We start from the raw sequence: 69,445 nt of genomic DNA on the forward strand, positions 1-69,445 counted from the left end.
TGGGCAACAAAGGAGTGATCTGACACAAAGAGGAACTAACACTGGTGATGACACACTGTCAGGGGGGAATTCAGGCATTACACCTCACCCAGCTCCTGGGTCCCCCCAGAATTCATCTGTTCCATCAACACATTTGCTGAGCTTACAGTGCTGACAGTGCCAGGCCTGTGCTGGGGTCCAGGGACACTACAGTGACCAAGAAGAAATGCTCTCTGACATCATGGAGCTGGCATTCTGTGGAAGAGGCAGATGATGATCCGATATGCAAGTGTTGGTCAGATAGTGAGCATGCTGAGGAGGAAACCCAGCACCCAGCAGGGCAGGATAGAGCATGCTGTGCAAAGCTGCTGTTCTTGAAAGAGGTCATTTGAGTAGAGACAGAAGTAAGGGAGGGAGGGAGCTCTGTCTGTTTCTGGGGAATGTGCATCTTTTGCAGGGAGCAGGTGCAAAGGCCCATGGTGGGAATGTACTAGTTATATTCAGGGAACAAGAAGGAAACTAGCCTGGAGAGGATGATGAAGCTGGGGTGGGTGCCCAAGGCAGCCTGATCCCAGAGGGCCTTGTAGGTCACAGTCAGGACTCAGTCTCTTACTCTGAATCAATCGGGAAGCCACTGGAGAATTACACACAGGAATGTGAGGCAGGGGCCTGAGGTTTGAAAGGCCCTGTTGGCAGCTGGGTGGACATTGAGCACAGATGACCAGGAGATGCAGACAGAGGGCTTAGGAGGCCATGGCAGCTATCCAAGAAAGGAAGTGGAGGTGATAAGAAGGGATGGGGGCAGGACATATTTTGGAGGAGGAAGTGATGGAACTTGCCAATGCTGGAGGGGAGAGAAAGAGAGGAGTCCAAGAGGAACTGCCACTTCCTTAGATGCTAAAGATAGCAGAAGGGACAAGTTCAAAGGAACAAGCTGAGTGGAGGACACAAGTGTGCTCTACTCTGGCCACGCTCAAAACAGGAAAGGCTGGTGGCACACCTCCCTTGGGAATCCCAAGCAGAGGAAGAGTCAGAACACATGACGCAGTAACTCAGAGTGATGGGGACGGATGCATGAGGTGAGGGCTTCAGGCCGGGACGCAGGTAAGCGAGGCTCACAGTCCCGGCTGTTGGGAGGGGTGGGGGTGGGCCACTCCAAGGAGGAAGAAGGATGTCCAGGCACCAGGTCAGGGTCATACAACCAAGACCTCTTTGTCCCTCCCCTCCCACCAACCCCCCAGATTGCTCCAGGCTGAGGCCCATCCCTGGTAGCCCCCAATCCTGTCTTAAGGACCATGCCTGTGGCAGGCAGCTCCGTTATCCTCATTGATGAAGCCACTCCAGGCCAGCGATGGCTACTCCACAATTCATCTAATAGAGTTTTTTTTTGCCTCATCCTAAACTTTCATCAAAAACAATTGCTAGTTGTATTGGTCTGTCTGGAGTCTCTTCTTTGAGGAGTAAGAGGGAACAGCAGTTTGGTCTCCAAGGGCCCCTCTGTCAAGTATAGGCTAGGTGTACCCAGAGGTGTGTGACTCAAGGTCACCATGAAGTGCTGGTCAAGAGAGCAAGTGGCAATGTCCATAATAACAGCTCCCACAGTGCATTCATGACAGTCGCTATGCCAAGCCCTTTATATGCTCATGATTTCTATGGTACAGAAGTTGGTACTGCCAAGCCTCATCACCCTTAGAGGGAAAACTGAGGGATGTCACAGCTGACAAGTGGCAGGTTGAGGTTTGAACCCAGGACTGTTTACCACATGCTTGTCAAAAGCTACACATGTGGCTGAGGGCATCACACATGTGACCTCACTAACCTGGGAGGTTTTCCCTGTCTTACAGTCCCGGGAAGGGGACCCAGAGGGGACCCAGGCACGTCGGGGGTGATAGCCCAGGGCTCACAGTGACACCTAGTTGCCTGGCTTCACTGATTCCCCTGGGGAGTCAGGTGGGGTGTGGCAGTAAAGTCACCCAACATAGGGACCATCTACCTCTTTGGAGAAAAAGATGGAAGGAGGACCGAAGGCACTGAAGCTGCCACTCTCAGGAGTGCTGTCCCATGGACGCCTTCCCCAGGCAGCCCTTGGCCTCCAGAGATCAAGGCACATCATGAACCTACTGCCCGGTTTCTTCCTGTTAACAAGACCAAAGAGCAAGCCTGGAGCTGTGCAAGGAGAGGTCCCAGACACTCCCAGGTGATGAGCAGGGATTTAAGTCTCCAGTGGGTCCCCTGCCAGATCTTTGGGACCATGTACTCTGGCCTGGAGCCCCCACTGAGATTGCTGGGCTTTTGTTTTTGTTTAAACTTTTCATTTTGAAATAATTATAGCTTCACAGGAAGTTGCAAAGATAGAACAGATTGGTCTGGTGTGCCCTTTATCCGGTTCCCCCCGATGGTTATTTCTTACGTAATTATAGTCTGAAAGCAAAACCAGGAATTTGGCATGGGTACAATGTGTGTGTAGAGTTCTAAGCCCTTTTATTATATGTCTAGAAGTGTGTACCCACCACGGCAATCAAGGTGCAGAATTATTCCCTTACCACAAAGCTCTTCCTTGTAGTAAGAGCCACTCCCCTTTCTCCCACAATCCCTAAGCCTTGGGAACCAGTAATCTGTTCACCATCTCTATCATTTTGCCATTTCAAGAATGGTACATAAAAGGAATCCTATAGTATTCCTTTGAGATTGAGATTCTTTTTTTTTACTCAGTATTATGCCCTTCAGAATCATCTGAGTTGCTGCATGCATCAATACTTAATTCTTGTGATTGCTCCAGGGTATGGATGGATCACAGCTTGTTCATGGGATAGATGGATCACAATTTGTTTAACCATTCTTCTATTGAGGGACATGCTGTTTGTTTCCAGTTTGGGGCTATTACAAATAAGGTTGCTAGGAACAACGATGTACAGGTTTTTGTATGGACATAAGTTTTCATTTCTTGGGGATAAATGTCTAAGGGTGGAATTGCTAGGTCATATGGTAGCTGTAATTTGTTAGTTTTTCAAGAAACTCACAAACTATTTACCAGAGTGGCTCTATATTTTACATTCCCACCAGCACTGTACAAATGATCCAGTTTCACTACATCATCACCAGCATTTGGTATTGTCATTATTTTTTACCTTAGCTGTTCTAATAGTCATGCAGTGATCATGGTTTTGATTTGCATTTCACTAATGGCTAATTATGTTGAACATCCTTTTATGTGTTTATCTGCCATCTGTTTATCCTCTTCAGTGAAATGTCTCTTTGCGTCTCTTACCCATTTTCTAATTGCCCATACGATCCACCCACTTAAAGGGTACACTTCAGTGGTTTTAAGTATATTCACGGAGTTGTGCAACCATCACCACAATCAATTTTAGAACATTTAGTTACCCCCAAAATAAACCCGTGCCCATAAGAAGTCCCTCTCCATTTGCTCTCAACACGTCCACCCCAGGAAGCTTAAATCTACTTTCTGCCTCTACAGATTTTCTTTTTCTGGACATTTCATATAAATGAAATCATACAACATGTGGCCTTTTATTATCTGCTTCTTTTATTTAATTTTTAAAGTTTTTCGATGTTGTAGCATCTATCAGCATTTCATTTCTTCTTATTGTCAAATAGTATTCCATTGTGTCAAAATATGCCATATTTCCTTTTCCTTCATCACTCGGTGGACATTTGGATTCTTCCCATTTCTTGGCTTTTATGAATAATGTTGCTATGAGCACTTGTGTTCAAGTTTCTGGGTGGATATGTTTTCATTTCTCTTGGGTATATACCTGGGAGTGGAATAGCAGAGCTCCACTGTTTGAGCAACTGTTTTCGGACTGTTTTCCAAAGCAACAGGACAATTTTACATTCACATTAGCAATGTATAAAACATCCTTTCCAACATTTAATATTGCCACTGTTTTTTATTTTCACTAATAAAATATCTCATTGTGATCTTAATTTGCATTTCTCTAAAGGCTAGTGATATCACTTTTTAACGTGATTATTTTCTATCTTTATATGATCTTCATTGAAATGTCTCTTCGTGTCTTTTGCTGACCTTCTAATTGAATTGTGTGATTTTTTTTTTGATGTTGAGTTTCATGAGTACTTTATATATTCATTCTGGATAAAGAGTCCTTTTTCAGATACATGGTTTGCAAATATTTTCTCCCAGTCTGTAGTTTGTCTTTTCATTCTCTTACCAAGATCTTTGACAGAGAGAAACAATTTTAGTTTTGGTGAAGTTCAATTTGTAGATTTTAGGGGTCATGCTTTTGGTCTCATGACTGAGAATTCTTCTTCAGGCCCTACGTCCCAAACATTTTCTCCTATGTGATCTTCTAAAAGTTTTATAGTTTAATGTTACAGATATAAATCTATGATCGATTTTGAGTTAATTTTTGCAAAAAGTGTAACTCACATTGAGGTTTAAGTTTGCCTGTGGATATCTGGTTGCTCCTTCACCATTTGTTGAAAAGGCTGTCTTTGTTCCATTGTATTACTTTTGCTCCTAAGTAAAAAAATCAGTTGGCCATACTTGTGTGGGGGCTATTTCTGGGTTCTCTAGTCTGTTCAGCTGATCTATGTGTTTATCCCCCCATCAATTCTACACAGTTTTTCTTCGCTCTTCAAATTTTTTTATTAAGGTATCATTGATATACACTCTTATGAAGGTTTCACAAGAAAAACAATGTGGTTACTGCATTCACCCATATTATCGAGTCCCACCCCAAACCTCATTGCAGTCACTGTCCGTCAGTGTAGTAAGATGCCACAGAGTCCCTACTTGTCTTCTCTGTGCTACACTGTCTTCCTCGACTACACAGTTTTGATTCCTGTAAGTTACTTTGTACTGAGCCTTGAAGCCAAGTAGCGTGATACCTTCCCCTTTGTTCTTCTTTTTCAGAAATATTTTTTATTCCAGTTCTTTGTCTTTCTGTATAAACTTTAGAATAATCTGATCTATGCCTACAAAAAAGTCTTGCTGGGATATTGATAGGAGTTGCATTAAATCTGTATATCAATTTGAGAACTGACGTCTTTGCTATATTTAATCTTGCAATTCATGAACATGGTATTGATTTAGGTTTTCTTGGATTATTTTTTCAGCAGTGTTTTGTAGTTTTCAGTATACAAGTCTTACATATATTTTGTTAGATTTATTACACCTAGGCATTTTTTAAGCCCATGTAAATGGAATTATATTTTAAATTTTGGATTCTACATGTTCATTGTTAGCATAAAAAAAGTAGCTAATTTTTGTGTTGATCTTGTGTTTTGCAACTTTGGCCGACTTACCAGTTTTAGAATTTCTTTGTTAGGTTGCTTGGGATCTTCTACATAGACCATTATGTTATCTGCAAATAGGGATGGTTTTACTTCTTCCTTTCAAACCTGTATGCTTTTTATTATCTTTTACTTGTCTTACTCTGCTGTCTAGCACTTCTGGTACTATATTGAATATATATATTCAATATTGAGAGTGGTGAGAGGGAATATCCTTGCCTTGTTCCCAATCTAGGGAGAAAAAGTATTCAGTCTGTCAGTGTTGATATGTTAGCTGCAGTTTTTGTAGGTTAGCTGTAGTTTATCAAGTTGAGGAATTTCCTCTCTATTCTAATTTTTATCATGAATGGGTGTTGAATTTTGTCAAATGCCTTTCTGTAACAGTTCATACAATCATGTGATTTTTTTTTCCTTAGGCCATTAATATTAGGTTACATTGATTGATTTTCAAATATTTAACCAGCTTTGCATCCCTGGAATAATCCCCACTTGGTCATAGTGTATAATTCTTTTTATATATTGCTGAATTCCATCTGCTAATATTTTGTTAAGGATTTTTGCATCTATACTCATGAGGAATATTGGTCTGTAGTTTTCTTTTTTCATACTAGTATCTTTTTTGTTTGTTTGTTCCAGGGTAATACTGACTTCATACAATGAGTTGAAAAGCATTCCCTCTACATTTTCTGGAAGAGATAATGTAGGAATTAGTGCTAATTCTTCTTTAAAGGTTGGGTAGAATTCTCCAGTAAAGTCATATAGCCCTGCAGATTTCTTTTTCACAATTTAAATTACCTTCAGAGTCATAGGGCTATTTAAATGATCTATTTCATATTAGGTGAGTTGTGGCAGTTTGCACTGTTTGAGAAATTGATCCATTTCATCTAAGCTACCACATTTACATATGTAGAGTTGTTCATAACATTCCCTTATTTATTTTTTGATATCTGCAGGATCTGTAGTGATAGCCCATTTCATTCTTGACATTAGCAATTTGTCTTTTATCTTTATTTGACAGTCTTACTAGAGATTAGTCAATTTTATTGATCTTTTCTGTGAACCAGATATTTTATTTTCTCTATTATTTTTCTGTTTTCAGCTTCATTTATTTTTGCCTTTACATTTATTATTTCCTTCCTTATGCTAGCTTTGGGTTTATTTTTCTCTGATTTTTCTAGTCTCTGGAGATGGAACCTTATATTATTGATTTGAGACTTTTCTTCTTTTAATGTAAGCATTTAGCAATAGAAGTTTTCTTTTTGCACTTTAGCTGTGCCCCACAAAACTTGATATGCTCTATTTTTATTTTCTTTCAGTTCAATGTACTTTTAAAATTTCCCTTGAGATTTCCTCTTTGACTCATATATTATTTAGAAGTATACCGTTAATTTCCAAGTGTTTGGGGATTTTCTGCTATTGATTTCTAGTTTGATTTTATTAGAATCAAATTAGTTAGAAAATATACTCTATATGTTTTCAATTATTTAAAAATATTCAAGGTGTGTTTTATGCCTAAATTTGGTTTATCTTGGTATATGTTCCATAGGTGCTTAAAAAGAATGTATATCATGCTCTTTTGGAGTGGAGTGTCCTATAAATGTCAACTAGTTCCTATTGGTTGATGGTGTTGTTGAGTTCTTATATATGTTTGCTGATTTTCTGTCCAGTTTTTCTATCAGTTGTTGAAGTAGCGCTGTTGAAGATTCCAACTATAATTGTGAATTTGCCTATTTCTCCTTTCATTTCTATTGGTGTTTGCTTCACATGTTTTGCAGCTCTGCTGTTTGGCACATACACATTTAAGGTTGCTATGTCTTCTTGGTGGGTTGACCATTTCCTTATATAATATCCCTCTCTGGCTTTGGTCATTTTCTTTGTTCTGAAGTCTACTTTATCTGTTATTATTATAACCATTCTTACTTTCTTTTTTTAAATTGAGATATAATTGCCATATTAGTTTCAGTTGCACAGCATAATGATTCACTATGTTTATATATTGTGAAACAACCACCACAGTAAGTCTAGCTAACATCCATCACCCCACAGAGTCACAAGTTTTTTTCTTGTGATGAGAAATCTTTACTCTCTTGGCAACTTTCAAATATGTAATGCAGTATTGATAGTCACAGTACTGTATATCCTCAGGACTGATTTATCTTATAAGTGGAAGCTGGACCTTTTGACCACCTTCACCTCTTGTGCCCACCTCTCCACCCTCAAACCCTGGCAACCCCAATCTGTTCTCTGTATCTACGAGTTTGTTTCGTTTGTCTATTTGTTTTTAGATTCCACATATAAGTGAGATCATTCGGTATTTGTCTTTCTCTGTTTGGCTTATTTCACTTAGCTTAATGGACTTAGATATGGATCACATTTTCTTTATCCATTCATCCACTGATGGACACTTAGGTTGCTTCATGCTTGGCTATTGTAAAGAATGCTGCAATAAACACTGGGGTTCATGTATCTTTTTGAGTTAGTATTTTAAGTTCCTTCAGAAGTGGAATTACTGGATCATATGGTAGTATTTTTAATTTTTTAAGAAACCCTCTACTTTCTTTGGACTAATGTTGGCATGGTATACCCTTTTACATTATTTTCTTTTCAACTCACCTATGTAATTATATTTGAAGTTATCTTCCTATAGACATCATATAGCTGGGTCATGTTTTTTACCTACTGTGTCAATCTGCCTTTTCATTTGTGTATTTAGAACATTTACCTTTAATGTAATTACTTACATGCTGATGATTAAGTCTGCCATTTTACTTTTTGTTTCTCTTTGCTTTCCCTACCTTCATGTGGGTTCCTCCAACAATATTTTAAAATTCCATTTTGATTTATCTATAGTGTTTTTGAGTAATATCACTTTGTATAGCTTTTCAGTGGTTACTGTAGGTATTACATTGTATATAATTTATCAAAGTCTACTGGTTTCAATATTTTACCAGTTCAAGTGAAGTGTAGAACTTTACCTCCCTTTACCTGCTACAATTTTTAATTTAATTGCCTTAAATATTTCCTCTACATACACTGAGAACAGCATAATACAGTGTATAGTTTTTGCTTTGACTTTCAAACATAATTTATTAAACTCAAGAAGGAAAGTCTACCGTATTTACCCATGGGTTTGTCCTATCAATGTTCTCACTTCCTGATAAACCAAGGTTCCTTTTTTTAAAAAATCATTTTCTTTCTGTTAAGAGAATTCCCTTTAGCCATTTTTTTAGGGTAGGTCTCTGTTGTTTAAAAATTCTGTTAATTTTCCTTCATCTGAGAATGTCATTCTTGAAGGATATTTTTACTAGGTATAGCTTCTGGTTGACAGCTCCTTTTCTTTCAATATCTGAAAAATGTTTCATTTCCTTATGTCCTCCATGGTTTTTGATGTGAAATCTATTGTCATTTGAATGGGTTTCTCCCTATAGGTCACATGGTTGCTTTCAAGTTTTTTTCTTTCTCTTTAGTTTTTAGAAGCTTGACTATTATGTATCTTGGTGTGGATTTCTGTGGGCTTATCCTGTTTGGAATTCATTCAGCTTCTTGAATCCGTAGGTATTTTTTGGTTTGTTTGTTTGTTTTGTCAACTTAGGTACATGTTTTTTAGCCATTATTTCTTGGAATACTTTCTCAACCCCACCCTCTTTCTCCTACCCTTCTGAGGCTCCAGAGACATGAATGTTACATCATTTGTTACTGTCACACATGTCCCTCAGGCTCTGCTCATTTTTTCTGTTATCTTTTTCTTTTCAAGTTGTGTGATTTCTATTGTTCTATGATCTAGTTCACTGATTCTTCTGTACTTTTCCATTCTCCTGTTGAGCCCATTCATTAAGGTCTTTATTTCAGTTGTATTTTTTGGTTCTGAAATTTGCTGTTGGTGCTTCTTCATGCTTGCCATTTCTTTGCTAGGATTTTGAAATTTTTTTCATTTGTTTCAAGCTTCTTTGTAACTTCTCACTGAACTATTTTTATGATGAATGCTTTAACCTGATGAATGTCAGATAATTCTAACATCTGCATCATCTTGGTGTTTGTTGATTTTCTATCCTCATTCAGTTTGAAAACTTCCTGGTTCTTAGTATGATGAGTGATTTTTCCACTGAAACCTGGACATTTTGGGAATTACGTTACAGGACTGGATCTTATTTAAGTCTTTTTTTCTAGCAACCCTCTCCTGATTCTGCTCCAGTGAAATGAAGGCGGATACCATCTCATTACTTCCAAGTGATGGTAGAGTTCAGGTTCCCCACTCAGCCTCCCTTGACACCTGGGTGGGTGAATGTTCCTTGTTATTTCTGGGCAAGGATGGGAGCTCAGGTTCTCCACTAGGCGTCCACTACTACTGCCCTGGCTGGGAGCGGGAGGGGCACGTCCTTACTGTTCTCCACGTGGCTTCCATGCAGATTGCACAGCAGGAGGTGGGCTTGTTACCACTGAGTAGTGGTGAAAGCCTGACTCTCCCGTTGGACCTCCTCTCACACCTCTCCAGGGAGGAGGCAGAGGACTGTCTCATCACTGGGTGAGGGTGGGTATTCAGGCTCCCCACGTGGTCTTCACTGACATTTTGGGGAGGATGAGCCCAGTGGGGTTAGAGGGCCCAGGGCCACATTCGGCCTCCTCTGGCACCCCGTAGGGTATAGGGGAGTGGCCTAGGGTCCTTTGTTATAGCCTGGCAAGGGTGGAGGTCGAGGCTCCCCACTCAGCCTTTGCTGTCAGGAGTGGGGGTGAAGCTGCAGGTTTTTCTGTGGTATTTGGCTGGAGTTGGGCAGTTATTGTCTGGAAGATTTATGTCTTTCTAGACTACTCTTTTCCTGATTCTCTGACTACCACTTCTATTTGCTGGCCGGCTCCTCCAGTGTTCAGTCTGGGATATATGAAAGCAAAGGGAAAACCCTGGGAATTCACTGCCATATCATCCCTCAGGTCCTGAGGTCCCTAACTGCTGCTGCGCCTTCTCTCCGCCTTTCAGTCTTCTTATGCTTGTTTAATAATATCCAGGGATTTTAGCTGTAATTAGCAAAAGCAATAGGGGAAAATGCATCAATTCCATCTTTCCAGATCACTGCTTTTTGAAGACGTTCTTTCCTCTTTCCGTTTCCTTCTCCAGAGCTGGCAGTCAGGAGAGCGTGCTGATGCCGGAGTGAAGATATCCCAGAGGCTTCTGCGGTCATCTGTAGACTTGCCTGGCTGTGCCTGCTGTTGGGGTCTGGTCTAAAGACATTCAGGGGCTAGAAGATAAAAGTGATGAGGTTTGAGTCTCAAGACATGCCCAGGCAATCGCACTTCAAACATGTCACCTCTTTCCTTCCTGCTACCTGTGTGCTCTTCACTCAACCCTTAGGGACGGCGGAAGCACCAGTGTAAGTGACCAGGTCCTGACCATCCATGCCTGTGGAGGGAAAGTATGGGGAATGAGAATAACTGGATGATGTCACCAAACTGTAAGTACTTTCAAGCTGATTTGTGCCTTTTTCGACAGGTTGGTAGTTCTAATCTGCTTGGTTTGACTCATTAGCATTTCCTGACAGCTGGATAGAGGGGAAGTTGTGGAGGAGCCAGCTCTGAAATTATCTGATGTAGAAATTGTACACTAAAACTAAAAACTCACCATTAGATATCTGAGTGTTCCTTCCAGTCTGACTCCAAGCCCACATCCCCCTCCTTGCCTCTACCACCATTCTCCAGATCATCACGCCTCCTGGTCACCCTCAGAGCCACAGAGGCAGGGGGTGTGGCCAAGGAGGGTGAGAACCAGGCACTGGGGACTTAGCTGGGCTTCCCCTTTCAGTCTCAGATGCTGCAAGGTCTCTGAAGAGGGAAGACACGAGGAAACAGGTAAAAATGATTTTGTTCTCTTTGGCACTCAGCAAGCAAGTATAGAGCAGCTGCTGTGTGCCAGGCAGAATTCTTGGGGCTGGGAACACAGTGGGGACCCCCTCCCTCTGTCTTGCCTATGTTACAGCAGATTGCTGACCCCTGTCTTTGAGCATTCCCCCTGCCAGGTTGGGCAAGTCTCCTGAGAGTAGGACGGGTCACCAGCTACCCAGGAGGGAAGAATGCACTCAGGGAGGCTGGTTCTGATATCTGCCAGTCCCCCCGGTAAGCTTGTGTCGAGCAGGCCACAGGACTGGATGGCATGTCCTTGTCCTGAGCCTTCAGCCCTAATGCCATTGTCCCCAGCCTCCGCACCTCACCCTATCTCAGCAGCCTCCCAGTTCCAGGCCTGGGGCCCCACTTCTGAGGCTCCAGAGGTTGCCTTGGAGCTGCGTGGGGTGAGTGCACAGCCCTGCTCTGGGAAGCACCCCTCTTCAACTCATCCAGGTGTTCTCACAGCAGTCCCCAGGGAGGGTGTAGCTGGTGGCTCCAGGCAGGGGGTACAAAATGGCCTGGCTACTGGAGGCTAGTCTTTGCCAGAGGAATAGAATCTAACCCTTGCCAGAATCTTTGTGGAAACCCTGAGGGGCTGAAAGTGCACCCCCAGAACACTGGCCCTGAAAACCTGCCCAGTTTCTCATGGAAAACATGAAATAGATCCCATGGCTGAAGAAGGGCGGGCAGTGTGCTATACTCTAGACCCTGTGTTGGGAGGTGTCTCATGCACACACAGCTGATTACGGGGTTTGAAAAGACCTACAGTAAAGAATCCTATTTAACTTTTTTAAATGCAACTTTTCTCAAATGGATGTGACTTTGAAGACTTTTTTGTGTGTAATACCGTTAGCACCTGCAGGGTGGTGTCGGCTCTGCCTGGAGAGTCTGCCCCAATTCAGAATCCTTACCCCTTATCCATATCTAGGCCAGGCCAGCACAGCCACTCCACCTGGGACAGATCTCTGTCCTGCTTTTAGCAAGCCCTTTAGCTTTCCCTACACTGGGTACTGGACATGGATCGTGTGTTCGTCAATGAGCCATGCAGCCTGAGGAGATAAACAGCTGGAGGGGCTGGAGGGGCACTGATGCGTGGGAAAAGTTGGCTGGGCAGGTGGGAGGGGTGCAGGTCTGTGCTGAGACCGGAGATACACTCTGTGGCCATCCTGCTAGCTCCCCAGGGAGCCATGCAAATTGAGACTTAAATTTAACTCTATGTAAATGTAATTCTATGTAAAAGAATAGGAAGGCGAGAGAGGATGGGGCAGTGGGTGCCCCGGGGCTGCTTCCAGCCCACAAATGCATTTTATTTGACTAGCCCCACGTTTGTCGTTCCGTTTGCTTTAAAGCAGCGTATTTTACGTGAAAATCTGGCTTCCCACTTCTCTTAAGACAGTGAAAGATCAGGCACATTTCCACGTCGCCACAGTTGAAATAGTCAAACCCCTTCACCCAAGGCATGACCTTTGTCCCCACCAGGTTGACTTGCTTTCTACCCAGCCCCTGGGGGCATCCAAGTGGGACCCTCAGATCACATTATCCTAAGTCCTGCCAGACCCCTCTAAATGCTCTCCTGGTATCATACTTAATTACTGGGTTTATTGCTTTATTGCTTTTTCCTGGTCTTTAAAATCAAGGTTTGACCAGGTCTCTCTCCAATGTAAAGCCCTCCACTAGTTGCCCAAGGTGAGCTCCAAGTTTGCCAAGGCCTGGCATTCGAGGTTCCCAGTAGTCTGGTGCCACTCAAAGCCTGTGAGCTGGGCAGGAAATCTGTAAAATGATGGCTGGCTGGCTGGCTGGCTGGCTGGATAGATGGATGGATGAAAGGAAGGAGTAGCAGGAAGAGAGAGAGACTAGCCTTCAGGGCTGCGGAGCTGGTGGAAGAGGTATGGCATACCCAGAAAAGGGCCCAGGGGCATCCGGAATTCCACATCCCAGCATCAAACCAGACACGGTCCTCCCCAGGACTGGGGAAGAGGAGTCAGAGCTCAGTGGGTGAGCAAAAAAAGCCGTCTGGAAGAAGTAAGCGACCAGATGGCTCAAAGACAAACTCTTCCCAGCCCAGGGCCCCACCTAGACACAACACCATGCACCTCCTTGGCTCCTCGCTCCTGCTCCTTGGTAAGAACTATGGCCTGGGTGGCATTGGGGTCTGGGAAGTCTGTGGGAGCTGGAAGGGGAGGAAAGCTCTGGGGCAGAGAAGAGGGCACGTGGGGTCGGGTGGGGACAGCCAGGGTAGATGTGTGTATGTACTTCTCTGTGCGTGTACCTCCCTCTTTCTCCCTCTGTCTTCAGAGGGATTCTTTGTGCCTTTGAAAGCTCTCCTTGCCCCCCTCAATAATGCTTTCTAATCACTGTGGTGGGTTCCAGAATATGTGGCTTTCTCTGACTCATTGGGATGGAAGTTTGAGCACCCCCACATCCTCTACGCCTGGGAGGGGGCCTGCGTCTGGATTCCCTGCCGCTACACGATCCTGAGGGGCGGAAGCACCCTGGAAAACCTGACCGTGTACCACAATCCTAAGTATGACAATGTTACCAAGACCTACAATGGGACCGTCCTTTACCAGAAAACCAAGACTGGGACCTTACCTTCTCAGCCAAAAAGGGTACAATTCCTGGGAAATGTGAAAGATAACTGCACCCTACGTATCGACTCTGTGTCCGTCCGAGACAGTGGTCAACTGGGCCTGAGGATGGTATCGAAGAATGACAAATGGATGGAGTTTATAGACCTCAACGTTTCTCGTAAGGCCCTGGGGGATAGGGCCCTCCACGTCAGGCACAGGCAAGGAGGGAGGTGGGAAACTCTGAACCCCCAGGACAGGACACCAGGCAGGGGTGCCAGCTAGTGACCAGGGCAGCACAAGAGAGTAGGTCTGAGCACAGGCCCTTCCTGCAGCACCCCACCTGCCACTCGGCATCTGCCCATTCTGGAATCTGGGTTCCAGGTTGCCTGATTTTTCAAAAGAAGATAGAAATCTGGATTTTCAAGTGAAATCTCCCAATGTGTTAAAGTTATTAATGTGATTTATTCTCATTAGCCCTTCATGGCTAAGTGCCACATGAGTAAGAGCGAATCAAACACAGGTCTGGGGCCCCCACCCCAAGGAGTTGTGCTCACTCTGAACCACAGGTTGCTTCTTTGAGAATGGTTCTAAGCAACCCTCTGTTTGGGGTGAGAGATGTAGTTTCAGACCCTGCAGTCTGAGAGTGGCCCAGCCCTGAGGAAGGTTGGGACTGTCTGCACACAGGCCTCCTCTACTAAAGGCTTCCCAAAGGAATTCTGTGTTGCATATCGCCAATACTGAGACATACCACAAATGCAGGGCTGCCTTCAAAGCTAAGAAATGCATGTGGAACCACACTGGTAGAACTCACTTAGGGGTGGTGGGGAGAAAGATCTCAAAAACCATTAGAAAGCAAACATCAGGGAGTGAGAAGGACCTAAGTATAAATGAAATAGAGTTCCTAAGAAGCATTAGCATCCTTAAGACCTTGCTGACAGTGTTTCAGCTAAGCAAAAATAATTGGAAGCAGAGAAAGGCAGGCCTAGAGAGAGGTAGAACCGACTGGCAAGGGACTCCTGGGGCAGTCTGAAATTATCTGGGTGGGGCAGCCGAAGCCTGGAGTAAAAGGCTGGTCCTCGGTTTCCCAGGCCTCCAAGCCATCCCTACTCTTTTGCAGAGATAGCTCCTCCACCTCACATTCAGCTCCCTCCGGAAATCCGGGAGGGGCAGGAAGTCACTCTGACCTGCCTTCTGAGTTACGCCTGCTTTGGGTACCAGATCAAATTGCAGTGGTCCCTGGAGGGGTCTGTTGTCACCTCAACCTCCCTGACCACCAAGACCGTCTCCACCCAGAGCAAGCTCACATTCCAGCCACAGTGGATTCACCACAGCAAGAATCTGACCTGCCAGCTCTTGGATCAGGAAGCAGAGAAGATACTCTCTAAGGAAACTGTGCGGCTGGATGTGAAGTGTGAGTCGCCCCAGGGCTCCTATGGGAAGGTTGGGGGCCCTGTCGTCTTCTCCCCAGCCCCTCAGCCAGCACAGAGGGCACCTGGAGCCTACACAGAAGGAAGCACGATCGGTCTGCAGGCACCAAGCAGAGCTACCAGCCCTCCTCCACCATCCCTGTGATCAGCCCTGGTGTTTCGGAACACAGATTCATTTTGGCATGTGATGTGGGCTAACAGAATTAACTAATTTAATCTGTCCTCAAGCCCTGACATGATTTGGGTATCATGTGGTTAGGATTTTTTTGTTCCCCAAAGTTGGGGGAAAGAGGGAGGAATTTTTTCACAACATCATTTATGCCCCATTTATTCATTCAATGAATATTTATTGTGAACCTACCAGGTGCCAGGCCTTATTACAGTTGCCAGGGATATAGCAGCAAGCAAAGTGCTTGCCCACATGGAGCCAGCATCGCAGTGGGGGAGACAAACAATGACTAGATTAACCAAGAAATGTAGAACCTAACTGTAGGTAGTGGTCAGTGTATTAAGAGAAAATAAAATGGGGCGAGAACAGAGGGAGGGAGGGAGGCCTCTGAGGAAGAAAAACTTGAGTTGAACTTGAGTGAAGGAAGAGACTGAATCAGGCAGACATTTGCCAGAAGATTCCAAGGAGAGGAGAGAGCCTAGAAGCTGGGACTTGGTGTGTCTGCAACAGAGCAAGGGGCCAGGAAGCCTCCACACTGAGTCCGAGGGGCCCAAGGTGGGACAGGAGGGTGGAGAGGGACTGTGAGGATAGATCTCCTAGGCTGCAGGGTTTTGGATTTCTTTCCAAGTGTGGAAGCCACTGAAGGGTTTCAAGCAGGGGAGTGGCAAGGTCTGATTGACAGTATTAGGAACGCTGCTGGCTACTGGTGGATGACAGACCTTTGGGGACAGGTGGGGCTGCACAGAGCAGAGAGAGGAGTCAGGAGGTTGTAACAGTCACCCAGGCACTTGGGCCAGCCCACCCTCGTTGACAAGGGTGACAGTGAGTGGCCACTGTTACCACACTTGTGTGCTATGTACTGGCCAATGCTTTATCAGAACAAAAACCCTGTATCTTCTCACTGCTGTACACCCTCTGATCATTCCCTGTCCCCTCCCCCACTGTCCCTCTGCTCCTCCAGACATCCCAAGGTTGAAGATTGAGGTGAGTCCCAGAGAAGCCATTGTAACAGAGGGGCAGTCTGTGACCATGACGTGCCAGATCATCAGCAGCAACCCAGGGTACCGGAATATATCCTGGTTCAAGGATGGGACCCCACTGAGGAAGGAGGAGATGCACAGGGAGCAGCAGACGCTCATGCTAATTCTGTCCTCTGTGACCAAGGAGATGAGTGGAAACTACCAGTGTGAGGCCTGCAATGATATAGGCCCAGGAAAGTCCCAAGTGACCCTCCAAGTGCACTGTGAGCCTCTTGGGAGCTGGGAAGGGGGCAGGCAGGGAGTTAGCAGGAGTGGAGTCAAGGCCCTGGAGAGGTGAGCAACAGAGGCCTCTGCTCACCTCCTCCTGTTGCCTCTGCCCTGCTTCCAGACGCTCCAGGACCTTCCACAGTTTGGATCCACTCCTCCCCAGCTAAGGAGGGCAAGAAAGTAGAGCTGACTTGTACATCACAGGCCAATCCTCCTCCAACAAATTATACCTGGTATCACAATGGGATCAAAGTGCCGGCGATGACAGACAGGGCCTTCCCGATCTCAGTGGTCCTCCTCCGGCATGCTGGGAATTATTCCTGCCTGGCAGAAAACAGGCTTGGTCCTGGGCAAGTGGGCCAGTATGCGGAGTTAGATGTTCAATGTAAGTGGTCACAGAGGCTCTGGGTTCTGGAGGGAGAAGCAGGAAGGCAGACAGCATGCAGAGACTCAAAGCCCTAGAATGGGTGGCCAGCAGGTGTCAGGGCCTTCGGACATGTGTGCTTCTTTGGGCGGCCATTTTGCTGTTGTGCACAGTTGTATTCTCAGTACCATAGCGGGGCCTGGATCATGGTAGGGGCTCAGTAGATGTTTGTTGAATGAATGAAGTGCAAGATGCCAGAGCCCCATGAGGGACATGGAGACTTGCCGTCACTAGGCAGTGGCTGAGTCCCAGAAGGGGTCCTAAGTTTTCAAGGAAAACTGGGGTAAAATGATGACCTCATCATTGTCAGACCCTGTTTAACACAGTGAATCTTGTCACTGAATCAAGTCCAGGACAAAGAGAAACCATAGGTTTGATCCTTGGACTCCAGGATGTCTCAGTCTCAGCCAGATATGCTAATGGGGATGCCCAAATCCTGACCACATAGGCAACGGGATATATGATAGCAGCAGCAGCCTTTACTGCACGCCACATGTGCTAAGGGCATCATCTCATTTCGTCCTTGCAACAATTCCAGATGTTAGATGCTCCTAGGACCCCATTTGACAGATGAGTAAACTGAGGCTTGCAGCCCATGGTCACACAGCTCCAAGTGGCAAGGCCCAGCAGTCTGGCTCCAGAGCTGTGTTTAAAAAAAAAATTATTATTAATGCCTGTATCACAGCGACTCAGCCTTGCACCCCGGACTGGCACTGAGACCTGCAAACAGCACGCTTCCGCCTCGCATGGCACCACACATTCTCTGCCAGAGCTGTGCTCTTACCACTGCACCACCCTGCCTCAAACCACAGCCTGCCAGATGGCTGGGGCAGGGTTTCTGTCCTCACACAGACACAAGAGGGAACCTTCCTTTGGTTAACTTAGGACAGGTTGGGGGAGAGAGGAAGCAGGAAAGAAATGGTGTTATGGACAGTTGACTCTTCTTCACCTGTCCGGGTTTTCTTCCAGATCCCCCCAAAGAGGTAACTGCAGTGATTCAAAACCTCACACCGATTCGAGAGGGAGACAGTGTGACCCTGTTCTGTAACTACAATTCCAGTAACCCCGCAGTTACCCGATATGAATGGAGCTCCCAAGGCCCCTGGAAGGAGCCATCCCCCGGAGTGCTAATGATTCAGAAGGTTGCCTGGAATGCTGGGCCAATAGTCTGCAGAGCCTGTAACCAGTGGTGTTCAGAGGCTCCTGCCGTCCACCTACACGTCCAGTGTGAGTGAGCTGGGCAGAGCGGTCTGGGGGGTAGTCCAGGTGGGATGGGAATGAGGAGACTGGGACCTGGGCCAGAATCTTCCCAGAGAATTGAGGGACGAGAGTCAGGCCACGGGGCCAAGGGGGGAGGAAGTCCTGGGGACAGGAAGAGCCCAAGGGACCCAAGAAGTCAGCCTGAGGCCCTTGCTCTCCAGATGCCCCCAGAGATGTCAGGGTCCGGCCAGGCAACGTCACTCCTGAGATTCATTCTGGGCACCCAGTCTTCCTCCAATGTGACTTCTCAAGTAGCCGTCCCACAGATGTCAGCTTCTTCTGGGAGAAAAATGGAATCCTTCTGAAGGAAGGAAGAGAACTGAGCTTTCGCTCCATCTCTCCAGAAGATGCTGGAAATTACAAGTGCTTGGTCAACAACTCCATAGGACAGACCACATCTGAGGCCTGGAGGCTGCAAGTGCTGTGTGAGTGGCTGGAGCTGGAGGTTGAGAACAGAGAGGGCAGGCGGCTGGCTCCCAGGGTCCTGATTTCACTTCTCCTTACAGATGCGCCTCGGAAGCTGCACGTGTCCATCAGCCCGAAGGAGGTGATGGAAGGGAAGAAGGCAGTCTTGACATGTGAGAGCGACGCCAACCCTCCCATCTCCCAGTACACCTGGTTTGACTGGAATAACCAAAACCTCCAACATTACGATCGGATGCTGAGATTGGATCCCGTGAAGGTCCAGCACTCAGGCGCCTATCGGTGTGAGGGACACAACCATCTGGGCAAGGGCCAGTCGCCCCCCAGCACCCTCACTGTCTACTGTAAGGGCCCTTCCTCCTCTCCTGTGCTCCCGGCCATTCCTGGGCCCCCCACCACTGTGCCTGTGCCTTCCAGACCGCCTGACAGGACGGCCGGCGCCATCCTGTGTGCAGAGGCGCGCCCCAGCTCCGCACACAGCTCGCCCGGCTTCCCTCCTGCCTGCTCTGTGTCCTGACTCTCAGGGAGGATTCCCGCTCAGGCTGCCTCACCCTGCAGACATCTGAGCTTCTGCTGAGACCCTCTCTCCGTCTCTCCCTTGAGAGGCTGCTTGTTTTTATCTTTTGAGATTTTAGTGTGTTTTTTTGTTTGTTTATTAAAGACAATATATGTACACAGTAAAAAATGAAAACAGCATGATAGGGTAAATAGCGTGATGACCGACACCTCTCCTTTCTTGCTCCCTGAGAACTCTACCCCTCCCTCAAGGCCCTCACTGTCGGCAGCTGGTCAGGTCTCCTTACAGAGATACTCCACACATGCACAATATGCATAAATAGTCTATCTGTGCACACCTTCTCTGTTACACAAATGGTTGGAGAGCTCAAACTTTGCCCTGAACTGTCTTTTTTTCCATGTAATAACACCTCTTGGAGATTGTCTGCATCTGTGCATATACAGGCTATCTGAAGAGTCTAGAAACACAGGGAAAATATTTAATTTATTTATTGTACTTTTTCAGATTAATGACTGGAGCCACAGCTGTAAGTTTAGAGGGGCATCGCTTGCAATGCTAAAGGGAAACAGCTTTGGTGTATTATGTGGAAATACTGTGTAGAAAGATATTCCTGGGTCTCTACTTTGCACACAGTCTGGAGACCTGCTTCTTTCCCTAAAGGCTGTGCTGAATCCCTGTGCGTGGGTGCTGCCTCACTTCTCCACCCAGTACCCACATCAAGGCCATGTGCAATCTCTTGTGCTGGGCACATCTGCAAGGCTAGTTGTAGAACAAATTCCTACATGGAATTGCTGGGTCTCAGGACATATAATTTTTAAGTTCTGACAGCATGGTCAAGCTGCCCTCTGGAGTTGTATCCATTACACAGGTTGCATGCTCTGTGTGTGCCCATGTCTGTTGCAGAATAGGCACTCCTCATAGAAGGAGCTAGCCCTTTCCTCCCCTGGGAGGCCCGGAGGGCAGGGGCTGGATTCTCCCTCTTTCTCAGCACCACATCCCCACACAGGGACGAGAGGTTGTCCAGGCCTGAGGAACCATGCAGAGACTCGAGGATGCCGTCTAGGCACCCACCTCAGGGAAGACCTGACCCATTATGCGACTGAGGCAGGATTATTAATTGATCCTCCTTTCTCCATCAGATAGCCCGGAGACCATCAGCAGGCGTGTGGCCATGGGAGTGGGGTTCTGCCTGGCCATCTTCCTCCTGGCAATCTGGGGAGTCAAGCTTCAGCGAAGGTGAGCTCCTCCCCAGGCCCCGCTCCTTACTCTCCAGGAAGACACTCCAGTTACTCAGCTGGGATCCCCCAGAGGCAGGTTCCCCTGGGTGCTGTTCCCATTCCCCCATCCTCACTGAGCGGGTCTTTATTTCTTAGCTGGAAGAGGATTCAAAACCAGCAGGGACTCCAGGAAAATTCTAGTGGGCAGAGCTTCTTTGTGAGGAATAAGAAGGTAGGAGGGGAGAAGGATGAACCGAGGGGCTGGCCTTGCCTTCAAGGGAGAAACAAAGCCAGGAGCCGGTGTGCTGCAGGGAAGCCTGGGGTCAGAGGCTGCGGGGAGGGAACTCGGGTGGGGAAAGGGGTGCTGAGAGCTGAGAGCTGGTCCCTCTCCCAGATTAGAAGGGCCCCCGTCTCTGAAGGTCCCCCCTCCCTGGGGTGCTACAATCCAGTGATGGAAGACACCATCAGCTACGCAGCCTTGCGCTTTCCCGTTGACGAGACTGACGCACCAAGAACTGGGTACCAAGGGCCCTGGGAGGTGCTGCCTGCACCTGGGGAGGGTTTGGGAGGAAGAGCGGGGGTCCTGCCTGCGCTCCCATACCAGGCCTGAGCCAGGCCCTGCCATACACCCACTTCCTCATTCCTGCATAGTAACAGCCCCTGGGTACGAAACGGCCTTGGGAATTGGACCTGTTCCTTCAGGCCTGGACCATGTATGCCCAGAGTCAGTCTCCCCAGTGAGGTTAGCACTTCATAATACACACATACATTCACTCTCCTGACACACTGACTTCTACTGTGAGCACGAGGCATAATGCATCAGGGGTGGAGAGGCTGGCGCTCTTAGGGAGGAGTGTTCGTGTGAAATGTTTCATTTGTGGCCATCTGTCTGTCCTCCCCACCAGAGACGCAGGGACCTCGGAGACACAGGGACCTTCCCTAAACAGGGACGACACGGTCACTTACTCTGTGGTGCAGAAACGTCGAGTGGTAAGAGGGCAGGGCTATAGGAGGTGATGAGGTGGGGACTTGGCCTCAGCTCTGCATCCCAGATGGGAAGGCCTTGGGTGGAGGACTCAGTGGCGGTGGAGGCTGGCCGTGGAGGCTGGCGGTGGGAGGGTTGCTCAGGCACAGCCCCACTGGGCAGCTCCTCCCAGGCTGGGACACCCACTGCAGCCAGTTTCTGGGCAGCTCCTGCCTTGCTTGGGCTCTTGGCCTCCCAGGGGAAGTCAAGGATCGAATGGGCAGGGAAAGCAGACTGGCAGGCTGGTGACCTTGAGGCCAAGCTTACTGCATTGTGGCTTTCTCAGGGTGACTATGAGAATGTGATTCCGGATGTTCCAGAAGACGAGGGGATACACTACTCAGAGCTGGTTCATTTGGGGGTCAGAGAGCAGCCCCTGAGCCAGGAAGGAGTGGAATACGTGACCCTCAAGCACTGAAGGCCCAAACTGCTTGAGCCCAAGGTGCCCAGGGGCTGTGGGGCAGGCCAAGGCACTTTTGGGGCTTCCCTGGCCCCCGCTGCTCAGCCACCAAGTCACATGGCCTCCCGGTCCACACACACATGCACACACATGTACACAATTACTGCAATCCTAGTCGGTGCAGAGAAATTTGTGCATGGCCCAGAGAGTCTGCCCTCTCAGGGCCGGTGACCCCAACCCTCCGAAAGGCCTGCTCTGAGTCCATTGCCACTCTCCTTCCCACCCAGAAACTCATCTAAACACCTTTCCTGTGCTGTACAAATCCCCCTGCCACGCCCAGCCATCTGCCACCACCCACCCTTCCCAAGCCCCGCTCCAAGCTGGCTGCATCCCTGCCAGGATCAGGCTGCCACTATATTATTTTTCTCTCCTTCTCCATTCCTTTGGCCCCCCTTCTCCTGCTCTGATAGCCCCACTCACTGGTCTTGTGCCTAATTTCTGCTTCTGGGGCAAAGCCCAGGGAAAGAGGAACAGAAATGAGGTACAAGGAGGCTGGTTTCTCCTCTACATGCAAGGGGGCACTCCATGGAGAGGATCATGCACTGTAGCCCCTACTCTCAGGGGTCTCAGGGTCTGACACCTACAGCGTGGACAAACATGTAACTAACACAGAGCTGCACAATAAAAATGGCTCCAGTACCACTTCAAAGAATCGGTGATCTCGTCCTAGTCTGTGGAGGCAGACTGGGGAAGGGGAGATGGGGAAGGCATCACAGAGCTCTAGCAAAAGGGAAAGGGGTCAAAGCACCCTAGTTATCAAATCAGCAGGTTGGAGAGTCCTGGCTCCGCAGGCAGGCGAGCGTGAGTGGAGCATGAGTCTGAGTTTTGACTCTTCTACTTGACTAGTCAAGGGGTCTTGGGCGAACTTCACCAGCGTCTCTGAGCCTCAGTTTCTTCATCGGTCAAATGGAGATGCCACTCTGCTGTGTGGTGGTAGTAAGTGTACAGGAGTAGGTAGTGCTGTGTATAGGAGTAAGATATAATCTTACATATGCTGGAGTCGAATTACAAGAAGCCTAACACAACAACCAAAAGTCCCTAAAAAACAAATTCCCGCCTTATTTGCATCTCTTGAAGAATGTACGAAGGGGAAGCCAATTCATTACACACAGTTGTTCTCAAAAGTGACCTGCGGAGGTTCTGTCACAAACTACAGTTGCGCAAGAACCTCTCAAAGGCCTGCTGCCTTGAGAAACCTCGTAGATGTTCTGTCATCCACTGTCAGCCCCACCAGTTCCTGATTAGTTTCACTAATTCCAAATTTCTGGTTAGATCCTCCCAGCTTCCCGCCACTTCTCAGGTTTGAACCCTCTCTGCCCACCGTCCTAGGGCAGGAATGGGTGGCTAAGCAATCAGTAAGAAGATGACCATCAAGTTCCTGGCCTGTGGCCGTTGCTCCAAAAGCACCACCTTCCTTTGCTGACATCCTTCCCCTCTGCTTGATACCAGAATGCTCTCAAAGACTAGGCAACGCTATGGCCATCTTTAGATTTGCAGCAGAGTGAGGCACTGATTTCCATCTACTTTGTCCCCTGTGTGATTTCTTATGAGCACCATTAGCTTTTCTGGAAGGCTTTGATAACTGTTTAAATGAGAGGGGAAGGGTTTGGTGTTTCTGTATCGAAAACGAGGTCCAGTATCATCAAACCACTCATCCAGCAAACATTTACTGAACACCTGTCAATTCAGCCAGCATAGAGCCAGTTGTTGGAATACAAAAAAGATATGGCATAGTCCTAATTAATCTTGGGGTTTTTAGGGTGCCCCAGTATTTTAGGGCAGTGTCCCCTTAAGGAGCTGAAGGCAATCCCAAGCCTTATGAGGCCTGGCTCAGGCTCCCTGGCAACCAGCAGGTGCCTTCCCAGACTGTCCCTCAGCCCGGCTGCTGACATTATCCTACTTCATGGCCAATTGACCAAGAGATGTGGCTGTCCACAGGCACCGCTGAGGCATGCACAGCAGGTGACTAGGGAGCTCTGAGGCCAGGGACTCCAGAACCCAGGCAGCCCTCCACCCAGCCTCAGATCTCACCATCCTCCCAGAACCCAGACAACTGACATTCATTCACTTCACAGACCCCCTACTATGTATGCAACAGCCAGTGGACAAAGGAGACAGACGCTTGGCCCCTGCTGACCAGCATTCTAGTGGAGGAGCCAGTGAAACTGATGTGCCAGAGTAGTGGGTACTCTGAATAGCCACCATGCAAGGTGAAAACAGAGACTAGAGTTCAGAGGGGCTTGTTTGGATGGAGGGCTCCAGGAAGGCCCTCTGAGCAGGGGACACGAGGCAGGGAACTGAACTGCCAAGTGGGCAGGTCCAAAGTGGAGAAGATCATGTAGACCCCATGTTTCCCTTTGTGCCCGCTTCGCTATCCTCCAAACGCTTGGCACAGAAGGTAAAATGACACCCTTTCTGATTGCTTCCCCCTTTCCATCAGTTTCTTGGGTTTCCCAAAGACAAAAATACTAAATAACAGGCGGCAAGTTCTGTATTCCAGGGGAGGTGCTGGACCTCTTATGTAGACTTGGAAGGGAGGCAACCAAGGATCAACTCAGTGACAGCAGTGGGAAAGGAAATAAGGTTATTTCTTTGGTGTGAGACTTTTGAGAGCCATCCCCATGCTGCCCCCTGAAGCCTGATGAGAAGCACTTACAGGAAACTGCTTGGAGAATCCTGTTCTGGGCAACTTGGGATGCATGCAGGAGGGATGCAGTGGCTTGGTGACTGACACACACTCAAGAAAACTGAAGCCCAGGGAGCGGCTGTGCTGTCAGTCTCAGGCGGCAAAGAGGCAGGCAGATAGGAAGAGACATATACACATAGTCAGAGATAGAAAGACCGAATCACAGAGACAGCCTGGGGCTGCTTTAAACCTCACTTAGGAAGCAAGGTGAGCCCAACAGGGAGGTGAAGGGCTGAGTTTCCAGAGGCTGAAAATGAAGCGAAGCAGCCAGCTGGAGGCATGCACCATCTGTGCCCCAGTGAGTGTGCCTGTTGACCCTGCAAGTGGCCCCAGGAGGAATCCCCTTTGACGTCCACACAGCCCAGGGGGAAGCAGGGTGGAGACCACAGCCAGGTCACTTCTCACCGACCCCTACTTTGCTCACCCCTTGTCTCCTCCTCCTCACCCCTGCCAACACTGGGAGGGTCAGAAACCCCTGTCATCAATCCAGAGGGGGAAGGAGATGGAGAATGGAGGAGACGGGCCTGCGGCCTGTCCTGTACGTGTAGAGGAAAGCAGTTGCGAGGCCACTAGCGATGACCTCATTATCATTATCCCGCATATTCATCACTGGATGGAGACAGTGTGGGTGACTAAGGTTTGTTACCTAGGTGTGAGCCAGTAAGGCCTGGGGCCTGCCCATGAGCGCCCACAGGAGGAGAGAGGATGTACAGCCCAGAGCAGGTCTGAACAGGCGGGGCTGGGTGGAGGGTGTGGGCGGTGGGACCAAGCTGTGTCCTAGTTGGACCACACCGGCCCAGCTCCTTTGAGGTACTGGCTACGTACTCCTCACCCTACCCAGAAAAAGCCCGGATGCTCCCCTTCCTGTGCTCGTGTCATCTTCTTGGACCCTTGCCTCCTGCAGCCTGGCCCCAGCTCCAGCCCGAGATGCCCCATTAGCTGCTCACCCAGGCTGCTAGTGCCTCGGGCTAATGGCCCTACCACCCCGCCCTTCTCACCCTTCCAGCTCACTGCCCATCCCGGGCACCCTCACTCAGCCCAGGAGGGGGACACCTGAGCCACAGAGACGTCTGGCAGCGCCAAGAGGTGAGTCCCTCTTTCCATGGCTCCTTTCTCCACCATTTCCCCAGAGCGCCCGTTTCCCTGAAGGTGGCTAAGGTCATTCCCTGAGTCACTGAGGGGCCCTGGCTTACCCCTGGACTCGCACTGGGGAGGCTCACCGCCTGCCCTTGCCACCTTACCCAAGCCACCCCTCTCTCCCCTTCAGCTGGGAGTTGCTGCCACCCCTCCGGCACTGTGGGGGTAGCAGCCCCTCCTCCCTCCAGGAAACAGGAACCCAACTTACCTTCTTAAGAAAAGGATGTATTGTCAGGCTTGCCTTAGTTCTGAATTCTCTCTGCTGCTTCTCTCCCCAGAGGCTCAGAAATCAAGAGGCCTTCCCTCTTACGGGACCTGCACGTGCACTCTACCTCCCCCGGTCACTCTGCGGTTGCGCCCTTCATTTTAAGAGGTGACTTGGTGGAAAGAACACAGGGGACTGAGGGCGAGCAGTCCTCTCTGCCAGTTGGGCTCCACTGCTACCTGGCTGCTCCCTTTCTCTGGGGCCTCCGTGACCCAAGCTATCTCACTGGATGGCTTCTAATATCCTGAGCAGTGCTGACGCCTGTTTGTGACTCCAGGAGTCCCCCTCCCAGGGCAGGCAGCAGGTGAATCTGGGGAGCCCGAGGGTGAGGGACCTGCCCCATGGACCTGCCTCCACAGCTCTCCTTCGCCCTCTATGTCGCCGCATTTGTGCTGGGCTTCCCACTCAATGTCCTGGCCATTGCTGGTGCTGTGTCCCATGCCCGGCTCCGCCTGACCCCCAGCCTTGTCTATGCCCTCCACCTGGGCTGCTCTGACCTCCTGCTGGCGGCCTCTCTGCCCCTGAAGGCAGTAGAGGCCCTGGCCGCGGGCGCCTGGCCTCTGCCCGCCCTGCTCTGTCCTGCCTTTGCCCTGGCTCATTTTGCTCCGCTCTATGCCGGCGGGGGCTTCCTGGCCGCCCTCAGTGCTGGCCGCTACTTGGGAGCTGCCTTCCCCTTAGGCTACCAGGCCGCCCGGAGGCCTTGCTATTCCAGGGGTGTGTGTGTGGCCATATGGGCCCTTGTCCTCTGTCACCTGGGGCTGGTCTTTGGGTTGGAGGCTCCAGGAGGCTGGATGGACAATACCACCAGCTCCCTGGGCATGAATACGCCCGTCAATGGCTCTCCAGTCTGCCTGGAGGCCTGGGACCCAGCCTTAGCGGGCCCTGCTCGCCTCAGCCTCTCTCTCCTGCTCTTCTTCCTGCCCTTGACCATCACAGCCTTCTGCTATGTGGGCTGCCTCCGGGCACTGGCCCGCTCAGGCCTGAGCCACAGACGGAAGCTCAGGGCAGCCTGGGTGGCTGGTGGGGCTCTGCTCACGCTGCTGCTCTGCTTAGGACCCTACAATGCCTCCAACGTGGCTGGCTTCCTGTACCCCGACATAGGAGGCTATTGGCGGAAGCTGGGGCTCATCACAGGTGCTTGGAGCGTGGTGCTCAACCCGTTGGTGACTGGCTACCTGGGAAGGGGTACTGGCCAGGGGACAGCATGTGTGACAAGAATGAAAGGGGGGACATCCCAAAAGTAGTAGCCCCGACTAGGGTGGAGGTGCATGGATCCGAACAGCCTGGCTGCTTCTCTGGGCCCCCTGGTGGGGGCTGCTCCAAAGAAACTGTGGGGTGGCCTTGCCAGGGGGCATCACTGGAGCCACTTTTGGGAAGAGCCAAGCCTGGCAGAAGACTGAGACCCAGTCCCAGAGAAGAACGGAGGCCGAGGGCTAGGTTGCAGGAAGAAGGTAAGCTTGCCTCTGCACATATCAGCATGCATCTCCACCCGTGTCTCTCCCCAACTAGCGTCCTCACTGGCCTGCTGCCAGTGCTATGGGCAAAGGCCTTTGACTAGTGGGGAAAGAGGTGGGCAGTTTGCTTCCAATCTATACGGCATGCTTGGGAGATGCTATTCCAAAATCATTTCCTGGGAAAGAACATTTTAATTTCTGAGTAAAAGGAGGCAAGAGGCAGGAGAATGACACTGTTATGCCACTTGGAACTCACAAGGGGGCAGCACTGAACTGTGAACAGGAAGTTGGTAGGAAAAGACTCTTCAGCAGGTGGAGGGAAAATTCTAGCAGCACCAGAAATAGTCACAAATACAGAGTCTCTACTACGTGACAGTCATCACATCAAGTGCTTTACGAGTGCTGTCGTATTTCAGCCTCACACAATCCTTTGATTTAGCCATGAGGCTGCTGTACAGACGGGCAGGTTGTTCACTGCTCAAGGGTGCCAGGCAAAGGGGCAAACACTGATTTGATTCTAGCCTGTGCTTTCTTTACTAAACCGTGTGCCTGGCACAGGCTGCTTCCATCCCAGAGAAGGAGCATCTTATTCTAATTTGAACAAAGACACCACCCACTCACTCCTCAAGCAGTTATTATGATAAATAACTCATAAAAATCTTGGTAAATATTGTGATAAATTACAATAATAAAATATTATGGTAAGTGATAAATTATTATCATTTTGTGGGGTTAAGAAATTTCCCTAAGGGCCTACAGCAAAGAATGGGTAGATGTGGGCCCCCAGAGGTCAGGGGACATTTGGAAAACTTGGGGTATTGGGATTAATGCCTGGTCTTGTGTTCCATTCTGTAAAGGCAAATGGGGGCACCCTAAGCCCAAGAGAGAGCAGGCAGAGGACAGCGGCCCTGAGGCAGACCAGCGTCTGGGCGTCTGCTCACAGGAGGCAAGGTGTAGGAAGCAGACTTCTTCCTCTGATGACCACGGTGCCCCACAGTGACAGGAACACAAAGAGCAGTGGCTACGTGCCTGGCGTGCATGACCTGGTTTCTGCAAGTTACTCCTCTTCATTCCTAAATGTCTACAAGGGCAAAGCATTTCGTTTGATTTGCTGATGTAGCCCCAGCACCTGGAAGAGAGCCTGGCACATAGTAGGCTCTCAGTAAATATTTGCTGAATGAATGAGTGCTCTCAATAGCCTCCAAAGGAAGGTTTATCACCCATTTTATAAATACGGAAACAGGCCAGAGAAGTTAAGTAACTTGCCCAAGACTCCGAGGAAGCCAGAAACAAGTTTCCCGTGTGATGGTGTCACCAGAGAATTTCAGTCAAAGCCCAGACGCCAGCCCTGGGATTACTCTCCTCCTGCAGCCAGGGAGCCCTTGCTCCCAGTTACCGGTGCTTCCTCCACCAGCAGGGAAGTGTTCAGGTCCTCCCTGGGGCCCGGGAGGCCCGCCTGGCCTGCACCACCCCCTCTCATGACCTTTGCCCCCTGAGCCATAAACCTCTACCGGTTCCCCCAGAGGCTCAGCCTGTGTACACAGCCCTCCCTTGGGCTTGCCGCCATGGCTTCATTACCCTCCCACCACTCAACCCGTGCATGTCCCCCCCACAAACAAGCACCATGGTAGCACACACACATGTTGCTCACTGCTGTACTTTCAACCATTAGTTTGAGATCAGATTTACACATCATAAAATTCACCCATTCTTAGCGTACAATTCCATGAGTTTTATAGACTTAAGTGAAGTGTGGAACTACCAACATTGCCATTGCCCAGGTATGATCCCTCTGCTCACTTAACAGTTCATTCTCATTCCACCCCCAGTCCCCAGGCAATCAGTAATCACCTTTCTCTCTCTCTAAATTTGCTTATTCCAGACATTTCATATAAATGGAAACATACACAATGCGGTCTTTCATGTCTGGCTTATTTCACTTAGTATGATGTTTTTAAGGTTCATTCATGTCACAGGGCACAGGGAAATTACATTCCGTTTTGTTGCCAAATAGTATTCCATGGTAGGGATGTGACACATGGCTTATCCACTCACTAGCTAATGCACCACTGGGGGATGTGTCCCCTTTCTGGCTCTTATGACCCATGCTATTCTGAACATTTATGAGCTAGTCTTTGTGTGGACACGTTTCATTTCGTTTATTAGGTTCCTAGAGTGGAATTGGGACCCACGGTAAATTTAACCTTTCTAAGAAATTGCCAGACTGCTTTCCAAAGTGACACTACCATTTTATGTTCTCAGCAGCAATGGATGAAGACTCCTGTTTCTACACGTCCTCACCGACACTTGGTATTACCAGTTGTTCTGTTTTGTTTTTTTACTTATCACCATTCTAGTGGGTGTGAAATGGTATCTGATTGGTCTCCCTACATATCTGAAGGAATAAATAAATGATCTCTGAAGCTGGACAGAATGTGGGTTTGACACCTGGTGGTGATATTTAATAAGCTGTGTTAGCTGCAGCAAGTCACTTCCCCATTGTGGGAGATACAGGGATTTCAAAACATAATAGTGGTGCCCTCAGAAGCAGCGTGTCTGCTATGCATTATGTGCCCACTAAAAGGTAGCTGCTATCATCATCCCACCACCATTATCATCATTATCAATATTGCTGTTACTACCATCACCCTGGAGACAAGCCCACACCAGTGACTGGGGTGCTGGCAGTTAACATCTGTTAAGTGCTTACCACAACATGCCAGGTCCCATTCTAAGCATTTGACATGTATTAATGCATTAATCTATGAAACAACCCTATGAGATTGGTGCTATGATTATCCCTGCTTAAAGACGAGAAAGCAGAGATACAGAGAGTTTAAGTCACTTGCCCCAAGTCATACAGTTAGTGACAGAACCAGCATTGCACCCAGGCCTCTGGCTCCAGAGCCCAGGCTCTCCATCCCTGCACTGCACTTCTTGCCCTTACAAGGCAAACTGGGTGAGTGCCATCCCAGAGGAGCAGATGCAAAAAGTGGAGGATCAGGGAGGGGAAGAGGAAGCCGGCCGGGGCTTGTTAGGGCATCCCATCCGAGGCTGCCGGAGGAGCGGGGCGTGCAGGAGCGGAATTCTCTCCTCGTTTTGCATACTGGCGTGGAGATGGTAGCAGAGCTAAAGGCATCTTTTGTGTCATTGCTCAACAGTGAGTGATGTCACAGGCACTGCCAGGTGTTCATCAGTTCTGGTAGATAAATATCTAATCATATTTGCTCTGGAGGAGCCGCAATGTGCTGAGCAGCAACAGGGCAGTTGGGTCTCAAGTAAGCAGGTGAGAGGGGGCCCTACGGGGCTGTGTGGAGGGGCGCCCTGGGGCCTGCTTCACTGGGGGAAGGGGCAGGACGACGGGCAGGCTGGCCCTGCTGGAGAAAGCATTGGGGCGCGTAAGGGAGTGTTTGCTATGGATAGTTGAGGTGCTGCTGGCTCAGGGCAGGAGGAGCCCCACCCAGACCCTCTCCCATTGTCTCTCTCACCAGTGGCCATCACCATGGACACCAGCCCAGACCAGTCCTTCTTCCCCGGCAGTCACTGGCTCCACTTCTCCGTGTACCTCTTCACCTTCCTAGTGGGGCTGCCCCTCAACGTCATGGCCCTGGTTATCTTCACGGGCAAGCTGCGCCGCCGCCCGGTGGCCGTGGACGTGCTCTTGCTCAACCTGACCCTCTCAGACCTGCTCCTGCTGCTCTTCCTGCCGTTCCACATGATAGAGGCAGCCAGTGACATGCGCTGGCCCCTGCCTTTTGCTTTCTGCCCCCTCTCCAGATTCCTCTTCTTCACCACCATCTATCTCACTTCCCTCTTCCTGGCAGCTGTGAGCATCGAGCGCTTCCTGAGCGTGGCCTACCCACTATGGTACAAGACCCGGCCGAGGCCGGGACAGGCCGGCCTGGTCAGCGTGGCCTGCTGGCTGCTGGCCGCTGCCCACTGCAGTGTGGTCTACATCACTGAGTTCTCAGGGAACTCCTTCCGTAGTCAGAGCACCAACGTGACCTGCTTCCTGGAATTCCAGGAGGAACAGCTGGCTGTTCTTCTGCCTGTCCGGCTGGAAATGGCCGTGGTCCTTTTTGGGGTGCCCCTGCTCATCACTGGTTACTGCTACAGCCGCCTGGTGTGGCTGCTCAGCAGGGGAGCCAGTCGTCACCGGCGGAGGAGGGTGATTGGGCTCGTGGGGGCCACGCTGCTCAACTTCCTTGTCTGCTTTGGGCCTTACAATGTGTCCCATGTAGTGGGCTATGTCCGGGGTGAAAGCCCACGGTGGAGAAGTTACACGCTGCTCCTCAGCACCCTGAATTCCTGCGTCGACCCCCTTGTCTACTACTTCTCATCGTCAGGGTTCCAAGCCGAATTTCAGAGCCTGCTGAGGAAGCTGACTGGAGCCTCGGGCCCTTGGACACAGAAGGGCAGCGTGAAACGGAAGAAGAATGGAGGAGAGGTCAGCCATGGTTGCTATCCAACATAGAGAACAGGTAGTGGCTCGTAATTGGAGGCCTGGGCTGAGCTACGTATGGCCGCCAACGCAGTTCCCACTTCAAGTCAGGCAGGACCTTGGAGAGGCAGGCTGGGGACCGATGGAGTCGGGACAGAGCAGGCACCCAGCCTCCTAAGGATGTGCTCAGCAAAGCCCACCTCTTGATCTCACCACGCTGCCCTCCCTTCCATTCCCCCACATGCTCTGGATTCGGCTCTGGGAAGCTGTCATGGTGACAGATCGCTCTGGAGAAAAATGAGCTCCTGCGGCAGCAGGCCAGTTCCTGTGCTTTTCTGAGGGCAAAGGCAGAGTTGAGAGCGGTGTTCAGGGCCTGAGGGAGCTGCCTGGTGACTTGGGACAGGAGAGGGGAAATGAACCTACCCTGCATTGCTGCTCCTACCCAGCAAGTCAAGAGTCGGGGCTCAGGACTCCCGGCATGAAGGAGCATCCTGCTGTCATGTGGAATTTTTCCAGAAAGTGTCTATTTTTCAATCAATTCAGATTTTCAGGGACATTTATAAAAATGACAAAAGAAAAAAATTAGCTAAATAAATTTGGTAGCAAGCAAAAGAGAATGTCCTTGCATTTTGTTTTTTTCCTTATGGTGTATGTGGTCAGGTGGGATTGGTGGGTGGAAGAAGGGCTAAACAATAAGATGCTGAGACGCTGGGAGAGGATCTGGGCTGCAGGAACTAAATTAGCAGCTGGCCTATCTGAAGGACTTGTCCTGACACATTACCTCCTGCGATCCTCTCAATAACCCTGTGGCGGGTACTATTATTATTTCCATTTTTACAGATGAGGGAATGGACCCAAAGACGTGAGGTCTCTTCCCTGAGATCCTATAGCCAATAAGTGACTGAAGCAGGCCTGGAAGCTGGAATTTGCTGACTCTGTAACCCAGGCTTCTGGCCCACCCTGCTGCTCTGCCTCCAGCTGTGTACTACCCGCAGAGACCGGACCTAGTCAAGTCCAGAGTCAGCGAGGCAGTCTGCCCAGGACAAATGTAAACAGGCCATGACGAGAAACAGAACTAGATGCAAAGAAGATCAGCTATCTATGTTGACACATCCTCTTCCCAGTAAAGAAACCCTCTCAAAAAAATTAATTAAGATAGTCAGCACAGTTGATTTCAAAGACAAATGTATGTTCTTAAGAGCTATTTTTATCAAGATGTGATCATTCAGTACATTTTTTTTTTTCCACTGAGGGATGGTGCCTGAGAAGGAGCTGGTCAGGGACACCTCTCCCAGCAAGGCAACCACAGAAATCCTGGCACCAGTTTGCACTCAGCTTTAGTTCAAAAACATTGATTTTGCACCTACTGTGTGCAGATGGCTGGGCTCAGAACTCCAGGGATTTTAATACTAATGTCTTTAATATTATCTAGCCTCTGCTTTCCTCCTGGGGTTAAGGTATCTGGAGAATAAAGACTAGCTGTGGGTGGGAGATTGGGTTTCAGGTGAAAGGAGAGAGACGTCATCTCTGTGCAGAGATGATGTCATGAGCTGTCTCTCTGGTCCACAGCTCATCTTCCTGTCCCAAAGCACTCAGTCCTAGCAGCTGCTAGTCCTGGCATAGGAGGGTTAGGGGTGGAGACAGAGTCTGGGGTAGGAGAAGGAATAAGGTGAAATAGTGTGAGAAAGCGCTCAACTCTTTACCTTCCTTTCTCTAATGGGACTCCTCCGGTTTAAAAAAAATGTCTGAAATTTTAACAGGCAGTTGTGGCCCCTGAAATTTGCAAAATCAGTGAGAAGCCTGCTGACGTCCCCCTAAGGTCAGTTCTGAAAAACCATCCACGTGGAGGCAGATCAAGGCAGGTGGCTGGTGTTCTGGGAAGGATGCTGGGATCACTTTCCACAAAAAGAATGAGATAGAAGGAATGAGTTTGATAAACAGTGGTGAAAGTGGGAAGGTACATGGAGTCTGCCCCTAATGGAGGCATGGAGCTAGGGAAGAGAAAATGTTGCAGAAGAGGGAATGGGTTATGGAAATATTTTAATTTTACTGGATTTAGACTAAAAAAGTATAGAAAGACAATCAAATCAATCACCCTCTGTTGCAGTTCCCCCAGCCCCAGGGTCAAGTTGTAATTGGCCCTAGTATCTGTCACAGGGTTATTGAGAGGATCATAGGAGGTAATGTGTCAGGACAAGTCCTTCAGATAGGCCAGCTGCTAATTTAGTTCCTGAGAGGTGAATCTGCTCACCTTTGTGGTTCAGAAGGGGAACAAAGGTGATTGGTAACAAGGGCCCAAGTCTGAGGACAAAGAGAAGTTGGAAACCCCACATTCTAGAGAAAGCCACAGACAGGAAGCTGACCCCTCCCCCAGGGTTTAGAACGAGGAAGGGGAGACAGCTCACCTGGCTCTGTTGCCTCTAGCCAGCACCCAGACCACCCCCACCCCAGTCTGTGCAGGCATAAGGCTGGAGAGTGGGAAGGGTGCAAAGCCATCAGAGGCCAGGACAATCATCTAGGTGGCGGTGAGGGAAGGGAGGTGGCATTTCCCATACTTCATGGAAGCCACCGAAAGGGGTACAGGGAACAGAGGGTGTATTCTGGGACTGTTGCCCTGTGTCCATCTAAGCAAGGGAAAGGAGAATGGCAGAGAAATGGTGCAGGAGTGTGTCTGAGTCATGGGGCATCACCGGCTCTCACCGTTTGTCTGAGCAAGCAGGTGTGAGCCTACCATGGGTGAGCAGATCACAGGCTCGGGTGGAGTTCTGGGGGGTTGGGAGAGGCCAGACCAGGTTGGCTCTCCCAGGAGAGAGGTCACAAAAGCCCAAATTTAGCTGCAAGAGAGAGCCAACAATTGGGCACCTGACTCATAGCAGACACCCAACTCTATTCAACATTGTCCAGAACACTGTTTCTCATACTCTTTTCGTATCATTGTCCTATCAAGGAACCTTTTAAATTTTTTTATCAGCACCTTCCCCTTCCTGCCCATGAAATTTTAATGCAACAGACATACTACATATCTGTTTACATGTGTGGCCCTTTAGAAAGCTAGAAACCAGTGTACGATTTTTTTTGTTGTTCACCAGGACCAACTGTCACCTCTTTGGGGGACAATATTGCTCCTGCTGAGAATGCATGAGCCAGAGAAGGGATCTCCTTCCGCAGAGTGAAAAAGCTTGCTCAGGGAACTGTAACCCAACACAGTTAGGTTTACTATCTTGCTGCAGCAAAGGACACCACACTCCAGTGAGAGTAGGGGACACCTCACAGAAGAAGAGGTGGGGTTATTACAAGATTCAGGGTAGGGGGGATGTTTAGGTGGACTTTCAGTGAAGTAGTGTTTGACGGGCTCAAAGTTAGGAAAGTCTGCATGTCAAGAGGTCAGTTTGAACCTGGTCTGAGAAGCAGACTCAGGGTCCTATTTCTTTGGAAAATAATAAAAGTAAAGATAAAGGTAGAGTTTGTGTCTGAAAACTCCTTATCTGGAGCTCTGGTGGTGGAAAAGTAAGACGCTTCTCTGTGTCACAGGCTCCACCAGAGCCTCCAAGCAGCAACGGGCTGTTCCACTCTTGATGGGATTTCAAACAGCCATGTTTCTGACAGTCTGATTTTAGAGAACAAGGTTTCTCAGCAACATGATTTTGTTAATTAACAAGCTTTTAAAGGTTTCCTGAAGGAACTCAGGGATGGCCGTAAAGTAGAGGAGTTTTCTCTCCATTAAGTAGAGGAAGGACCCCTTTACCACAACCTAAGGCAGCGCTTGTGGGGAAGAAGGCGAGGAGGCTAAACTGGGCCCATTGCTGCCACAGGTTGCCTAGGTCGTAGGTTAAAAGTCCCAGCTTACAGGGGAGCGAGGAGAGCGAGGAGGAGGCTAGAAGCTTTAAATCGCCATGTGCGACCAGAAACCCTGGGAAGCTACCCACGAAGCCATTAAGAAACATGCAAAGAGGGTTCAGTACATCCTGGCTGAAAGCCTGTGGGCAACCAGTGCAGACTACAGAAACCGAGGTCAGCTCAAGGGGTGCAGAGGGCGCTGGCGGGAAGCAGAGAGGAATCTGGGTGCTGTGAGGCAGGCCAACCAGCCTTTTCAGAGCTGAATGTATCACCTGTGACCAGAGCCTTGGGGTGGTTCAGCAAGTGGCCTCTCAGGCTCTGGCTACGCACTGTGGGGCAAGGGATGCTGTGAGGCAAAGCAGGAGAGGTGAATCTGCTTCACCTGGATCCTGGGGAGGGGGAGGGGAGGGGAAGAGCAGAAGTGGGTGAGCAAGAAGCTGGGGGTCTGCAAGATTAGTTGCAAGAATCATCCAAAGGGAGGAAGAAGAACAGCAATAGAAGTGGAAAGACAGGGAAGAAAAGACACGCCATAAATTCTGGGAGAGGAGGATTAGTGGTGGAGACAGAGTCTGGGGTAGGAGAAGGAATAGGGTGAAATAGTGTGAGAAAGCGCTCAACTCTTTACCTTCCTTTCTCTGATGGGACTCCTCTGGTTTAAAAAAAAAAAAGTCTGAAATTTTAACAGGCAGCTGTGGCCCCTGAAATTTGCAAAATCAGTGAGAAGCCTGCTGACGTCCCCCTAAGGTCAGTTCTGAAAAACCATCCACGTGGAGGCAGATCAAGGCAGGTGGCTGGTATTCTGGGAAGGATGCTGGGATCACTTTCCACAAAAAGAATGAGATAGAAGGATGAGTTTGATAAACAGTGGTGAAAGTGGGAAGGTACATGGAGTCTGCCCCTAATGGAGGCATGGAGCTAGGGAAGAGAAAATGTTGCAGAAGAGGGAATGGGTTATGGAAATATTTTAATTTTACTGGATTTAGACTAAAAAAGTATAGAAAGACAATCAAATCAATCACCCTCTGTTGCAGTTCCCCCAGCCCCAGGGTCAAGTTGTAATTGGCCCTAATCATGGCACTCTTGTTCTCTTTATTGTGACTGTTCTCTGGATGGACATGTGATCCAATTCTAGCCAACAAAAGGTAAGAAGTCTGCTGGGGTCTCTGGGAAAGACTTTCCTCCATATTAAAAATATGGCTGTGCAATTTTCTGCCCTCTCCCTTCCTGGTATGGAAACTTTTATGTGAGGATGTGATACTTGGAACTGCAGCAGCCATTCTGGGGCCATGAGACCACAGACTTGAGGAAGAAAGCTAACAAACTAAGGGTGGCAGAGAAGAAGGATGAAAGGGTCTGAGCCCTTGATAACCTTGCTCAGCTGGAACCACCACTTCTAATCATTGTTAATAAACATTCCTATGGTTGAATCACTACTGGGCAGATATTCTCTAACTTGCAGCCAAATGCATCTTAACTCTACTGGATAACCCATATCAAAGCACCCTATATCCTACTAGAATCTACCCAATGACATACTCTCTTATTTTAAATTATTTTATGATCCCAGAATTTCTTTCTGGTTTTTTAAAATCTATTTATTTCTTTTACAAAGTGTCTGGAGCTTGCATTCTATGGGGCACATGTATCTGATATTAGGTACAGATTTTTTTTGTTTTTTAAGGTAACTTAAGAAGGTTCTCTTTTTTCTTCCCTTAACTATGCATTTTTAGTGGTCTGTCTCCATCAGTTTAGCACTTTTGAAGGTTATTTCCACATCCCTGCCATAAGATGGTGGGACACTGTTGATCCCGTATCTAACACATCTGGGGGTATCTCTGCCTCCACCTGGGGATGTTAACCGCATTATTTTTCTATCCCTCTTGCCCACACTGAATATGCTGAATGCTCTCCCTGTAAACTGGCTAGGCCACTCTCACAGCCTGAATCTCCCTTCCCAGTAGCCACAGCATGCATATTTCTATTTAGTTTCCAGTCCTTTCGGAATCCTCTCTGTACCCTTTCTTGAGTAACGAAATCTTTGGATTTTCCCTTTCCTGCTACATCTCCTAAAATACTCAAACATAAATATACATGTATATAAATATATATGGGGGGTACTACAATAAAATGCACAAATCTTAGTGTACAGCTTGATGAATTTTGACACGTACACACTCACGAAACCATCACCCAGATAAAGGTATCCAACATTCTCACTAATTTTTTTCCCCTTTACCTCTTTCACCATCTCCCCAACCCCTCTTTGGCAACCACCAATCTGTTCTGTGTGTTTTTTAGTCTATTTTCATTTTGTTTGTTCATTTGTTTTGTGTTTTAGATTCCACATATAAGTGAAATCATATGGTATTTATCTTTGTGTGACTTATTCCATTAGCTTAGTGCCCTCTCCATACATCATCCATCTTGTCACATATAGCAAGATTTCCTTCTTTCTTATCATTGAGTAATATTCCATTGTGTATACATGCCACATCTTTTTTATCCACTCATCTTTCAATGGACACTCAGATTGCTTCCATATTCTGGCTATTGTAAATAATGCTATAATGGCAAAGTAGTGCATGCATCTTTCTGGACTAGTGATTTTGTTTTCTTTGGGTAATTCTCCAGAAATGGAATTGCTGGATCATCTGGCATTTCTGTTATGGTTTTTTAAGAAAACTCCATACTGCTTTCCATAGTGGCTGCATCAATTTGCAGTCCTGAAATTTCTAAACTCTATTTGCTTTGTAGGAGCTATGAAATCTTAGTGGTTATCTTATGGCTGGATTCAGGGGAGATTTCTTATGGTTCCAGTCAGTAGCTCTGGCACCAAGATGACTCCCTTATTCAGAAAGGGGCTTCTAAGAGCTGTCTGGCTGGGGCCGTGTGGACATAGCACTAGAGGACAAAAAGCAAATCTACTGTGTGGGATCCTTTTTAAGGTCGAGTATCATCTGACTGACAGTCTGGACTGCAAGCTCTCCTTTTATTGATAAAACTTCCTGGGCTTATTATGGGATATTCATTGCCATGGAGATGAGAGAGGGTTGGATGAGTGGGGTGGGGATCATAGGTAATGCCTTGTGAAAGGACACTTGGTCCTGTTGCAGTGTTCCTGGAAACAGGGCAGCTACACCTCCTTACCCATGAGTCACTATGGCACACAGTGCCTTTATGAAGATGAGGACATTTGTACCTGGATGCCTAATTTACTACTTACAATTTAGGCTCACTATTAGGGGCTTGCTGCTCCCAGATTCCCTGGCCCCTCTCCCCTTTCTAATTGTTTTCTAGTGGTCCCCTATGCTTAGAGCCCAATCCCATCCTCCTGACACCTGAAAAACCTTCTTCAGGATAATACCTTGTTTGCTTATCCTCTGGAAAACAATCAAGTTATTTGCTGTGAATCAAAAGGTCAGCCGGAAAAGATGTAAACAGGAAAGTTCACTGAAGACTGAACTGAATAAATAGGCTGGCAAGCTTGGGCACCAGTGGGGGTACCAGGTCACTGGCAGCATGCCAACCAGCCTGCTGAGGACCTGGCCAGGGTCTGTGAGATGAGAAACACACCAGGCTTTGGAGCCATCATTTCTGGCCTTACAACCTGGCAAGGTCTTCCTGGGTGTTAACTCAGGAGGACCAGGGCCTCCCTGTACACAAAGACTGGATGCAAATAGTTACAGCCGCTTTCATCATAACTGCACCAAGCTGGAAAGAGTCCAGGTGTCCATCAAAAGAGAATGGATTTAAAATGGCTTCTGTAGCCGTGCAATGGCTACACTACTCAGCAATAAAAACTAACAAATTGCTGTAGGTAATAGTATAGCCTCTGACTGTGATAATATGATTTTTTTTTTTTTTTTAGATAATTATTTTTTATTGAAGGGTAGTTGACACACAGTATTACATTACATTAGTTTCAGGTGTACAACACAGTGATTCAACATTTATATACATGATAATTCTAAGTACCAGCTATCACCATACCAAGTTGTTACAATATTTTGACTATATTCCTTATGCTATACATTACATCCCGGATGCTTATTTATTTTACAATTGGAAGTGTGTACTTTTTCTTGGTTGTTGTTGTTAGGGCATCTCTCATATTTATTGATCAAATGGTTGTTAACAACAATAAAATTCTGTATAGGGGGGTCAATGCTCAATGCACAATCATTAATCCACCCCAAGCCTAATTTTCGTCAGTCTCCAATCTTCTGAAGCATAACAAACAAGTTCTTACATGGAGAACAAATTCTTACATAGTGAATAAGTTACATGGTGAACAGTACAAGGGCAGTCATCACAGAAACTTTTGGTTTTGCTCATGCATTATGAACTATAAACAGTCAGTTCAAATATGAATACACATTTGATTTTTATACTTGATTTATATGTGGATACCACATTTCTCTCTTTATTATTTTTAATAAGATGCTGAAGTGGTAGGTAGATACAAGATAAAGGTAGAAAACATAGTTTAGTGTTGTAAGAGAGCAAATGTAGATGATCAGGTGTGTGCCTGTAGACTATGTGTTAATCCAAGCTAGACAAGGGCAATAAAACATCCACATATGCAGAAGATTTCTCTCAGAACAGGGGGGGTGAGGTTCTAAGCCTCACCTCTGTTGATCCCCAATTTCTCACCTGATGACCCCCCTGCGACTGTGCCTGTCTTAGGTTGTTCCTCCCTTGAGGAATCTTACCCGTCTCTGGCTAACCAGTCATCTTCCGGGGCCATACAGGGAAATGTTAAGTTGGTAAGTGAGAGAGAAGCCTTATTGTTTGAAATGGTTAGCTTTTTATTTCTTTGCATATTTATGCCCTGTGGCTTCTATGCCCAGCATTTGTCTTGAGGTATCTTTACCACTTGGAGGAGTTATGATACTCGGTAAATTTGATATGAGGCACGAATTCTATTTAAGAATTCGTTGTAATTAGGAAGGAAGAAGAAAAGCTATAGAAGTAGCAGGCGGGAGAAAACATGGGAAGATTGATTATTTCTTTGACATATCTTCTTGTAGAGTAACTTCAGCATGTATAGATTTTAAGCTACTACTTAAATTGCGCACACACATTAACATAATAGGAGTATAGTTACATAACCAAAGCATACCTGTAATTACCAGCCATCTCCAGTGAAACCAAGAAAACCAGTTAGGCACCCTAGGCATTTGTGAAAACTTATCAATGATATGATGGTTATTATCTAACTGAATTTGAATAGTTTGAGAAAAATCAGACAAATTAAAACAACCCATTCCTGGGCACTGTTCACATCCCATATGTTCTTTTAACAGTAAATAGTCTGTAGTTGTAAGATTTTGGAGCGCTACAATTTGCACTTCTCCTAATTCTTGGTTGAGTTCCAACAGTATAGATCCAGTCAAATTTGTTGTTTTACTGTATGCACAGGCCAGCTTAGATATCTCCTTCATTCCCATGGCAAGTCCAGGAGCTGGTGGGATGAGTGCATCTACAGCTGTAGCAGTGCGTGGATCTTTGTTGGGGTTTTTTGATGATCATCTTCTGGCATGAGTCTTCCCGAGAGTGCTGATGTTGGAAGTTCTCTTTCATATCGTTTCTTAGTTCATTTTCGGGGTAGCCCAGTTAGGCTTTGATCCTTTGTATAAACACAAACAGACCCTTTGCCTACACTTTTATATGTCCTTTATATCATTGTGTAGAACTCATTAGAGGTCACCACATAGGAACTGCATTTTTTTTTTTTAATAATTAATCTACACTTACATGACGAATACTTACGAATACTTTGTTTACTAGGCTCTCCCCTATACCAGGTCCCCCCTATATACTCCTTTACAGTCACTGTCCATCAGCGTAGCAACCTGTTGTAGAATCACTACTTGTCTTCTCTGTGTTGTACAGCCCTCCCCTTTCTCCCACCCCGCTATGGATGCTAATCTTAATACCCCCCTACTTCTCCCCCCCTTATCCCTCCCTACCCACCCATCCTCCCCAGTCCCTTTCCCTTTGGTACCTGTTAGTCCATTCTTGAGTTCTGTGATTCTGCTGCTGTTTTGTTCCTTCAGTTTTTCCTTTGTTCTTATATTCCACAGATGAGTGAAATCATTTGGTATTTCTCTTTCTCTGCTTGGCTTGTTTCACTGAGCAAAATACCCTCCAGCTCCATCCATGTTGCTGCAAATGGTTGGATTTGCCCTTTTCTTATGGCTGAGTAGTATTCCATTGTGTATATGTACCACATCTTCTTTATCCATTCATCTATCGATGGACATTTAGGTTGCTTCCAATTCTTGGCTATTGTAAATAGTGCTGCAATAAACATAGGGGTGCACTGATCTTTCTCATACTTGATTGCTGCATTCTTAGGGTAAATTCCTAGGAGTGCAATTCCTGGGTCAAATGGTAAGTCTGTTTTGAGCATTTTGATGTACCAATATGATTTATAATAAGAAATATGTGTTCTGTCTTTGCCCCAGTTCCCAGCACAGTGCTCCTAAAACCCTTGGAATTTCCTAAGTGATGAGAGCAACAGAGGCATCATTTGTTATGTTAAAGACATGACTTTGGGACACCACCCAAGGATGGGGGCTGACTGCCAGTGGAGCCAACTGTGACAGAGGGTCAGGACTTTCAATCCCACTCCCCACCCCAACCTCTTGGGAAGGGAAAGGGGTTGGAGGTTGAATTGATCATCGATAGCCAATGATTTACTAATCATGCCTATGAAATGAAGCCTCCATAAAACCCCACTGGACCATGAGGCTGAGAGAGCTTATGAGTTCGTGAACACATGGAGATTTGGGGGAAAGCTGCGGGCCAGGAGAGGGCATGGAGGCTCTGCACCCTTTCCCCATAATTTGCCCTATTCATCTCTTCTGTCTGCCTGTTCTTGAGTTACATCCTTTTATAATAAACCGGTAATCTAGTAAGTAAATAGTTTTTGTAAGTTGGGTGAGCTACTCTGGCAAATTAATCAAACCCAAGGAGAGGCGCAGAGAAACCTCCAATCCATAGCCAGTCAGCCAGAAGCACAGGTGAAATGCAGGCAGTCTTGTAGGACTGAGGCTTTAACCCGTGCAATCTGATTCGATCTCCAGGGAGACAGTGTCAAAATTGAGTTGAATTTTAAGACCTGCTGCTGGTGTCCAGCGAATGGCTTCGTGGTATGGGGAAAACCACCCCCCTGGGTTGGAATCAGTACAGAACCCCTTTACTGACAGAAAACAAGATCAGTGGTTCCAGGGGCTGGGATGCCGGGGGGAGGGCACAGACTGGGAAATGCCAGAGGAACATTTTAGGGTGAAGGAAGTGTTCTATTACTTGATTAGGGTAGGAGGTTCCCGAGATGTCTATGTTTGTCAAAACTTATCAAACTATATGCTTAAAATGTGTGCATTTTACTATATGTAAATTCAGCCTCAATAAAAAAAAGTTGATTTAAAGATGTCACATCACTTCCCCTCGTGTGTCACCTCATATTACAGGCATACACAACGCCATCAATAATTCTCTCCAAGTCTCAACAAGCCAAGCTTTTTCTGTGCCACTCTGCAGAAGTTGTGACTGCCATCAGAAGAACCAGGTTACACCAAAGGGCAGGAACCATGGCGCAAACAGGTGATCCAGGGCAATCGGCTTTTATCTTGGTGCTGAAGATCAGGAGCAGGTAGAAAGGACTCTGGTCTTCTGGAGAGTATGTGGCTCATGCAAATTCAACTCCTGTCTTGTTACCAAGCAGGGCTGTGGGCTCCATGCTGCCATCCCTTCCAATTTTTCAAGTTGAAAATCCAGTTGTTATTGCTGTTTTTGAAATCATATATTCGTTTAAGGTGATCACCAAGTCAAAACGTTAAAATACTGTGTGTGGTGAAAACAAAGCAGGCCTGAGGGGTGCGTGCTGACTCCCAGGCAGGCTCCCAGTTTGTGGCCTCTGTGGTTCTATCAGCTGAGGAGGGTTCGGATGATGGGGATGGGTAGGAAGGAAGACAGACACGCAGCTCAGAGATAACTTTGCCCAAATCTGATGGCCAACAGCTGCAGAGACCTGCTGACTTTCTAACATCTGTCTGACCAATTCTTGTTCTTGTTTCAAAGTCCCTGCCCACCCCAGCAGCCCAGCTCTGCGAGCCACCTCCCACCCTCACAAGGGAGGTCTCCAGAGGACACAGCCAGGCAGAGGGGAGCTCCAAGAACCCCACAACCCTGGGATCCCTCTCTCTCAAGCCTGGCTCCTTCTCCAGCCCCTCAAGGCATCTTCTGGAAGGTTCTCTCCTTTTGCTCTTGTGTGACACCCTCCCCCCAGGCATTCTGATTCATCACCATGGCTTTAATCATGGGTGATTTCCAAATTTCCACCTCCAGCCTGAGGCTCTCGTGCATCCTGCCGTGTTCTGGGCATCTCAGCTTCACAAGTCCACACCGAACTCTTCATTTCCTCTCCCACTTCCCGGTCCACCTCGGCACATGGCGATACCACCTACTTATCTCCCATGCCAGAAACCCAGGTGTGTTTTTTTTGTTTTTTTTTTTAAGATTTCATTCTTTTTTGTTTTCAAAATGATCATACAATAAAAAGAAAATTTTCCGGGGAGGGGTGTCTACGGTTCAGTGAATTTTTACACACATAAATTCTTGTACCCACCACCAAAATCAGATAAAGAGCAGTTATAATCGCCACCATTGGCAAACCACAGGTCTGCTTTCTCTGATGACAGTTTTATCTTTCCAAGAATGTCACATAAATAGAATCAGACAGTCTTCAACCTTTCAGCACTGGCTTCTTTCCCTCAGCGTAATGCATTTGGGATGCAGTCCAGGGACTGTGATGCCGGTCGGTTTCCTCACGCTGCCGACTCCTTTGTTCCCCTGCGCAGCTGGGCCACTGCTTCCTCATCCAGACACTCCCTGAAGGGCCTCTGGGGTGCTTTGGTTTAAGGCAATTGTGGATAGAGCTCTGAACAGGTTTTTGTGTGGATCTAACTTTTCATTTCTCCAGGTCAAAAATCCAGGGGAGGGACCACTGAATCACGTGGTGATCGCATTTTTCACTTTTTAAGATGCCATCCGTCATCATCCCATGTGTGAGAGATGCAGCTGCCCCACACTCATCAGCACTTGCTACTGTTTTTAGTTTATCCATTCTGATAGGAGTATAGTGGCCAGAAAGCCATTCCAGCTGCCTTCTCCTTCACTACCCACAGGCCATTCACGATCAGTCCTAGGCTATATCTTGGGTGACTCTGCTTTTCTCCAACTCCAGGTCAACCATCATCTCTCTCCTGGACTACGGTAAAAGCTCCTAACCTGGTCTTTCTTCTTGTCCCCCTCCCCATTAGTTCACACCACAGTCACAGGGACCTTTGAAGAACATAAATTGGATCATGTCATTGCCTGAATAAAACCTTTCAATGCCTTCCCATTCCTCTTTCCAAGGCCCTCTTCATGGCCTCCCAGGCCCTGTGCCACTGGCCCCTCCTCTCTCTCCAAGCTCCTCTGGGGCCATCCCAGCTTCACCGACATCACTGTCTGGCTGAGCTCTCAGTCTCTGCATACGCTATGTCTTCCATACTTGGCCTGGCTGGCTCACACCCCTCTCTTTCATGTTTTCTTTCCAAAGTCTCTCTTTAGAGAGCCTTCCCTGACCACAATCTCAGGTAGCCCTCCCACCTTTGATATTATCTCAGACTGTTCTCTGACAGTTTGATTTACACACTTATCTGTTCATTTGTTTACTATATGATTCCTCCCTCTAGAGTGGGAACCCCTTGACAGCAGTCACCATGTCTGTCTTACTCATTACTGTATACCCACTTGCCTAAAACAGTACCTAACACAGAGTAAGCATTTGGTACTTGATTAATGAATGGATAACAAAAAGTATTTCTGATTTTCCACTATTATAAATAATGCCTCAAGGAACATTCCTTTGCTTATATGCTTGTGTATTTATACACTTCCTAAAAGTGGTACTGCTCTATTAAATGGTAGAAATATTTGTCATTTTAGTAAGTATTGACAAATTACCTTCCCTAACATTTAGTGAAATTATGACCCCATAATCCTGCCAACACGGGTAAATGCCATATTTTAATTTTTTGAAAAGCTGACATTTAAAATTCAGTGACTCAGTGTGTTAGGGTCCTCCAGAGAAACAAAGACAATAGTGTATGTACATACACAGAAAGAGATTTATTTAAGGAATTGTCTCTTGTGATTGTGATGGTTTGATGAGACCAAAATCTGATGGGGGAGGCCAGGGACTGAAGACTCAGGAAAGGGTGACAGGTCAAGTCCAAAGGCACTCTGCAAACAGGAAGAGTTGATGCTGCACATGAAGGCTGAGGGCAGTCTACTGGAGAATTCCCTTTTGCTCAGAGGAGGTCAGCCTTTTGTTCTATTCAGGTCTTCAGCTGACTGGATAAGGCCCACCCACATTATGAAGAGAAATCTGTTTTACTTAAAGTCTACCAATTTAAATGTAAATCCAATCCAAAAACATTTTACAGAAGCATCTAGAATGAAGTTCGACCAAATATCTGGGCACTGTAGCCCAGCCAAATTGACACATAAGATTAAACATCACCCTAAGTACTAGCTTAATTTTAGTGTCTCAGGTAAAAAGTGAGGTAAAAAATATTTGAAATTGTATATAGTCATTGTGTTTCTTCTTATGCTTGCTTTTCTCTTCTTTGTTTTGCAGAAGTTCTTTGAATATTAGCATACAAACCCTTTATCAGTTATATATGTAGAAAGATAGTGGTTTTTACATTGTTAGTGATAATTTTTTCCATAGCTTTGTATTTTTATGTGCTCAAATTTTCATAATTTCTTTGGTGACTTTTATGTTACATCCTGCTAGGAAAAAGCCTCCCATTCACAAGACTTAAAAAATGATCATATATAATGCCTATATACCATATATAGTTTCTTATAACATATGTGATCTTTAATACAGTTGGATCTTTTTTTGTTATCCAGCTGTAGCTTTCCTGAACAGGTAGTCAACTATCCCAATATTATTTACTGAATAGTCCACATTGATTTGAAATGGACTTGGATCACTTAAGTAGAAAGGATCCTCAAAATGCACACTAAAACAGCATATATCATCATTTTTACTCATCATATTAGCAAAAAATGTGAAAGATTCAAAATAGACGATACTGGATAAGGTGCATGGAAATCAGTATTCTCATTCATAATTGGTGGGAATGTAAATTACTGAACATTTTCCAGAAGGTAATATGGAAACAGCTATCAAAAAACTTTAAACATATCTCTCTGACCCGGCGATTACATCAATTACATATCTACAAAACCATCTAGCCCAAATACACACATCTGTTTAGACAGAAATTCACTGAAGCACTACTCATTATAGCAAAAGAACTGGAAACTATGAAAATGGACTGTAAATGGTTCATAAATTATAGGATGGTCCTAAAATGAAATATGTAGCTATCAGAAAGAACACAGTAGATCTGTATTGGAAAGATCTGCCATGGAAAATCATCAAACATATTCTGTCATGAAAAATGAAGTTTCAGAACTATATATATATGTATATATATATATGTATATGATATTATTTTACTTATGCATTTTTAAAATCTATACATTTATACATGACATATTTTGGTATAAACAAGAGGGAGATCACCTCTAGGAAGGGAGAAGTGTCAGGGAGAACTGAAGCAGCATTTCACATCTTACTTCTGTATTGTTGAATTCTTTCACAATGAAGGTAAAGTCTTGCATTATTGTGCCATTTTTAAAGACTAAAAAAATAATAATGGCAGAACATTCGCCACCCTGAATCTGACCAAGCTAGAGCAGAGAAGAGGGCATAGAAATTCAAGTGGCCTGACAACTCCCAGGGCCACTGCGTGATTAGCCAGGATGGTGGGGATAAATCACTGATGCAGTCAGGCCTCCAGCACCATCCCTGCAGCTGGGAAAGGTAAGGTGGTTAAACTGCCCTCCAACCTCAGGCATGGAACACAGAGGAGTGTTTTCTGTAAGAAAAATGAGGGTGGTGCCACAGGGAGATGGGAGAATGGGAGCCAGTCAGGCCATCCGGAAATGACCACCAGCGCAGATGCGCGGGTGGGTGTGGGCGTCCGCGCATGCCCTTGGGCGCTGCTGCTGCTCCCACTGGTGGGAGAGAAAATGGACTCCAAAGGGTGACTGTGAGGAATATCACAGCCAGGCAAAGCCCCGTCTGACTGATCTCCTGTGAGTCGGCACACTGAGTCACACTGAGTTGTCAGCAATGAGTTCAAAGCACCATCAAATTTCTGGCCAAGACTCTAGTCTGTCCCCAGACTGGTCTCCAGATACCCCCAAAAAGAAGTCACAGAATTTCCCCCAGATTAGAGGGTTCCTGGGTGCCCTTGGGACATGTGACAACAGCCTTTGAGGAACAGTGTCATACGCTTTGTGGGGGAACCTCTTACCACAACAGCTAGAGAGCGGAATTGTAACATGGTAACTAATTCCCAAACAACAGCGCCCAGCCAAGGCTGTCCCCACAGCGCCGGGAGTCTGGCTCACAAGCACTCCTCAGTAGGAGGGAAGGTTAAGTTATAACCAGTGCTCTAGGCCTGCTGGAAACTCGGGCGTCCCTGGAGGCCTGGCGTAGTGTGGCTGACAAGGGCAAAGTCGCTGCGCTTCCTGTGAGGTTGTCTGGCAAACAGGCGTCACAGTGCAGCTGCTGGACCACTTGGCAATTTGGATGAGGTTTTCCCCATGGACGATCCCTTTAAGTTGTAAAATCATTGTGTCGGGTTGGCATCATTCTGCCTTCTTTACACATGACGGCATGAAAGGCACATCTGTGAAACACACACAGGGTTCCGAAGGAGACCTTTGCTTTTTGCGTTTGAGCCAAGGACAAACAACAGACACCAAGGCCCGTTGCATGCCCGCCTGGTGGGAGGTGTTCTACCATCCAGAGGACCTCTGGAAACCGGTTTTGTCAGCACCAGCTGGAGACCCACCTCTACGCCAAATAGAAGGAGCTGGGCGGTGGAAGAGGCAGGCAGCGAGGGCTGTTCTGGAGAGCTGGGAGGGCTCTGTGTTCTGGCCCCAGCAGGAGGAAGGCAGGGAGTTGCCCGCTCACAGATACGATGCACAACAGACGGATTTCAGCACAGATGCTGGCAGGGCTTGGCATGCCCTCAAGTTTGGAGGACGCAAAGGCCGATACCAGGCATCTGCTGGGAGAAATCAAAACGCGAGAGGATTGCTGGGCTTGGCAAGGTGTAACAAGAGAGAGGCCATGTGGGAGTGACCTGCTGTCCCACTAACAGTGGGAGAAGGGGAGCGGCTCCCCTGGACCAGATGAGGAGCTTTTGTTAAGGAGCCAGCCTAGAGTCATTTTACAAATGATTCTACCCATGGGTCTGTCTATAGAGGCAACGTGATCCCACAAAGAGGATGCCCATGGCTGAGAGTGAGTCCAATGTAGCCAAGCAGAGAAGGCACCCCACATCCAAGGGAAACACAAGAAGGGTGACAGCTTGGGGAGGGTCCAGGAGCCCATGAACAGTCCCCATAGAATGAGTCAGTGCTAGAGGTTGGCCCTCACAGGGCATCAGCTCCAGGTCATAACTGTACCAGGCCAGCTGGACATTTGTGCCCCTGTGCCTCCTCTCTGCCCATGGGGCAGGACCCTAGGTGGGTCCAAAGCAGCAGCTAATGAGTGGGAGAAGAGCTGAGCTGAGATGAGGAAAGGCAGAGAAATCTCACATGCCCTGGCCATCCTCTGCAGCCTGTGAACCCGAGGCAGAGCTGGGAGGGAGAAGGGCTACGTGGACTAGGACTGGGAATTTCGGTATTATGCTGGCCTGTAGCTGTGTGATTATTAAACTGGACTGGACTTGTCATTACCAAGTGTTCAGAGAAGCCATGGCCCCCAAGGAACCATGCGAGCTGTAGGAAGGAGTGCAGGGGAGGAATAAAGTTAGGGTTGACTTGAGTCCAGCTCGCTCAATTATGTGGTTATATTCAATTTTTGATGGCCTCAGGTTGAGGGAATGTGCCTCCTTGGCATTCAGCATCTCACAATATCTAGGGCAGCTCTTGGCTCTAGAATAAGCAGATCTCCTGTGTAATGAGGGCTGTTGCCCAGAGTGGGCCCTGCACTCACAGTGGCAGCCCTGAGCTGCTGCGGACACAGGGCTGGCCTGGCACCGGCCTGGAGGTCACCCGGCCCAGGCCTCACAGCGGTTCATCAACGTGATCGCCAGCTGAGGTCAAACACACAGTCACAGAAATATCCTGACAGCACCCGACTTTAAACCCATGGCCCATTTCTGACTTTACACTTTAGTGAATTCTGTCAAAAAAACAAACCAACAAAATCCTAAAAGTCTTTAGCAAACTAACTATACAAGAACTTCTTTCATGTGAAGAATGCTGCTGTGCTATTAAAATCCTGGTTTAGCATTTGATCGTTTTTTTCTCATATACTGAGAACCTCAAAAGATGGAAGTGGTCTGGTCCTGCTGACCTCCGAGAGGCTCTGCTGCTGTAAGGACAGAGGTCATCCTTTGGTTGCCTAGCATCTGAACTGACCACGTATGAGTCTTAATGGGAAGCAGAGCCCAACTCCCTCTAGAGAAGCTTAAAAATGCTGGGACCTTGTTTTCTGAGCATCCCTCCTATGCTTAGCTAGTCAGGTGCATCTGCCAAATTCCGAATCTGAGGCCACGGAGTGGTACAAGGAAGGGGGTGGAGGGTGGGGGGCAGTGGAGAATTACTTCTGGTGGTGGCAGTAGTGATGGCAAATAGAATGTGGCTCTAGGGCCCCATGTTCATGTGTGAGTGCTCGGCCCCTGTGTCCTCACTGGACCCGGTCAGTGGCATGACTTTTAATCCAGTTCTGGCTGCACAGCCTCTTTTATTCCCCAAGCCTGGTTCTCCAGGCTTCCTGGCAAATCTCTGAGCCATTCAACACCTCATCATATAATTCCTCTATTATTGAGAGCTGGCCTCTGTTGCTGCAATTAAGAGCCATAACAGAGACACTGTCCAGCACAATGATTATGAGCTAAGAAAGCCTGCATTCTATTGAGAGATGCTCAACCCATTAGTAGTCATCAAAACAGAACTGCATTAGAAGAGCGAAGAGACGTTGCCTGACATCCACTTGACTGGCAGAAACCCAGAAGCTGGGTAATGCCCGGTAGGAGTGGGGATGGGGCTCAGAGATCCAGCGGCTGCAAGGCGGTAGCTCGGCTCTTTTTCTTTTTTATGTCTGCTTTGGTCCTTTCCACTCTCCCATCTGGGGTGGCCCAGCACAAGGAGAGGCTGTGCTGGGTGGTGTGGGCCATGCTGCTGCCACTTACATGGGCCATCTCGCCTGAATGATAGGTGTTGGCTGAGATAAGCACCAGAGCTCGTGACCAGGGCTCAATAAATGTTAGCTGTGAAAGTTTTTCCTTGCTTTCATTTTTTAAGATTATATATGCTCAGGAAAATAATTTAACAGGAAAACAGGAAATTTCCTCCCACCCCAATACCCAGACCCCCTTCCCAGAGACAGACCGCTGCTGACAATGTCATGGGTATCCCTTCCCACAGTCCAGTCCTACACGGCATCCAGAAGGATCCTTTGGAAATGCGAAACAGATTACATCTCACCTCTGCCCATACGGCTGTCACTCTACATCCTGACCGTGGCCACAGAACCCACACGATCTGGGCCCTGCCGACTGCTCTGACCTCATTCCCATGACTCTCGCCTCCCTCAGTTCCCTGACCTCTTCCGACACACTTTGGCTAATCTTGGGGCCAGCTGCCCCTCTTTCTGGAGCACCTTCCACAGTCTCATACCTCATATTCTCCTTTCTTGCAAGAGTCTGTTTGAATACCACCTCCTCTGAGAGGTGCCCTCACTCTCTGCGCCTACCCCTGCTTTCCTGGTCTCTGGCTTCCTTCTTAGCACCAGCCGAGCTGCTGGCTTGATGATACATATCTGTTTATCAATCCATTGCCTGTCTTGCCACAGGGACTGTCAGTCCCATAAGGCATGGCCTGTTGCCTGCTGATCCCCCACCACCAGTGGGTGCTATATCATGGGGGCACCTCTGGAAATGCTGCGTGACTGTGGGGGAGCATGTCTCCTTCTCCTTTACAACTATTGTTCTTATACCTTGGTTTTTCCACTTAACAATGCATCTCAGAGTCTGATCTCTGTTGGTCTATGTAGATCTGCCTCCTTCTTTGTAATAGATGCACAGCATTTCTCCTGATTGGATGTCCCATAGCTTTTATTTAACCAGACCCTTTACTGATGGAAAGAGGATGTTCCTAGTTTCTATTATCACAGAACAAAAGAACAAACAAAAAGACTGTGATGAACCTACTTCTTCATGCACATGGGAAAGTATATCCATCCATACAATAAAAACTCAGGGTGCAGATGGTATAGGATTTTTCATTTTGAAAGGTTTCATCAAACTGCACACCCCCAGAGAAGTGTCCCAAGTAACTAGTGGTGGGGGGGGGGAGAGAGGAGAACGAGATGAGGTCAGAGAGCAGAGCGGCAGGAAGCCAGCACAGTACATGAAGGCACCGCAAGGACTGTGGCTTTGATGAGAGAGATGGGAAGACCGTGGGATTTTGAGTAGAGGAGGGACACAGCCTACCTATGTTTTACAAGGACCATTCCGCTGCTGTGTGGAAAGCACATGGAAGGGGCAAAAAGAGAAGTCAGGAACAGATAGGAGATGACAGAGGAACAGAGGTGAGAGATGGTGATGACAGCCTGAACCAGAGTGGCAGCAGATGTGAGGAGAAGTGGTTGGATCTGGGATACATTTTGAAGGTGGGGTGGAAAGGATTTGCTAATGAAGTGAATATCAAAGGAAGAGAAGAATCAAAGATCTCTCTCAGGTTTTTGGTCTGAGCAACCTGGGGACCAACCTCTGAGATGTTAGAAGCAGGGCCTGGAGAGGCAGCTGCTGGTGGAAGGAAGATGAGTTTTCTTGATCTTAAACTGTTTGCGTTGTTTCAATGGGGCACCGCTGAACTGCAGTAGGCAGAGCTGTATGGGGCGGGCGGGGGGAGGGTCTAGCCAAAAGGCCTCCAGAGCAGTGACTGACTTGCTCCCTGCTGGGCCCTGTCCTCCCTTCTCTCTGCCTCCCCACTGGTGCCTGCTGCTGAAGTTTGGCTGGAAACTGCTGTTCCCTGTCATCTGAAAATGTTTCCCTGTCATTCCATCAGCGCTCCCAAATCTGACCTTCACCCCGTTGCGGTGCTGGGTGCTGAAGAGGACAGCAATCGCTCTGTGTCTGCAGGATGTCAGGAGGAGGTGCCTGATTCTGACTGGCTGCAGCCGCTTATCAGGGCATGGCAACGACCAGGGAGGAAGATACGATCGACAGGTCAGACAGCTGTCATCCGAGGCCAGGCGGCTCCGCATGAAGTCAGCAGTGCCTCCCCTGTGTGCTCCTACCCCGCCCGCAGGCTGAGCAGCCTGCCCTGCCTGCTGCACGCAGCCCCGCCGGCCTCCTTTTGGTTCCTCCCACACAGCGAGCTTGTTCCCCTGCAGGGTTTTGGTACTTGCTCTTCCCTCTACCTAGAATGTTCTTCCCACAACTGGTTCCTTCTCATCAATTCAAATTTCCCTTCTCAGCCCAGGCCTTTCCTGATGGCAGTCTCTAAAAAAAGCCCCTGCCAGTCTCTCTCTAAATGTCCCTTTTTGCTTCCTTTGTTCACTTGAAATCACTTGAAATTACCTGGTCTGTTTGTTTATTTGTTTACTCTCTCTCTTGCTCATATCCCCAGAACCTACCACAATGCCTTGAACAGAGTAAGGGCCCGGGGCGTCTGAGGAGCAGGAAGCCCAGTGGCGGTAACGGGGTGGCATCGTGGGGTGGAAGTGCACAGGCGTAATCCATCTGAAAGATCACATAGGTGAGATAAACCAGGTGTCACACTGCCTGCTCCCATGTCATTACTGTGTGTGAGGTCAATGAAGCCTTAAGATTCTATAAAACAGCTTAGTCTGAAATCCCCTTTCTACCTCAGTGACCAACACCAGTAACTTGGGTGACAGAAAGGAGATAAAAGAGCAAAGAGAAAAAGTGCAGGTTCCTACCCACTCTGCCTGTATCATCGGCTGGCAAGCTCTTGCAGGCACACCCAGCTTTCACCCTTTCACTCCACAGGTATTCAAGTACCTGTTACCTGTGAGGGACTAGGTCAGGCTTTTTCTAAGGACAAACTTCAAAATAAAGCCAACTTCCAGAAGAGCCAGTCTTACCTGGACTCAAAACTAACACCCCAGGGGAAGAGGTGGGCTCACCCCAGGAGGCACTGCCCTTTACCAAACTGAAAGGAAGCATATTGAGAGACTCTCGGGGTCCTGGCAACCACCCATGGTCTTAGCACCTGCTAGAAGGGAGGCTCTGCAGCTCTGTCCCTGACCTGGCAGTCCCCCTGCATGAGCCGGGATGGGGACAGAGAAAAGAGGCCCCACCTCAAGGATTCTAGGGTGCTGAGAGCCACCCTACCCAGCAATCTTGGCCTTCCAGCAAGTTTCTGTCCCTCAATCAAATGCAGACAATGAAACGGCACAAACTAACGTGGTAGACAACAAAAGGTAACTATGTCATCTTCATCACATGCGTATCAACATCAAAGCCAGTCCCCCAGTGCCCCGTCAGGACAGGCCCCACATGGGTGTGCCTGCAGGAATGTAGAGAGACCACTTGGGTATCAAGGTGGAGTGGTGAGCTAAGTGACAAGGGGGCCTTTCTGGAGGAGCTGTGGATGGCTCTTCCCAGGTCAAGGCGAAAGAACAGGTCTCTGTTGGCAGGTAAGGAATCCCTCATGAGCGTCCATAGCTTCATATGTCTACCTCAAGACACCGCCAGGGAACAGTGTGGACCCTACGCTGGTCGGTGAGAGGCCAGTGAGAAGAGACGGTGGCCACTGCAGGGTGCAGCCCACCTGGAGAGGGAAGGTGGGGGCAGCAAGACCCAGAACCTGTCTTGTCCTGGGAGCATGGACTTGGGATAGTCCAGCTCTACGGAAAGGCATCTATAAGAAGGGACCTGATGGGCCAGAGGAAGCCAGGCAATGCTTAGGACACTGACAAGTTTCAGATGGAGCCTCCTGGGAAGATCAGGAAATTGAACAGTTCAGGGGCCTTGAGAGAAAAGGTGGGGGAGAAACAGGTGAAGCAAGAGCAGAGGGAGCCGGAAGTAGATGTGTGTGCAAAATTGTTCAGAATAATTGCCCATGGAAAGGAAACAGAATAGTTAACATGGAATGCAGGAGGAGGAAGCCCAAAAGAATAGCTGTGGTCTGGTTCCTGGGAAAAATGAGTTTGGTAGGGACAGGCTTTGGCGGGGGACTCAGAGGGTTGAGCAGCCTTGAAAGGAGCTCAACTATTGACCTTCCTCCTTCTGACCACGTGACTCTTCCAGGTATAAAAGCCTGTTGTTCTTGGAAGAGGAAAAGGCAGTCTAGTCAGACAAGGTTCCAACTGCATCTGAGACCTGACGTATTTGAAAAGCTGTCTGTCTCCAGGAAAAGGCAAGGTACCCAATTTTGCTTGTGCCCAGGGAAGAGGCCGGTGGGCTCACAACCCTAAGAAGAGATGGGACAGGAGTGCGTATAGATAAACTTAATGAAGTGGGAATAGAGTATAGCCTTTTCCTCTTCAAGGAGGCGAGGGAAGAGGTCACAGAGATGAGACAGGGCCAGGACAAGTCACTGGGGAGATGGTACTGGTGAAGGCTGGGGCGCCGGTGAGGGCAGGAGACAAACAAAAGGTGAGTTCAGTCCCAAGCAGGTGGGAAGCCCCCTGTTCACCTGGCCCTCTGCTTCCAAGATCCTCCAGTTCGGGAATGTTATTACTTAGATGGGCCGCCCACATTATGTTACCAGTAATAGGTCAATAACTCAAGTTTTATTTTGAATATCTACCTTTTAATGATACATTAGAGGCAACTAAAGGTTACTCTTGATTGACATAAATCTCATGTATAAATGCTTTCTTCAGGGGGCAAGAAAGGGTGAATTGTTGGGCCGCAGACAGAGAACTATAGTTCTGGGGAAATCAGTGGTTACATGAGGTGCAGGGAAAACAAGCTGTTGCTGACAGGACTTAGAGGGATCTGCCCTGAGTCACATGAATGAGCTGAGGTGTGGCCGGGCCTGGAATCCTGGTGGCCTGGCCCAGGTCAGACCGTTCTGATAACCCCCAAACTTACAGGCTTCTTTGAAAGGCTTGGTGTGGAATCAAGAAGCTGGGCATCTGGGACTCACCTTGGGCTTAACCTACTTTTCTCTTGGGCTTCAACCAAATTGCCATTTTCAGAGGTGAAACTGAGAATGTGTTCAAACTGTATTACTTGGGGAGAGAAAAGGAAAAGGCAAAGATAAGGAGAGAAGAGAAACTCAGAGACAGTCTCAGACTCTTTCTTTGTGAGGCAGTGGCCATTTCCTTCCCCTCTGTTCAAATAGCCATCAACAGGCATTTTTTGAGCACCTACTATGTGTCAGGCACAGTTCTAGGTATCAGGGACACAATGGTGAGCAAGAGAGGTGATGTCACTGCCCTTGGAATTGCCCTTTTGAGTGGGGATGTGGAGGTCTCAGAACTTTTCCTGAGGAAGCTTCTGGGACAATTCTTAAGAAACTAACTCTCTCTCTCTCTCTCTCTCTCTCTCCCCCTCTCCCTCTCCCTCTCCCTCTCCCTCTCCCTCTCCCTCTCTCTCTCAGTAGGGTGAAAATGGAGAGGAGAAAGGTGCTAAAGAAATGATTAGGCTGGGAAGCAAGGAGACCTTCTCTGCATATCTCACACGAAGCAGAACAGCACTAGCCTGAAGGGTCAGCAATAATCACTCAGCCAGGGAGGAAGAGAATGGATTCACCTTGGTCCGGGGCTGGGAAACCCGCAGTCGGACAGGACTCTGACCTAGTCTTCTGTGTCCTCAGGGGGGATGGCCCTGAGTCCCCGAGGCCTGGGACTTCTCCTGGCCTACATCATCATCTTCCTCATCGGTCTCCCCGCCAACCTCCTGGCGCTGCAGGCCTTCGTGGGGCGGGTGCGCCAGCCGCACCCTGCACCCATCCACATCCTCCTGCTCAGCCTGACACTGGCGGACCTCCTCCAGCTCCTTTTGCTGCCCTTCAAGATGATCGAGGCCGCAAACAATTTCTTCTGGCCCCTGGGGGATACACTCTGTGCCCTCACGGGTTTTGGCTTCTACAGTGGCATCTACTGCAGCACGTGGCTGCTGGCGGGCATCAGCATCGAGCGCTACCGCAGCGTGGCTTTCCCCATGCAGTACAAGCTGTCCCGCCGGCCTGTGTATGGAGTGATTGGTGCTGTGGTCGCCTGGGTATTGTCCTTTGGACATTGTAGCATTGTGATCATTGTCCAATACTTACCAACCAACAATACTCACCCACCATCAGCCAAAGGAAACAATGTCTGCTATGAGAACTTCAGCAAAGAGCAGCTGGACGTGGTACTTCCTGTGCGGCTGGAGCTCTTCCTCATCCTCTTCCTCATCCCCATGGTGGTCACCATCTTCTGCTACTGGCGCTTCGTGCAGATCATGCTCTCCCGTGCCCAAGTGGGGACCTGGAAGCGCTGGAGAGCCGTGGGGCTGGCCGCTGTGACCCTCTTCAATTTCCTGGTGTGTTTTGGTCCCTACAATGTGTCTCACGTGGTGGGGTTCTTCCAGCAGGGAAGTCCAAGCTGGCGGCTGTGCGCAGTGTTGATCAGTGCTCTCAATGCTTGCATCGACCCCTTGATTTTCTATTTCTCCTCCTCAGTGGTGCGCAAAGCCTTCGAAAAAAGGATACAGATTCTGCGGAGCTGGGGTGCCTCACTGTTAGGGCACTGGAGGGGAAGAGCTGGAAAGCCAGCTGCAGAGAGAGGAAATGAGAGCTTAAGTACATCCAATGTCAATTTTACAGAGGACTAAATTCACCAGCTTGGTGCTACGTTTTTTGAGGAAGAGGACTCAAAAGGGGGAACAATGAAGAGAACAGGGGCAAGTTCTCCTGTGCCTAGCTTAAGGGGCAAAGAAGAGCAGTGGGCATCTCAAATCCAACTCATCCATTGGGTGAGTGTCTTCATTTTATCTCCCGGGGTTGATGACATTTCCTTGTCTGTGGTTGGTACGGCTTCGTGGTGAGCCACAAGCCCTTTTATCCTTGGAATTCTTTACCTTCCCCACTCAGTATCTATCAGATGATAGTGTTCATTTATCCACTGCAGAGCTCTTTGCTCTGTCCTTGGCCCTGATTCATAAAGGGGGTGGGTTCCATGTGCTCAGCCTGAACATCCCACACAGGCAAGAGTCTGTAGAGGACAAAATCCTGCACGTGAGCCCAGAAGACCAGCACCCAAGTCAAAGCAGCTGCTGGCTCAGATCTATAAAACGGGCAAGAGAAGGAACAGTCCTTGAAGGATGAATCAGTGCAGGTGTGAATAAACTGTCAGGATACTTCTTAGCAGTTATGTCCTGTTTCCAATCCCCAACACTGTGTCACACACTGAGATATACACGCATACCACGCATGGCCTAATAATAAGTGTGCCTGTTCACTGACTCATCACAGTGAACACGTCCATCTAAGTGAAAAAATGAAACATCCACCTTCTTAGTTTGGGCTTTCTTTTTCCCTCACCTTTGAAGATTTCTTTTTTCTCTCCTCTTGCCTTCCTTTGGGGTTGTTTTATTTATTTTTTGTTTGATTCTCATATTCATTTCTCATATCACTGAGTTGGAAATTATATGCTGGCTTTATGAATTTCGCGGTTCTTTTAGACATTTTAATAAGTTAGCGGTTCCTTAGCTGGCTCCTCCCTCCCTCTGCGCCTTCTTCCCTTTGAATACCACATGGAGGAAAACCAATCCAGGAGCCATCCAATTATGGGCATCCTCTAGAGAAGTTCTCAGAAGGCAGTGGGGAGACCCCTGGGGGAGCCCAGAGACCTTTACAAGGATCTGTAGGGTCAACACACTTTTCATAATGAGATTAGGATGTGACTTGCTTTTTTTACTCTCGTTCTCTCACAATAATAAATGTACAGTGGAGTTTTTCAGTGGCTACCCGACATGCGATCTCAATGGCAGACTGAATGCAGAGCAGATCTGGGAATCCAGCTGCCTTCTATTAAACTAGACATTAAAGAGCTCGGCAAAAATGTAAAACAATGCCACTCCTCTCATGACTGTTTTTGAAAATTTGGTTGTTTTTGCGAAAATATGTTATTTATATTGACATGCAATGGTTTTATGATGATTTTTAAATAAATTCATATAATTTTTAAGTGTTTCTGCTTTAATTTTTAATATGGTAGTAGATATGAATGGCTGTAATCTACACAAACAAAAAAAAAAGCTCTTTGGTGTCTTAGTAATGTTTAAGAGCATTAAGGAGTGCTGAGATCAGCCAGTTTGAGAATTGCTCTAGTGAAGTGGGAGATGCTGAATTCAAGTGCACATATATAAAACATGCTACCTGGTGTATAAATGTTTAATACTTCAAAGTTTAGTTAACTTTTGCAGTTAAAATGTAATGTCACTTAAACTTGCAGAGATCTGAGCTTAAAATCTTTCTGGTCAAAGCAAAGCTTTCTGAGGTATTAAACACAAAATGTGAAAACCAGAACTATTCCAACATAAGATAAAGAGCCACCAAACCCATTTAGATGGGTAAGATATGATTGCTCTGCATAAGCCTTTGTGATCATCACTTTGTGCTAATCAAGAAGCTTGTTCTAAAGATCCTTTGAACTGGAATTTTCTTCTTTTTTATGGGGCAGGATTACTTCATCTATGCTTAGGTGGTAGTATGTTGATTAAAAAATAGGTACAATTTCTTATCTTACAAGTTGTATGAACCGGAGAAGGGCAAAAGTTCAGTACTGATTATATTTGCCCTATGTCACCCTGAAAAAAATGTGTGTTTGATCCTTGCCAGCAAAGATTAAAGAAAGCTTGTCCAGGCAAAAGTTATGAGCACCCCTAGTGTGCTGTATTTTGGAAGGGGGGCATCACAGAGCCTACCTGGGTATTAGAATACTTGACAACATCTGGTTCCTCTAATCTAGTTCAGTGCAACTACTGTTGCACCTGCTGGTAAGTAAATGATTCCTGGAATATTGTGTTAAGGGGAAAGAAAGGAAGGTTTGAAGAGGCCGTTAGCATTGTTTCTTCAGCCCCCTCTGTTTTCAGGTTAATGGTGGGGAAGGAGAGTTTCCACCTGGAAAGGGACTTTGACATGAAGCCACATCACCTGGTTTGCATAAACTTATGTGAGAGCTTTCTCCTTTAGCTGGGCTCAAGACACCATACCCCTTTACAGTCTTTGAATATAGTCTTTGCCCTTTTGGCAATGAGTTGCTATTTGTCTGTAGTTTGTGTTACATTAAACAAGCATTATTTGGCAAAGACAAAACTACATTAACCATGCATTTTCAATCCATCCACTCCATCCTACTTGCAAAATCCCTCTCTGAGACCAGCTCACTTGGCAGAGGCTATTCTCCCACCCTGCTTGCGGGGAGAACTGATGGCTTACGGGAAGTCTACTAAAAGCCCAGCTCTGGCATTTGCAATATAACTCCCATGAGGAAGCCCCTCTACGGGGCAGGGTGTAGAGTGATAAGAGGGAGGTGGAGAAGAGCAAAGTGGTTGGTGGACTTGAAGATTATAGTTGTATCATAATGTGCCCTGAAGTCTCTTTTCCAAAATCAGCTGGCGATCAGAGGTGACCATTTGCTGCTTTGGTCTTCTTGCAGCACCCTTTCTTCTTTGGTGACAGCACACTGTCCTCCCTCTGTATGCTGTGGTTTGATGGAGTGACTTCACTCTCCTCTTCTTACTCCAGGGCAAGATTGTTACCAGGACCAGGGCTAGCATCCAGGTCCCCTCTGACCACAGGATGGTCCCACATGGGTGTGTGACTCAGTCCAGTCCAAGGAAAGCCAGCCCAGTGCTTCTCTTTTAACCATTTAGGAGAAAAAAAACATCTTGTGCCAAGCTGACCTTGGGAGAATGCTGGCCCATTGCTTCGGGGCTGCCCTGAAGAGAAAGGCTGAAGTCACCTTGAAGGAAGGCAGAAGAGAAAGAAACCAAGTCCGGGCCTCTGATGTCCTAAAGCAGATACACTCTGGGGCTTTTCAGATCTGAAAGCCAAAAATTCTCCCTCTTGAGCTTAATCCAGTTTGAATTGCGTTTTCAGTCACTGGAAACCCAAAAGATAGGTCATTTCACCAGTGAGCACAGTTGCAGCCAATTTCCTTCAATTATTTTTAAAACCTGGATTAAAATTTTAAGTACGGAAACTTAAAAGCATAACACATATGCATATCTCCATCATGCAGAGTAGATACTTAGTAATGACTAGTCATATTTCTTCTGATTTTTGAAGTTGATGTTTCTATTATGTTTTGCCCTCACTGAATTTCCTTCACCAGAAGCAACATGATTTTGGAACTTCAGGCTGTTTCCTGTCCATGTCCTGCTGGTGAAGCGTTCTCTGTACTTGAGTGCACAAATACTGCTTAGGTTTCTTTCATGTTTTCTTAAATGCCCATAAACGTAACACAGTACAAGTCATTGTGTATCTAGCTCTTTTCTACCCCAAATCATGTATTTGGCATCTGTGCCTTTTCTACCCCAAATTATGTCTTTGACATCTGTGCCTTTGATACTCATCACTGAAGTTTACAGATCTCATTCATTTCTGTGATTGTAGCATGTCTGCTGCATAAAATGCCATCATATTAATAGGCCATTTTGCTTTTCCTATTCTACTATTTACAGACATTAGATAATCTCCCATGTCACCAGCCTACCAATGCTGCTTTGATCACCCCTGTGCATGCCTTCTTGTACACATGTGGGAAAGTCCCTGGCAGGAGGGAAACACTGGATGCCAAGGCATTTGTGGTTTTAGTTTCATCAGAAGCTTCCAAATTCCTCTCCAAAGTGAAAGCATAAATCCAGCTCTTTCTGAAACAAGGCTCACAATATAGAAGCCCCCACCTTCCCACCAGCTCTTCCAATTCTGGCCAGGGCAGCTGACACAAGATGAAGAACGACAGGGAACAGGCCAGGGAGGCACTACCTGCCAGCAGGAAAAGGAGTTGCAAAGAGGCCCGAGACCCCCAAAGTAACCCAGCACATTGGCATATATGCCAGACATACACATGGAGTGTGGGGAGGTACAGTGGGGCGGACAACCTCTCCAGGACTACGGAGGTAAGGGAGTGGCCCACCTCCCCACCTCTCACCTTTCTTAATCAAATCCAGATTGTCATGAACATTCAAGGAAAGCATAAAGGTAAAATCATACAATTAAATGCATCAGAGAAAGATTTCTCCCCTGCATTCCGTTGTTTATATAGAAAGGGCATGCGTGCCGGGGACCCACGGTTACTGTGAGGCCAGAAAATCTTGGTCCTGGAGGAGAGCACAGATTGACAATGGACTGAAGGAAAAGTAAGGTGCTTGGATCCTGAGCGGGTCCTGGGAGGTGGGGAGTCAAGTGTCCTGGGGAGTGGGGATGAGTGTGCAGCCTCTTTTGCCTCCTGTGGATGAGTATGTCCACATAACATGGGCCAAGACCCTTGTGCAGAGATAACAAGGCACAGATCTTGTGCAGAGATAAAGCGTAATCTGTCTGTCATATGTTCGTATGTCGGTGTCAGATGGCTTCCAGGGGGACTGGAGCCACCTTGGGTCTGTATGGTTGGTTCATGCAGCAAAGAAGTAAGAAGGCAGGGGCAGTGCAGAGACAGGATCAGAGATGCTGCCTTCAGACAGGGCTGGCCCGCATGAGGACCCCTGGCCACCACGGATGCTTCAATACATGGCTCCACTTTCTTCTTAGGTGCTCATGAGTCTAGGGATTCTAGAGAGGTTTTGTGAGGCAAGGCTGAGGAATAATCAATTTGACTGGATTCTGACTAGAGAAAATAGACCAAACAGAGGATGCAGCCAGGGCCAGGGAAGGAGCACATGAGAAAACTGGCAGCCCACAAGTTCACTTGGAATCCTCAGCCCAGGGAAGAAGTGATGCAGGACACCTGGATTTTGAAATAAAGTCTAAAGGCATAATCATGGCTGAAGATCTAGAGGAAATCAATTAAATTTGTGAGAACAGAGTTTTGGAGGAAGAAGAAAGGGCTGAGTGGCCTGAGAAAAAGCTCAACTATTGACCTTCCTCTTCCTGACACATAGCAAGTTCAAGTGTAAATGTTCTCAGTTCCTGGGAGACCCTGGCGTGGCAGGAGCACCTGTATCTCTGTAACGTATCCCACAGGCTGGTAAATGTCTGTTGAGGGCTGAGTTCTGAGAACTGTCTGCTTGGGACCAGGATGAAGCCAGTGATTCAAAATACTGAGCAAGCCCACTTTAGAGAAGGCACCCCAGGATCTGACTCAGAAAAGGAAAGAGGTGAGAAGCCCAAGTGACCACAGGGTCACAGCTGGGGGACAAGGTGAGGAGTTCAGTCCCAGTGCAGGGGTGAAACCACTATTGCAAAAGGTCAAGGAACCTGAAAGGGGACCCAGGTGACTAGTGGACTGGTTATACAAGACAGGAAGGCACCAAGCAGAGCTGGTCTTCAAAGTCACAGAAACGCTATATTCCACTGGCCTGTGATAGAACAGTTCTCTCTCAGTGCTGGGCCTGTTTCCTGGGTGGTGGCCTGCAGTGCGTGGACACCTGGGGTTTGGCCTGCCCAGCATCCTCTCCTCTTTATTCTGATAACAACACCCCAAGTTTCCTTTAGTCAACCATGCCTCTACTCTCAGTCCGTGTGACATGGGGGTTGGGGGCAGGGGACAGGGAAAGGCTGGCCCCAACCCAGCTGTAGGGGAAGGCATGCAACCCAGACTTCGGTTAATGTACACATCAGTCTATCTTGGAATCAATCCTTTCTAACTTTTCTAGAATGATTTGAATAGAAGTAAATTCTTCCCACGGGGTGGTTAGGGGTAAAATGTAATCCTGGAGCTTCTGGGAGCCACCATCTTTGCCAGCACTTGGAGAAGGCCTGACTAAGAAGGAAGCTGGCAAAGGGAAACAGAGCTGAGACATGCGAACAGATGACTGACAACTGCATTTAAGCACCTGGATCTGACCATTCCTGAAGCCTCTTTGCCTGATACTGTTCAATCACACAGCAACTAAATTCCCATTTTTGCTTAATCACCTGGGACAAGTTTTTATCACCTAGAATATCATGATATTAGTACAAACAGTTGGTAAATAATTTGTCAGTAATAATAATGTTTCTGAATTATATCTTGTATGACATTTTAAAAATAAATTAGAGCAGATTCAAGGCCATCTGTATAATAATTTCACCAATTAATCTGCATTCTGACATGCAAGGGTTAGAGTCCCAGCCCCTGGCACAGAGCTCTGGGCATGCTGCTGAGTGCCTTCGCTGCTTTAATAAATCAGATGTCCGGCTAACACAACTGCTTAAATCAGAAGACATGTATTATGCAGTTTTAAAAGTATTTACACACATATCATCACATATTTCCACACATATTGAGCCACAAAACAATCCTTATGAAGTTGCCTTCTTATGCCCTCTTCATAAGCAAGGACTCCAAGGTCCAGAGAGGCTAAATGACTTCCTCAGAGGTGCACAGCCAGAGTGGCCACGCCTGAACCAGAATTCCTACACTGGTACCCCTGGTTCAGTGCTCCTCCTATTCCACCAGCTTCCTCAAAAGTCAGCAGCCGCTACATGGGACTGAGGTCCAGCAGTACAGAGGACTGTCCATGTTCCTTGGCTGAGGCACTCACCAGGGCTTTGAGGGAGCAGAGAACAGAATGAAATGGCTTGGCTGTGGCTGTAAGGCTGGGTACTAGGAAGACTGCTGATTGTATCTTTTGCATCAGGGATTTACAGTCATTCTTTTTGGCCCCCTAGCACCTCTGAACACCTTCCTGGGAGTCTGTGCCTCCCCATGCTAGAAGCAGAGACCTGCTTTCCCAAAGCCCCCTGACATGTGGCCATCTAAACACACAGGTGAAAGTGGCACTGCAAAGCTGGATGTGTGCAGCGGCCACTATGGGAGGGAGGTATCATGCAGCCGGCTCCCGGAGTGGCGGGTGCAGGGGTGCAGTGTGGGCAGGGTCTGTGCCAATGGCTGAGGCAGTGGTGTCTCCAAGGGGGTGATCCAGGCACAGCCTCCTAGGCTGGTACTCGGGTTATCCCGGAGATCTCAGCACTCCCTACAATCCTTTAAAAAGAGAATTCCTTTTCTGCTTAAACTGTCAAGAGAGGTGTTTATTGTCTGTGCCAAGAGGGCTGGCAGTTCTCTTCATCTACATCTTGTCTACACCACTGGTCCCTCTGCCAACCTCCTGGGAAGAGTGAGGCCCTGCCGGCTCCACCCATGGCCGCCTGTGGCAGCACCTAACACTACTCAGGACAGTCAAGCCTCCAGCTGGCTGTGGCTCACAGTCTGCATCCTCCCTGGTTCTGGCTTCTCCTGTGGCGTGTGCCTAGTAGCTGGAACCCTACAAGGAACAGGGCTTTCTCTGTGGGAGACGAGCTGCTACGCTCATCTGCAACTTGCCTTCACAACTGAAAAGCACTGTGGCCCCAGGTCTACAAAAAATGAATTGGACAGCCTGCACTTCTCTGTGAGAATTTCGTCCAACAGAGCTGGGTGTGGTACAAGCAACAAAGGGCTAACTGCTAGGATCCTGAATCTGCTCACGCTTCTGCCTGGGTCCCAGGGGAGCAGGAAGCATTCCAGAGGACTTGGTGTTGTAAATGTTTCAATCTAAACCACTGTGCTGACTCTCCCAAAGGGGTCTCCTTGTTGTAGGGCTTCAGGAAGACAAAGACCCACTCCCATGTCCAGTGATACAGGCATGAGCCCATCTCCTTGTTTATCTCTCATTCATTCCTTCAACCAACAGTATTGATGGCGCACCTACCCCGTGTAGGCTTTGCTGAAGGTGTGGGTCATATCACGATGGACAAGACAAAGAAGCCACCAGCCCTCAGGAAGTCTATCTTCCGGAAGGCACTGGAGTTGTGGGACCCTGCCCCGCCCCTCAGGCCTGGCACTTGGGCTCCCCAGGAATGAGACGCACTTTAGATGATTATATGACCAAACTAATAAAGACCCGAGCTAGGTAGCAATGTTGTTTTGATAAGTGTGGCTTCCTCCTCCTCCTCCTCATTTCTAGGCCAAGGTGTGGTGAGAGGCAGCAAATAAAAACCTACTTGTCGGTTTAACCTGAAAGCATGTCCCAGGCATGCACTTCTAATTATTAGGCACAGCAAAGGCTTGTTACTAGAGCCTGTGCACCAAGCCTGAGTTTGCACCTCCCAGTCCCAGGAGCTGTTGACAAACCAAAGGTAAAGAAACAGAACAGCTTCGGACTTGGGTAAAGCACAATAAAGAAAACAAAACCAAGTAATAAGGAGGCAAGACTCCTTTAACTGAAGTCGCTAAAGAAGGCCTCTCTGAGGAAAGACAGGAAGCAAGCAACTACTGACTTTTTGCTGATACTGGCCCCTCTTGGTAAATCCGGACCCTGGAGCAGAGCCAGATGAGGCAGAGGTGGCCCCAACATCACCACTTCGTTAAAGAGCCTAAAGACTTCCTTTTGGAGGCCAAGAAAAAAATCAGAATAAAGCAAGGTCCCAGGTGGCTGTGTGGGCTCTGGAAAAGGACTGTTGGTGGCGTGGAATAGATGACATCGGGACCGGGCACCTTCTTGGGGACAAGGCAAGGGCTTCACTTCCAAGGGACAGACAGGACCAGGGAGGGGAGAGATCCCAGAGGGAGAGCAAGGTTAGAGAGAGGATAATGGAAAGACCGCAGAGGGCTGAACCCAGCAAGAGCAGGGGAGAGGGAACAGAGAAGGTCACGGCCACAGGGCAGAGAGAGATCTCGGCTGCCCATTGGAACTTCTGACTCAGAGGCTGTTGACATTGCCTCTCTTGAGCAGGAGAAGAATGGAGAAGTTGCATCTGGAATGCTCTGGGAGTCTGTCCAGCATGGCTGTATCATCTGTCTTATGTGTAGCCATTAGAAAAGTGTTGAGAATTACTCCTGTAATGAGTTTAGTTGTCTGGTTACAATTTACAACAGGGACATATTTGCCATTTTGCAAAGTGTTTTCACATGAATAACCTCATTTATTCCCCCAAACAATCCTACTCTATTCACAGCAGGTTCTGGCCCACGGTGAAGCCCAGAGAGTTTACGTGACTCCCCAAGACCTTAGAGCTGCTGAAGACAGAGCCCACGTGAGAATCCTGTCTTCCTGACTGCCTAGCTGACATCCCTCACCTCTTCTTTGGGAGCTTCCAGAGGGAACCAGGCCAGAACGGTTAGCTGGCTTCCCTTCTGCTTCTGGTCCCGATCACAGCCAAGACTTCCACTTCACGTGACCACTGGAATAGGACTGCAGAGTTGCAAAACCAAAACAGCCATCAAGCCCCCTCTTCCTGTGTGACAGCAGCTCACAGGCACTGGTGTGCACTGAAATCTCCCACAGGGCCAGTTAAAGCACAAATTGCTGGGCCCCATCCCCAGTTTCTGGTTGAACAGGCCGGGGGTAGGTGGCCAAGAGTGTGCGTCTCTGACAAGGTCCCGGGTGAGGCTGACACTGCTGGCTCAGGGCCCACACTTTGAGAGCCACCAATCTGTGATAGAACAGGAGGGGAGAGTGGTTATGGGACTCTGGCATCCTTAGGAGAATAATTCTTCTTTAGACAGAGAAGTAGAAAGGATGAGACGGCAGGAGGAGAATTCAAAAGAGACCTAAGGAGCTGGGTTTTTCATGAGGCACATGCTGGAAAATCGAGCAAAGAAAAGAAGTGGCAAGGGAAGATCAAAGAGAAGTGGTGGGAGGCAATGAGGTGCAGCAGAGGACGGAACCATGGCCCGGCCTACCATCTCACTTCCATTAGCAAGCACTGGTATCAACTTTTACTATGTCCGTATACCGCCTGTGTATAATTGCCTTCTGGATTTTTTTAAAGTTGGCTAATTTTTCTCATGTATCATTTAGCCTTACCTTAAACAAAAATAAAGTAGTAATAGTAACAGCCAATACTTCTCAGGGCTTGCTAAGTGCCAGGCATGCACACATACACAGACATTCATATACATATGTGCACATGTATCCACACACGTGCACACACACTTATGCATATTCATTTCAAGCCTCACAGCAGCTCTGCAAGGTAGATATATTATTTTCCTCCTTTGTAGAATGAGGTCCAGAATGGGTAGTGGAATGAGAGGGTGAGTACCCTTCCCCATTAACAAGTAGCAGAGCCAGGATTCTGACCTGCATGGCTGGCTCCAGTCCAGGCTCTTCACCCTTGAAATTAGGAGCTTAGTGGGTCCACTTTAGATTAGGTAACTTGCCGAAGAACACATGACTAGCAACGGGAAGGGACCGAGATCGGATATGCGTATGACTCTGCAAGGCTACATACGTTCCCGTGTGAGTTATGGATGGCGACGGCAAGGGAGGCGCCCCTACGCTGGGACGGAGTACGGCAGAGGAGTTTGGAGCTTCGCCTAAGTAAGTCCTGGGAACAACTCTCTGCTGAGCTGCCTTGAGAGGCCATCTTGCCTGTCAGCACCTCTTAAACCATTGTTAGTAAACATCACCCAAAGGCCAACTGCCATATCATAAAAACATCTGGTTTTAGCTTTGGTTTTCAAATACCAAATAGGCCTTTTATGAAATATGAATATGAAATAGGCCTTTTCAAACTAGTTACTCCATCCCATCCCACACCCTCTCTCCCCAAACAGCCCCGCCACTCTTTCTCTCCCAAGATACTTGAGAGGCAGGGCTGCAGGCTTCTCATCCCACGTCAGACTCTGGGCTGTAAAAGGAGGAAGGAAGGGCAGCTGGCTGGTGAAAGCAGGAAGGACTCGGCCTCGGTCTTCCCAGCTCGGTCTTCCCTGCTGGGGCCTCTGCTGCCTCCCCCTGCTTACCCAGGCTGACCACCTGGAGAGGGGCGGAACAGGAGCGCCCCCTGGGCCACCAGGGGCAGGAAGGAGGTGACTGCAGGGGCCTGAGGATCTGGGCAATCCTGGGGTGGCACTTTTGCTCCAGTATCAAGCTGCCTCTGGACTATATGCAGCCCATGGTCCCTTCAGTGTTGGCCAGGGTGGGCCGGAAGGTCAGCAGAACAAGACCAGGGAGGACAGCAGCATTCCACCTTCCCACGTGTCCCCGCAGTGAGTCTGTGGTGTTCACTCAAAGCCCCAACAGCACGAACACCTAGAGAAAAGCAAGGGAAAATGATGCGAGGGAAGTTGAGAGACACAAAGAGCAGCCTCTCCCTTCTGCTCCTACTAGTCTAGAAGGTGGGCCTGTGTGAGAGGACAGTGAGGTCTGGAGACAATGGAGGGGCAGATAAATGACAGCTGCCAGGCCCTCTCATGGTGCCCAAATCACAGGACCTCCCTAATGCCTGGGGAAGCTGGAGCTCTGGCAGACAGTAGCGCCAGACACTCCTGCACTCCAACAGGTAACCAGAGGGGGCTTCAAAGCCCGAACCAGATCCCTTAGTATCTCTGCTGAAACCCTCCAGTTTGAGCAGAAAGCCCAACTCCTCCCCGTGGTCTGCAGAGGCCTACAGGATGAGCTTTCCCTCTGCGCGCTGCTGTCTCTGACCTCATTTCCCTCCTCTCCCTCACCATCATCCGCCCCAGCCACACTGGCCTCCTTTCAGTTTCTCCATCACATGGAGCTTTGTGCTGCCC

General features: G+C 47.9%; 4 protein-coding genes and 1 long non-coding RNA gene across 18 annotated transcripts; 4 read left to right on the top strand and 1 right to left on the bottom strand.

Moving 5' to 3' along the window:
* Positions 1 to 908: 908 nt before the first annotated feature.
* CD22 (CD22 molecule) lies at positions 909 to 26,007 on the top strand. 10 transcript variants are annotated; one of them, XM_036929027.2, is made up of 19 exons: positions 909 to 1,083; positions 8,724 to 8,807; positions 9,424 to 9,784; positions 10,367 to 10,508; positions 10,601 to 10,700; positions 11,048 to 11,094; positions 13,188 to 13,248; positions 13,498 to 13,875; positions 14,815 to 15,108; positions 16,255 to 16,536; positions 16,662 to 16,925; positions 17,934 to 18,191; positions 18,386 to 18,649; positions 18,731 to 18,991; positions 20,304 to 20,400; positions 20,538 to 20,613; positions 20,776 to 20,900; positions 21,287 to 21,371; positions 21,692 to 22,517. In XM_036929027.2, exons 5-19 carry the CDS (start codon positions 10,664 to 10,666, stop codon positions 21,821 to 21,823), a joined length of 2,661 nt encoding a protein of 886 aa, XP_036784922.2. In that variant the 5' UTR covers positions 909 to 1,083; positions 8,724 to 8,807; positions 9,424 to 9,784; positions 10,367 to 10,508; positions 10,601 to 10,663; the 3' UTR covers positions 21,824 to 22,517. The 10 variants fall into 10 exon arrangements, 8 of the variants coding, with proteins under 8 accessions (XP_036784922.2, XP_057348768.1, XP_057348772.1 ...); XM_057492785.1 differs by having other exon boundaries at positions 10,367 to 10,700; XM_057492789.1 differs by lacking the exon at positions 11,048 to 11,094 and having other exon boundaries at positions 10,367 to 10,700.
* Positions 26,008 to 26,294: 287 nt separating this feature from the next.
* FFAR1 (free fatty acid receptor 1) lies at positions 26,295 to 27,197 on the top strand. The gene has a single exon (XM_036929061.2). The coding sequence runs from the start codon at positions 26,295 to 26,297 to the stop codon at positions 27,195 to 27,197; it is 903 nt and encodes a 300-aa protein (XP_036784956.2).
* A 135-nt stretch (positions 27,198 to 27,332) lies between these two features.
* FFAR3 (free fatty acid receptor 3) lies at positions 27,333 to 32,459 on the top strand. 3 transcript variants are annotated; one of them, XM_057492791.1, is made up of 3 exons: positions 27,333 to 27,404; positions 29,673 to 29,717; positions 30,899 to 32,459. In XM_057492791.1, the coding sequence occupies exons 2-3, from the start codon at positions 29,675 to 29,677 to the stop codon at positions 31,879 to 31,881; spliced, it is 1,026 nt and encodes a 341-aa protein (XP_057348774.1). In that variant the 5' UTR covers positions 27,333 to 27,404; positions 29,673 to 29,674; the 3' UTR covers positions 31,882 to 32,459. The 3 variants fall into 3 exon arrangements, with proteins under 3 accessions (XP_057348774.1, XP_057348775.1, XP_036784952.2); XM_057492792.1 differs by having other exon boundaries at positions 27,356 to 27,404; positions 29,670 to 29,717; XM_036929057.2 differs by lacking the exon at positions 27,333 to 27,404 and having other exon boundaries at positions 29,591 to 29,717.
* Positions 32,460 to 48,121: 15,662 nt separating this feature from the next.
* On the bottom strand, positions 48,122 to 57,187 carry LOC130681014 (uncharacterized). 3 transcript variants are annotated; one of them, XR_008994052.1, is made up of 4 exons: positions 57,108 to 57,187; positions 53,480 to 53,585; positions 48,678 to 48,896; positions 48,122 to 48,512 (listed from the first exon to the last, which is right to left on the bottom strand). It is a non-coding gene; the product is annotated as an uncharacterized LOC130681014 (long non-coding RNA). The 3 variants fall into 3 exon arrangements; XR_008994050.1 differs by having other exon boundaries at positions 48,122 to 48,896; XR_008994051.1 differs by lacking the exon at positions 57,108 to 57,187 and adding an exon at positions 56,571 to 56,648 and having other exon boundaries at positions 48,122 to 48,896.
* On the top strand, positions 54,117 to 58,942 carry LOC118933996 (free fatty acid receptor 2-like). The gene is made up of 2 exons (XM_057493018.1): positions 54,117 to 55,232; positions 56,422 to 58,942. The coding sequence occupies exon 2, from the start codon at positions 56,640 to 56,642 to the stop codon at positions 57,630 to 57,632; it is 993 nt and encodes a 330-aa protein (XP_057349001.1). The 5' UTR covers positions 54,117 to 55,232; positions 56,422 to 56,639; the 3' UTR covers positions 57,633 to 58,942.
* The last annotated feature ends 10,503 nt before the right edge of the window (positions 58,943 to 69,445 follow it).

Source organism: Manis pentadactyla, chromosome 15 (assembly GCF_030020395.1).
Source record: "Manis pentadactyla isolate mManPen7 chromosome 15, mManPen7.hap1, whole genome shotgun sequence".
Lineage (NCBI taxonomy): Eukaryota > Metazoa > Chordata > Mammalia > Pholidota > Manidae > Manis > Manis pentadactyla.

Coding starts and splice junctions, on each gene's coding strand:
- CD22 (XM_036929026.2), top strand. CDS start 12,948: ATGAAAGGAAGGAGTAGCAGGAAGAGAGAGAGACTAGCCTTCAGGGCT. Junction 13,876..14,814: donor TATAGACCTCAACGTTTCTC/GTAAGGCCCTGG, acceptor ACTCTTTTGCAG/AGATAGCTCCTCCACCTCAC. Junction 16,537..16,661: donor AGTGACCCTCCAAGTGCACT/GTGAGCCTCTTG, acceptor CCCTGCTTCCAG/ACGCTCCAGGACCTTCCACA.
- FFAR1 (XM_036929061.2), top strand. CDS start 26,295: ATGGACCTGCCTCCACAGCTCTCCTTCGCCCTCTATGTCGCCGCATTT.
- FFAR3 (XM_036929057.2), top strand. CDS start 29,660: ATGTTCTCAGCAGCAATGGATGAAGACTCCTGTTTCTACACGTCCTCA. Junction 29,718..30,898: donor CACGTCCTCACCGACACTTG/GTATTACCAGTT, acceptor CTCTCTCACCAG/TGGCCATCACCATGGACACC.
- LOC118933996 (XM_057493018.1), top strand. CDS start 56,640: ATGGCCCTGAGTCCCCGAGGCCTGGGACTTCTCCTGGCCTACATCATC.